This window comes from Chenopodium album, chromosome 10, assembly GCF_948465745.1.
Source record: "Chenopodium album chromosome 10, dcCheAlbu1.1, whole genome shotgun sequence".
In the NCBI taxonomy this organism is placed as follows: Eukaryota; Viridiplantae; Streptophyta; class Magnoliopsida; order Caryophyllales; family Amaranthaceae; genus Chenopodium; species Chenopodium album.
In genome coordinates, this window is record NC_137843.1 from 37,593,680 (window position 1) to 37,665,768 (window position 72,089).

The 72,089-nt window shown below is 36.6% G+C and overlaps 1 protein-coding gene across 1 annotated transcript; it reads left to right on the forward strand.

Annotated features, from left to right (window-relative positions):
* Positions 1-6,777: 6,777 nt before the first annotated feature.
* LOC145563910 (uncharacterized) lies at positions 6,778-31,240 on the forward strand. Its single transcript, XM_081624302.1, has 10 exons — positions 6,778-7,058; positions 11,387-11,455; positions 11,538-11,662; positions 11,754-11,914; positions 12,102-12,171; positions 14,634-14,688; positions 16,216-16,299; positions 27,855-27,893; positions 30,833-30,879; positions 31,031-31,240. Exons 1-10 carry the CDS (start codon positions 6,987-6,989, stop codon positions 31,131-31,133), a joined length of 825 nt encoding a protein of 274 aa, XP_081480428.1. The 5' UTR covers positions 6,778-6,986; the 3' UTR covers positions 31,134-31,240.
* Positions 31,241-72,089: the final 40,849 nt, after the last annotated feature.

Below are 72,089 nucleotides of genomic sequence, written 5' to 3' on the forward strand. Positions count from 1 at the left end.
TTGTAGGGATTAATGTGCTTGCAATTAAGCCCTATATAGTGTTTAATGAAATGTTTGCAGAAGCGTTTGATAAATTACTCAAGGCGTTGAATTCTTCCGATTGAGAGAAGGAGTATGGTCGAGCGGGACCTTGATAAACTAGCGCTTTGCGGGAGGCAACCCGTACTTTATTTTGCTTTTTAGTTTAGTTTTTTTTTTCTTATTTTTGTGTGTGTGTGTGTGTTTTATATATTTTATTTATATTTTTATTTATTTTTTTTTTTCTTTTAGAGAGGTAAGGAGAGTGTAACTTATGCTTGTGGGAGTTTGTTTTTGTGCAGATTTTGAGCTAGAGAAGGCTTCATTCACGCTGGAACTGCACTCGTATTCGATCGGGCAGAGCTCGCCCGATCGGGCGCGGGTACGCGGCAGCAGAATTCGTCAACTTTGACAGGCCATAACTTTGCGTTTCTTATCGGATTTTGGCGTGTGACCTATCATTGGAAAGCTCTTCAAGTCTACTTTCCAATGCAATTTGAATCACTGCATTATCAATTATATATCAAAATTTATGATCGAAAGAGTACACCTGACTCAAATTTGGACTTTTTCCCACCAACACTTTGTTTCTTTCTTGCCCAAATTTGTTCCAAGAGATGCAACCCTCGAGGCTTTGGTGAAATTATTGTGGTGATGTTGAGGAGTAGTCACCTTGACTACTAGCTTCCCTCTAAGACAATGAGGACATTATCTGATTTAGCTTGGGGGGAGGTTCTCGTGTTCGTATGGTATATCTTTCACTCTCTTTTATTTTATTTATTTATTTATTTATTTCCTTTTGGTGTGCTTAGTATAGTTTTTATATTTCTTTCTTAGGATTAGATTTATTGCTTTCAAAAAAATTCAAAAAAATGGAAAAAAATCCAAAAATACGTTCCAATGAATTGTAAATCATGCTTCCCTGTGTCCCATATTTGGAAAATATTGTTTTGATTCTTGGTATATGATAATGAGCTTTGTGAATTCGTTGATCATGATTTGAAGTTTAATTGTTTGGATTCCTAAACATGCGTCAATTTTGCCAACTATTTGTGAATATAGTGCTTGACTAGTTGATTTGGTTAGGAATGTGTGATAGTTCCATAGTTCTTGGTATGTCAATGAATTTGAGTATTGGTTTGCAACTATTAGTAATGTATATATAGCTCAATATTATGCACATTGAGGAAGACGAAGGCATTTGTTCTCTTAGGAAGCCTTCAGACGATATTAGATACATTTGTTCCCTTCTTGTTACCCATGTTGTTGCTTGTGCCCTTTTATTGTTTATTTAGCCACATTACAAGCCTATATGAGCCCCATTTGGTTACTAGTCCCAAGCTTGGCTTGGGGGAGCTATTAGTTGGAGAGGTGAGGGAGTTGTGGTGTGCACATTATTTGCACAATGTGGGAATAAAAGAAGAGTGATTGTTCTTTGATTTTATGATTGGAAAATATTGATATGTTGTGTTACAAAGTTGAAATTTCCAATATGAGTTAAAAAGAAAAAAAAAAGAGCAAAAGGAAAAAAATTTAATGTTCAAATGTTCTATTTGAAGGTTGTTCAAGAAGAAAAAAAAAAGGGAAAAAAAAATTCAAGTTTGAAAAGAAAGAAAAAAAAAAAGAATGAGTCCAAAGTTTGTATTTCACTTAATTTCTACATTATCATATTTTTATGAGTGAAATTGTAAGTGTTGGGATTGTTTATATTGTTTGGAGTTGTATTTGGTGGATTCTTGTTGGAGTTAGTTATGTTGTTGGAGATGTATGATCATCATTTATTTCGATCATGGGTTTATTAGGATTTGGCTCCCTTAATGCATAGCTTTTCTCTCACATATTCCCAAATTTATCCTACCCTTTACCCTAGCCTTACATTGCAAGCTTTAAAGACCTTCCGACCTTTGTGCATAGAGTTGTGTGAATGTGAAAGTGTTGTTTATCAATGCAAGTTATGATTTGACATATTTCGAGTCGACTAGTAGGTTGAGCGTTCATTGTTTTAAACACACGAGAGTGTGAGATGGGTGGGCATTGTTCACAAATAAATGGGTTGGTTGGAGAGCGATCGAGTACATCTTTTACTCGCCACATAAATGAGAGTTGAGTGCGTGAGCACTAGTCTTGAATTCTATATGCTCATGTGGTTTGCTTTACTTGACAATTGTTGGGGATGAATGATAATTAGATGTATGAGATTGATTGACATTGAAGCATGTTCATTAGATTTATCTTGAATCGTTTGTGCTTGATTTTGTTTATTGGGATGAGGCATGTTTAATATGTTCATTGATGAGATCTTTGCTTAGGGACAAGCAAAGGTTTGGCTTGGGGGAGTTTGATGTGTCCAATTTATATAGTATTTTACCCCCGTCTCTTGGTCATAATTGGTAGTGTTTTTGGCTCTTTAGAGCCACTTTTATTACTAATATGTGTTTTCTAGTGTTTTTGTAGTTTTGGTTGAGTTTTATAGGGAATTGCACTCTTGGAGCATTTTCCCGGGATTTTATGGAGCGACTACAAGCATTGGAGGAGCACGACCATCTTTCATAGCGCAAGATCGGTTAGAGTCATCGAACCGGTGATTAAGGGCTCGACTTATGAGAAGATGAGGCATTGGACCGAATGATTAAAGCCCCAAGGAGGATATTTGGTTTGGGCCGAGGTACAAGCCTAAACAAGGAGTCCAAGTAGCCCGAAGGGTCTCCGCCCGATGCCGCGCCCGATCGGGCGGTTCCGCGCCCGATCGGGCGCGAGAAGAGAAACATTCATTGGGAGTAAAAAGGCGGGCCCGATCGGGCGGTGCCTCGCCCGATCGGGTGCGTGTTGGCATTAGTAGATTTTTAATCGTCGTTTAAGTTTGTTTAGTTTAGGATTCTTGCTTAATATAAATTCTTTTCCGTTAAGCAAGTTTAGTATCTTTTTTTTAGACTCTTTTTTTACTCTTTCCTTTTACTTTCTCTCTCTACTTAATATTTTCTCTCTTTAGACTTTTCTCTCTACCTTACTCTTGTTCTTGACTACTTTTTAATTCCGCCGTCTTTGGTACGATTTCTATTTCAATTAATTTCAGTAATTTCTTCCTTTCGATTCCTTATGACTTGTTTTATTACTTTGCTTGCTTTAGATTTAATTATGTCCGAGTAGTTTAATTCTAGGGTTTATGAGGATCCATAATTAATATGAAGAGATAATTTGTTATTGTTGATTATTGATATTTCATGATAATTTCTTATTGAATTGTTTTAATTCTTTGCAATTGGATTATGAATCGAGCAGATGTAATTTGATTGTGAATGTTTAGCAATATTGAATTGATGAATCGAGCAGATGTTAATTTAATGTTAAAGGCTATTTTCAATAGGAACTTAGATATAGTAAATAGCGAGAGCCTGTTAGATCTATGTTGGTTAATAAATTGCGAGAGCCTGTTAATCATGTTATCCGTGCAATGGTAAGTAATTGATTGGTATGTTTTATCCCGGAATATTAATTATTGGTGAACCTATGACCCTAGGCCTTCTTATTATCGACTTTCTCTCTAAACTTAATCTCCGTAGTATACTTTCATATTAAACACAATAAATTGGTTACCTTAATAATTTAGATTATATTAATTAATTAGGAGTAGAAAGACCAGTCTCCATGTGGATTCGACCCTACTTCCCTATCTACTTTAGTTAGAGGACTTAGGTATTACTTTTGATTAGGGGATACGACTTTACCCTGTCACATGGCATTAATTGTGTTCCAATCCGATTGTGTGCACGGTGGAATAGGCTCGGTGATTGTACCATTCAAGAACTCGAATTTCCTTCGAGCTTCTAGCGCCATCTGAATATCCGCGGCCCAATTATCATAATTATCTCCGCGTAATCGAGTTGGGGTTATAAAATCACCGGGTCGATCTTATGTACCAAGATAAAAAGGAGAATTCGGTTCTATTTTTGACGGTGGTGGTGGCGGCGGTGGTGGTGTATCGCCGACCATGATGTGTTTTGATTAATTTTTAAGAGATGGCTCCGATACCATGAGAAATGTTGTGAGATCAAGCTTGAGTTTATTCATCAGTTGGCCAAGAATATAAATCGAGTATAAAATATGATAACCTTAGGAAATATACCATATTCTATCCTAGGCAAAAGATATCATATCACAACTTAACATAATTATCATATCTTCACATAATTCTATCTTAACATTTTCTTCCTCTATTATCTCTACTATTCCTTTATTATTACTTAAAGTCAATTCTAAAGCCTCGTCTTCTGATATTTCTATGTAATCCCAACTACCTAAGGCTTCCATTAATTTATGATTAGCTTTCTTACATTCATTAGCATAATGTCCGAATTCTCCACAAGACCAACACTTGCATGTTTTCTTTTTTCTCAGGGCAATATGTTGCCTTTCTGAAAAACCTACTTGGTTTTCTATACTTGTGTTTATAGTACTTCTTCTTATAGGCTTCTCCACTTGATCTATCAAATTTATTTTTCTTATAATTCCTTTTCTTATTATAGTTTTTTCTTTCACATCCATAGTTATTTGGGAAATCCTAACAAGTGAGAAATTATCTCTTCATTTGTTGAGTTCCTGCAACCTCTCTATATTTCTTTTCAATCCACTTTCTTAAGAATGCAATCCTATTACCTAAGGCATCCCTAGTTAAGAATTTCTCTCTCTATTCTTGATACTTTTCTCTAATTTCTTCATTAAGATGACTTGGTAATTTATCATTTATAGAACATTCCAAGATTTGTTTCATTTTCACCAATTTTATAATAATAAGTTTCAAATTCCATAATATAGTTCTCTACATATTTCATATTACAGATGGACAAATTACCTAATTTTCTTTGATATTCCATTCTTTTCTCATTAGGATCAGCTCTAGGACCAATAAATTCCAACTCAATGTATTGACATAGCTATCTAAACATTCTAGTAGGAGATTCATTAGCTCTTAGTGTAGTTTTGACTTCTTCCTCTATACCATCATACCAATCTTCTACACAGCCATAGAAACTATATTTGATATAATTTAAGAAATTTTCAGAAGTCCATTCAGTGTTTAGATTATGTACACTACTCATACTCTTTTTCCATTGATCTAAAACATCTTGTCTATCTCTTACACCATCTATTTTAAGCTTATAAGAAATTTGACTTATAGGTTCAAGAGTTACTTATTCCTGTTAGGAATTTGGTTAGGCATAACCTTGATACTAAACTGGGTAGTCTTTCCTGATATGTATCTTGGTCGTGTGCAACTTCCTTCTCCTTGGTACCTAGGTCTTTGGATAACATTGTTTACATTTATGTTTTCATTAATAATTTCTTCTCCAACATCATTATTATCCATTACTCTTTTACCTAGTTTATTTTCAATCTTTTGTTGAACAACTTCTATGAGTAGGAAGTCTAGATCATTTAACTTCATTAATCCCATTTGTTGATATAAATCTTCCTCTAAAGTAACATAATTATTTTCCTCTATTTCATTATCAGAAGCAATTCCTTTTTTAGAAATTAAATTCATGATTTCGTTAAGCTTATCAGGGTATTCTTCCTTATCGAATAAGACTTGTAATTCTTCAAGCGTTTTCTCCTGAAGATGATGGCTCATTTTTAGTTTCTTTGTGTTTTTTCTTGGTTACTAGTAGGTCTTTTAGGGAGTGATACCGTAAACTTCTTATTTTTATCTAGATTTTGAAAAGGATATTTATATTTATAAGGAATAATTTTTTCTTTACTAGGTGATACTTCTTTGTTAAACTGATGTCTAACTTCGTTTGTTAAAGCAAGTTGTACTTGTTTCACTTGTTCTTTTAGCTCATCACTTAAATTTTTATTAATCTCTGATATAGTTGTTAATAGCTTATGTTCACTGCTCATGCAACGACAATGTATGATATCAACTTCTACTTTTACAATATAATTAAGGAATGGGCCAAAATTATTAGTATTTTCAGGTATATGATAGTAGTGCTTAAAATCAGGCTTCTTACACTCAGTAGAAGGTCTAGTATTCTCCAGTTTTACTTAATTGTTAATTTAATTAACTATTTAGATTAAATTATGCGTATGGATCTAATACCTAATCGACGCAGCTACTAAAATTAAGATTGAAATTTTTTAAAATAGTTGTTAACAAGACTAGTAAATTTGCTTAAGAAAAATCGAGTTATTTAAGATCTTTCACTGGATATTATTTTTATAGTGCTGAACCGTTATTTTCTACCACAGACACTATTAATAATATTATTGAAATTTGACAAACTTAATACCTTATTTGAAATTTTCTCTAAACTTTAAGATGAAATCAGCTATCTAGTACTACAAAATAACTTAATAGTATTGAATAACAAGTTTGTACTACTGGGACTTAAAATACTACTACTGAGAACTACAATGGTACTAATTTGATTTACAGAAATAATTTAGATATTTATGTTTTGCGAAAAATCTGAATTACCCTTCGTTATACTACCTCCGTTTCATATTTTTTGCAACTTTTGCCAAAAATGGATGCTACACATTATTTGCAACTAATCTTTTCTTTCCTTTTTAGGTTGTCATTTCTCTCTTTCTCTCTCCTCATCACATGCATTCTTAATTTTCTCTCTCTATCTTACACTCACAAACAAATTTTGCCTAAGAGTCCGTGCACTCTTCAAAGTTGCAAAAAATGTGAAACGGAGGTAGTATATTTTCTCATACACACCTTGATTAGTACTTCCTCTTGTGGGTTGTGGCTTACAATACTCATAGTCATTCCCCATCAGACGATTATCCAACTTTTCGTATTCACCATCTCACTTTAACTGCTGTTTCAATTTCACAATTCAAACACTACTCAAACACTATTCAAAAATTCACGAAAATTGATTTAATCTTTGTATGAATCTCATAATTTTTGCGGAAAGACGAATGATTCTCACTGCAACTCCAAACTCTTTGAAACTATGAAATCAACGTTACGACCCTGTAGCATCGTTGTTGTTGCCGGTAATGTCAAGAAATCTCAATCCACTAAGGTACATTTTTTTTTATTTTTAATAATTGGTGAGTAATTTGCTAATTAAATTGCATGTCAGCTTAATCATAGAGGAATATCTGTTTACTTAATATTTGAGGATTGAGTTGCATTTGTTTGGGGAAAAATGATTAAAATTGTTGGTAAATAATCTGTACAATTTTAGGATGTTTGGAAATGATTGCCTATACATTTTAGGATGTTTGGATTTTTGGAAATGATTGTCTATTAATTAGAATATTACTCCCTGTTATATCCTATTTGTTCTTTACATTTGAAAGCGAGGATTTAATTAAAAAACAATGAATCATAGTAAGGGAAAACAATTATAAAAGTGATTCTATTTTTCCATTAATTAGTTCCACTATTTAATACCCAAAAAAAAAAAAAAAAAGAGAGAAAAAAAGAAGGATAAGAGGTGATTGTGGAGAGATAATGATGGATAAAAATTGAAATCATGCATTGGAAAATTCAATTAGTGGAAATTTGTTAAATTATTATATTGAAAAGAAATAAGGTTATTTATTTTGGCACATTCACCAAATAAATAGAGGAAAATTGACTGGGATTTTTTTTACCATACATGCATGAATAGATTTTACATGAGAACTTTTTGAACCTTCCTAATCGGGAAGTGAGTAGAACAAAAAGGATCACCAGAAGTATATTGTAATTGATTTTATTATCATATTTGTACTTGCTCCGTGCTATGAAGATGTCATTTTACGTTCAAAGATCAAGAATTAAAAAATGTAAGTAGGTTCCATTTGACTTTATGGGGTAGAGTGAGATATTTGTATAGAGACAACTGCAATAATTTGACTAGTATATATGCAAAAGTTTAACTATAATTATAAAATTAATTATTAATAGAAGTATACAAAAATGATAAATGAAAGTATACATTGAGGAGGTTGTCTAAAGCAATAATTACTCTTTTTTTTTAATGACAATAACAAGTGTCCATTGGTACTTTTAGTATGAACAAGACTATTGGTACTCGAAGACCTCATGTTGGATTTTGTACCAACATGAGGTCTAAAAGTACAAGCGGATACTTGTTATTCTCATTAGTGAGGAGAGTAATTATTGGTGGAGACTTTCTCCACTGAGACCATCCTGTCACACAATAATAATTGATCTTTATCTTTTAGTAAAATGTGGTCAAAGTTGTGTTAAAGTCAAATTATTGTGAGAATTTAGGAGCAAAGGGATTATTAGATAGATAAAGTGGACCTATGAGGTCGGGTAAGGTTAGAGACTTTTCATTGTCATTATAGGATTAAGGTGGAAACAGGAACATTTTTGTGGAAAGACTTCATATGAAATATTAAAACATCTTTAGAAACAGATGGAAAAATGAGATTGAGTATTTTTTCTCTTTGGGGGTGGGTTTGGGAACGGTCAAGTTAGAATATACTGGGTAAATTTTTTGAGTAATATTGTGTCATTTACTTGATTATGAGGGGTTAGGATAATATATTTATTGTTTCTGAATGGAGGGAATAATTATTTGCATATGAATCCAAACTTGTGTTTTTTAATTTTCATGGTTTCTATATTCATTAGCTCTGTTGATCTGTGTATGATTCTTTGTACTGATTACACCAATGTTTATAAGATGGACACATGCTTTTATTATCTGTGCTTTCAAATGGTTTGCTTTACAAATAGTTTAATTAAAATTTACATAAGAATCCATCAACCCAGGGGATTCAAGTTAATAATTTCAATGAGAAAAAGGAAAGTTTTGCGTGCCGTAGAGCATTGTCAATTTACCTATTTGCTTCATTATCATGTCACTATTCAGGCTAGTAGGTTCACCAGATGGAGAAAGGTCTGAGAGGACAGAAAAAAGGGATTTTGTAGGCCATTATAGTAGTATGCCTACCTGAATAGCATCGGAGATCTTGAGCTCTTGTCATCTAAGCATTATGTATGTGATTCTCTAACTGAAGTGGCCTTTTAGGATTTCCAATAGTGAGGGATAACGAGTTTGTATAGAATAAAACATCAGATGGAAGCATGAGGTTGAGGTTTTAAGCCATTAGATAGTGGAAGAAGAAGGTTTCAAAATTTGTCATCTACTCGTCTCATGGGGTGGGCATTGGGAATATTATACCTGAGTGTAGCTTTCGAAATATTTTGAGGGGTTTAGAGTTATAAGTGAGGAGTGGGATATGGGGCTCTTTCTGAGAATACTAGGAATAGCCTGTAGTGATTGGTTTTTGATGTTCTAAGTTCTGAATCTCTTTAGGATGTTTTTTAAAGAAAGCTAAGCTGCAGCAGTGGCTTACTGGCTTGTGGAACAGCAAATACAAAGTTGCGACATTAGTTTATCTTGGTCCCTTAATAAATGGGCCAGAGCAGGCTGCATTAAAATTTGTTGCATTGCTCTCCATGATTAAGGTAGAAAATATATCTGACGGTTAGGTGTAATGGATATTTACAGAGTCTTATTTAGGGCTTGTAGTTGCTTAAATATGGAAATTTCATTGTTCAGAATTATCTTCCATGACTATATTGAGATTGAAGCTTCTCCAATATCCTGCATTCCTGCCTCTCTGCATAGCAGTGACAAAAAAAGAGGGATACAAATGGGGAATGTGCTTGAAGAAGAAATTTAAAATCCTGCATAGCCGATGCTTTTCCAAGGCTCGCAGGTTTAACTATTATGGCTAGTAACTAAGAAGAGCCAGATTGCCTCCTTTCTCTGACTTTGATCTTTCACTTTTTGTTAACTTATTTTATCTTTTTCTGGTAACAGTAAATTAGATTAAGACTATATAAACTATGAAGCTGGTTTTTTTGGCACTTTTATGACACATAGATTTAAATTTTGTAGAGGTGGTGTATTTTTAGCTGTATGTGTCATATCTTGATTTTGGTGCACAATAGTACATGAAAGCCGCTTGCCACGTGAAGGCTTTTACTCCCTACCTCTCCTCTCACTTGTGGTCACTGTAACATACTTTCTTCATTTTCAGCTTTTCTTAGATTACTAATCAGAAAATGTGTTCTTTACAATGGAATGTTTTCCTCCTTGAATTGTATATAGCTGATATTGAGAATTAAATAAAGTTCTACATAGCTTATATTCAAGAAAAGAGTGAAAGTTACTAGTGGATGCAATTCTGAGTAGTATCTACTTCTTTTAGGTCCTTTGAAAGTTTGAATTTTATGTCTCATTAGATCATCCTTCGACTTGACAAACGTAACTGCATAGAGATATGATTGTTTTTTATTGGCTTCTGGTCTAAGTTTATATATAGGAGGTGAATGTCCTTTGAAGTGGTTATTAAAGGGAAACGCCGAAATGGTTTCTAATTTTGGGGTTGATCTATTTGGGTTGATGCAACCTACTCTTGAAGTCTATTGCTACTCTTCTTGGAGATGATGGAACATAGGCTAAATTATAGTGTCAAAGCATCAGTACCTTCTTTCATCTTCCTTTCCTCTTGTTTTGTTTCTCATTCTTGTAAGTCTCTTTAGAAGTACTGGTAATGACTGTAATAAAAAGGAAAATCGAGACCAAAATCAAAGGAACAAGTCGAGATTTTTGATTGATGAAATGGGAAATACATAAATTAAAGATAACAGATCAAGCTTTCTGGATGATTGATTCAATCTCAACTAATAAACTAAAGTAAGTTAACATTCTCAACAGTATTCTTCATGATATATCCGTCCCTTATCTCCTCTATATATAGGAAGCCTGTTTTCTTTCTCTCTCTCTCTACACATTTACTTCGTTTTTATTTATTAACTCAAGCTGCCCGTATGTTATAATGTTACAATATACGAAGAAAGCAGTTTTAGGTACCAAATTCACTTTAATTTGTTAGTTGGGTTTTTCATGCCAAAAGTAGTTTAAGAAGTTAACAGAATTGCAGGAAATTAGTTATGGTCATCAGAATTTAGAAGAAGCTTTTTCCTGTACAGCAATTGATTGTCTTGCTATCTTGCATACATAGATGATTACAGAGCTGTAAACATCATTAAAGAAAAAATATGTTCCTCTCGTTTTCTTTCTAAATTATGATCTCTCTCTCACTATTAGTTTCTCTCTTCCTCTATATTCTATCATTTCTCTCGACATTGCAGTTAGTCCAAGACTCCTGCATCACCATAACTGTACTAAAAATTCATATCCTGAAGTGTCTCACTACAGTTCCACTTGCTATTTTTGGGAATTATATCTAAGACAGTATTCAAGTTTTCATTTGTCAAGTTGCTTAAAACTTTGCATCGATTGATCACTAATGTGAATGCATCTTTCTTGAGGACTGCTAACAAAGATTTGATGTTGATTAATTTGGCCCTCTGTAGGATTCCGAACCTCCTCCAAGGATCACAACAAATGTTAAACAAAATTTGCAATTTTTGAAGTTATGGAAGGTATCAAAAATTTCTAGTGTATGAAGAGCTCTGGTTAGTTTTGATGATTTGACCTTTAATCTCCAGATAGTTGTTTTTGTAGGAGTTCAAGAGTAAACAATCCAGCCCACCTAAGCCAGCTACTAGCTATCGTCGAAAGAAGGTGGAGAAGGAAGACCTTCCCCCAGATACAGAACTCTATAAGGATCCAACCTTGGCACTCTATTAGTAAGTTTCCTCCCGGGTCAAACCTATAGTTGATTTAAGTTTTGCTTCTCAGCTTTTGATGAAGATATTTCTATTCAACAATTTAATGCAGTACAAATCAGATTGTTGACTGTGCTGCCCCTGTCTTGCTTGTTGATGGTTATAATGTTTGTGGCTATTGGGTGAAGTTGAAGAAGCATTTCAGTAGTGGACGACTCGATATAGCCCGGCAAAAGTTAATTGATGAACTTGTCCAGTTCAGCTTGGTAAGAGGTTTGTGCTTTGCTTCTCAGATTTTGCAATTTACTGACTAAAGATTTCTGCATAACAATAACAATATATAGTCACATAATTAAGGATTGTAAATCAACAAATTAAAATGGCATGGCTCGCTTTGGTTGTAACTTTGCTGTTAACACTTTAGCACCACTACTTATATAGTAATTTTTAATTTTGACAGAAGTAAAGGTGGTGACTGTATTTGATGCTATGATGTCTGGACTACCTACTCACAAGGAAACTTTTGCCGGGTATGCTCTTCTAAAGCTCAAGTGACTTTCTCTATGCTTCTTTAGCTTGTTGTGGTCATCTAATCATTGGTAATTCGGAGATACTGGCTATTTTCAAGCATCAATAATGACCAAAAAAAAAGTTGTTATATCCCTGAAATCATACCCTTAAGCTGAAAGTGTTGACAAATATGATATCAGATTAATTGAAATGTATCCCATTCATCAAAAAGAAAAAAAAAAAAAAAGATTAATTGAAATGTATGAATGACAGCTTTGTGCTACTCTAAGGAAAAAAGTACAGCAAGAAAGTCACCAGTTGTGTTGTCTGTAGTATTCTTGATGCTGCTGCTGCTGAGTTCTTTAGCAGTGGCTATTCATGATCAACAATTAGGGCTTACTTGAGTGCACTAATATATAATTATCTCGTCTATATTTTTATCTGTTCCATTTTGACTTGTCACGCATGTTAATACACAGCGTTGACCATTCATATTTTAAATCATTTATTTGTAACAATTATAAAAGTTGATATTTTGGAAGTACACATCTTTTAATTTAATAGTAAAAAATATGGTCAAATTTGTTTGTATTTTTTCATTAAACTCATTTTCTAATTCTTGGGCATCTTAGAAAACTTTCTGGCTTAATGAGTTTCAAGGAGACTATTTTTATGGTCTTACTGGACTAGTTTTATATTCATGTTTGACTCATCTTTTTCTTCGGATCCATATCCTTTTTATGCTTTACTTTAGTTTCAACTTTACTCCATCTCCTTCCCTTAAGAAATTGACTAAAATTTTATTTTTTTTCAACTTTACTTTAGTTTCAACTTTTCATGTGATTGTGATACTTCTCCAGCTCCGTTGCTAACCAGCTTTACTAATGTAACCTCCTTTTTTTTTTTAAAAAAAAAAAAAAAATAGAGTGGGGGTTTGTGCTAAAAGTTTATATGACCAGCAAAGGCAGTAGATTAATTAATTTTTTCACTTGAACCCACATGAAATATAATATTAACATAAGAGGGCTAATGGTGGTGCAAAAAATACTACCAATACCCTTTGTAGAAGTCTTATTGTAACCCTTCACGATGCTTCTGAACCTCTTGGGAATATTTGTGAAAAACTACTTAATATCTTTTGAAATAGCTACCTTAACAACTTATTTTACTAAAATATAACTACCTAATATCAAATATGATGGATTTCATGCAATTATTCTAGTGGGGGCTATACCAATGTTTTACTCACCCTTTGAACCCTAATTACCATTAATTACACCCCAATAATTAATTAATCCCCAAATTGAAGTCTAAGAACCATAACTGTGTGATAGACTAGGAGTAATGACTGATTATACGAAATAAACATGAGGAAGCTGTAAACTCGAAAACCATAACTAATAACTTGAAAACCATAATTAATCATACTAATTACAAAAAATATTATCTATAAACATATGCCATAACTAATAAGTTGAACACCATGAGTATTAACTTGAAAACCATAACTAGTCACCTAAAACACAACTAACCTGAATAGGCGAATACCATAACTAATAACTCGAAAACAATGACTGATGACTTTAAAACAATTACTAAATTTAAAAAATTATAACTAAACCGAAATAGTATAACTAATAACTCAAAATTGTATATATTAACTAATAACTCAAAATCGTATATAATAACTTAAAAGCCGTAGCTATTACTAAAAATCATAACTAATTACCAAAAATCATAACTATACCCAATCCTATAAGTTATAACTAATAAATGAAAAACCATAACTAACTTATCACCAAAAATCATAATTGTAATACATGTAGATTTTAGGTACACTAAGCGAAATTTTATGTATCACATACATAACACTGAAACAAGGATCACATGCATATAAATAGTATGGAACTACAAATTACATAATAGTTAAAGATTACAACCTTTGATGCGTGATTTCTTCGCTTTGTTCTTCCTTCTACGTGGAGATTTAAAGCCCTAACAAATAGTCCACAAGCCTGTGTTAAATCTCCATTAATGCTAGTTGGAACAAAATAACTTGATGTTCATTTAAATGGAGAATGTAACCGACTATTTAAGAGAGATGGTGGGGAGGTGGGGGGGGGGGGGGGGTGGTGGTGGGTGGGGGAAGGAGAAGGTTATTGGTCAAATGCATTTTTCTGGAATGGGATGCTCTTATCTTTTCAGGACTTGCCAATCCTCATGATTTATCAAGGAATAAAATAACTGTTAGTGTCCTTATGGCTAGGCTCTCAAAAGTTATTTAAATTACTGTGTCCTCCTGTTGTATCTCTCTCTTTGTCATAATCACTTTTCAGTTTTGAAGGCATCTTCTCCTTCTAGGTTGTATCCTTCTTTCATTTGACTCTTTTTTGTTCTTGATTAGACAAAAGAGTAATCCGTTAGTTCATGTGTTCTATGTTCATGTTGCAATTTTTAAAACTGTTTAATTTTTATTTTGCAGGGTGGACATAGTTTTCTCTGGGGATTCTTGTGCTGATTCATGGATAGAAAAGGAGGTACATGAATTATTTTGCATACTCTATTTGACATAGCATTTAAGAAAATTTTGAAGATTATAATTCACCTGAACGTTCCTAATCCTCCTGGTTGAATTCCCGTTCTTCCTCTTTCTCTGCTGGTTTTTTTCCTCTACTTTTCTGTATACAACAAACTAACCTGTGTTCAAAAGAGAAGTCTAGTTAGAATTGGATCTTGTGAGCTAAACATTAGATAATCACTTCCTGATCAGAAAAGACAGAACCCAGTTAATCTGAACAGATTTGAAATTTTCTAAAGTTACTCATATACACAGTTCTATCTATGTAGCACTCTATCAATTATCATTTCAACGAACCACTAATCCCAAGTTATATCATCTATCATTTGTGATACATCATAATATCAGCTTCTTCTAGTATACTTCCTCTATTCCAAATTAGTTCAAAGGTTTCTTTTGGCACATATATTAAGGTGATGTGAGAGTGAAAGGAAAAAGACAAAAAATGTTTAAACTATCGTGCCTTTACCTTTACGCACCTACCTTCATAACGGCCAATCTGTTTGACAAGTTAACAGAACAACCAGTTGCAACCCCACCCATTGTCATTTATTCCTTAGCCATCCCAACCTTCTTCTTCACCTTAAAACCTTCTCTCCACTCCCTTTCCAAACTAACAACCCAACCATTCTCTTCCTCGTCTTCGTTACCACCCAACACTGCCCTCCTTACCATCGTCTTAGGTTGCGATTTCCAGACTCCCTTTTTGAAAAATCTCCAGAGAAGCCAAAGGAGGGAGATATGGTAGGAAAAGGGCAGCAATTCCAGTTAGGGTTCCAAATTTGCTTATGGATCATGGCCTAGATTCACTTGTCAGAAACGTTGCTGGTGAAAAAGATATGAACTCTTACATGCAATTTTGCACTTTGCATCTTTCGAGATTCTATCCATTAGAAAAGGATGCTTGTTTTTTGTGGAGAGAGGGAAAGAAATGGTCAAACCATGAAAGGTGGAAGCGCAAGGGAAAGAGAGAGAGAGAGAGAGAGAGAGAGACGAGGTGAGATTTATATTCTAGGTAAGTGTTAGATTGAATAAAAGGATTCATCAATTCATTATTTAAGGGTTTATGCGATTAAACAGGTAAAACTATTGTGAAGAAGATGAAGCTGATGTTAAGAATGATGATGGAGTGAGAAAGTTAGGATTGATATGATATAGTGAAAGGAGATAGAAGAGGGGTAAGAAAAATTAGTGAGGGTAGAATTGACATATTTTCATGTATACCTTACCAAAATTAAAACGTGTCATTTAAGAAGAAACTTCCCACAAAGGAATATTTGCCGACTTATCTAGACCGGGGAAGTACTTTTTATTATCTTTTTTAATATACCGAGTAAGAATTAGCACTTGTTATCAAACTAGCACTTGTTTATCTTTTTGCTCTAACTTTAATGTCTATTTGATTTAGTTTAGTTATGCTACTTGGAATTGTTACTTGCGCTTAGCATAATTTTCCATTTTGTGTCTTTCCTATTTGTGAAACCAGGTTGTGGCGTTAAAGGAGGATGGTTGTCCAAAGGTTTGGGTAGTGACATCTGATCATGCCCAACAACATGCAGCTCATGGAGCGGTATGTAATCTTCTAAGTCTAATTTATAAGCAATGAGTGTGGGAAAATGTGAAGAATGATGAGGGAAGTTCATTGGAAAAGGTTTCTCTTATTCTCAAAGATTCTCCAATCATCCCTATCCCTTGTAGAACTTGAAGGCTTGAACTATATGTCCAAAGAAAGTAGATGATACCTGAATGAAAAATTTCTAGACACTTGGGATATTTTAATTAAAGCACCTTGAAGTTCCTTGCACTTTGTTTTAATCAATATCTACCAAATGGACAGGTAAAACACTAATTATTTCCTATTAGGAAGATTTTTATGTCTTGCTACTTCATATTGATTTTAACATGCCATATTTAGGGCATCATGATACATAGTTCAAGGCCTTATAAGCTAACCAATGACTAGGTAGAGGCTACATATTCTACAAAAAGAGCACCAAAGTCTTTGTCGGGTTGATCTCCCCAAATGCCAAATATAGTATTTCCCCTGCTCCATAAACGTTGCAATATGTTGAGTTTTACGCTTCCCATCACACAATTTCAACCATTATCATCTATAATTTTCAATAAGTAAAAATTATAAAAAGTTGATGTATTAAAGTTTAAATTGAGATGAATCTAACAGGTCACACAAACTATATTTTCTTTACATATGATTCACAATTGATGGTCTAAGAGAGTGGGTGAATAGTGTAAAAGTCCAGCTACAATACAAGGGGATCAGAGGAAGTAGTAAGTAAGAAAGGAAAACAAATGAAAAATAAAGCAAAATTATAGGAGTGTAATAAGTGGAAGCAAGACAGTTTTAGAATGCTATTCATTTTAGCCTATCTATTTTAGTAATGAAGCTTTCTTATTTATATTGAAAGTTTTTATAAAAATGATGAGAGGGGAAGATGAAAAACAAAAGAAACGTAAAAACTATATTTTATTCTGGAGTAATTGGTGTAGAATAAACATATTATTAGGTGGTGAGGGGTTGATAAGATTACTAGTATCATTATTAAGGGTACCAATTGTAGTCGCCCTAAACACATTGTACTTGACAATAGTTTTGGTGTTTTATGTTTGTACATCAATATTATTAAGGTTTTTGTCCTTGGAGGTTCGAATGGTGGTTTGTATCTTATCGTTGCAAAGGGGTTTTCCTGTAAATATTTTGTGTTACTTTTCGTATATAGTTGTTTAATTTCTTTCCATACATTAGAGTGGGTGTTAAGAGGATGAGATTCTGACGAAGGTAAAGAGTAACTAGTAATGGAACTCGTAAAGGTAATATGAAACAGGTACACCAAAATTTCATAGTGTGGAAGATTATTGTTGAAGACAATTAGCATAAAATAATTTGGATGTATGTGTGGAGAAGGAAAGCACACAAGTTGGAGTGGGCTACGTAAGAGATGTAGTATGATATCTTAGGTTAGATGGATTTGAAGGTCTTGTTAGAGAGGTGGCCATTTTAGAGAAGTTGCAAAGAATTTGCGGTGACTATTGGGATTGTGCGAGTTGAAAATGGAATATTGTACAAGTTTACAAAACCACAATACCTAGTTAGTGTATTATTTCAAGATGCCAATGAGAAAATTCTAGATGGGAGTTGTGCGAGCATGCCCTATTGTTATTGGCTTCATCACCGAAATTCTAGACGCCCATTATGCCGTGGGAAAGGAGAAAAGGAGAAAATTACATTCAATGAAGCAACAATAGTTGTGAGGAAAAATGTGCTACATGATAACACAAATAGATATTGTGGAGGGTTTTGAAAGAGGGAGAGAAAATGGAGAAACGACGACCCAAAATATAGATTAAAATCTTTGCCAAGAGATTATAGCTCTTTAGAGTGTCAATTATTGTCGTAAGAAGGGCCACATGCAATGTAATTGCCCAAAAATAAGAAAACTTGAAGAATTTAAAAGATAAGGAAATTTGGGCAAGGTGAAAGTGAACAACGAAAGGTGATTTCTCCAATGTGGTTAATGGTGGTGATTTATATATGACTCAAATTGATAACGAGGATATGATTCCATGGAAGTGGATGTTAGATTTGGTTGCCTCAATTCATGTGTGTCGTGACAAAACAATTTTTGATACCTTTTAATTATAAGGTGATTTTGGGTACATAAACACGGGTAGTGACTTGTTGAAGACATGGGAAATATGCAAATGAGGTTCTATAATGGTGTTATTCAAACCATCCACTATGTTGAGATATGTACCCAATGCATGTGCTAATTTGTTAACATCGGGAGAGTTGACAAAGTACGAACATAAGTACATTGGTAGTGGAAGATGGTGTAAAGTGTATCATGTTAATATATTAGTTTACAAAGGAGGAAAGTAGACAATAATATATGTTATGTGGATGGGTATGCCGTTGAAGAGCATAAAGTGTTGATCGTACGGAAGTAAAAAAGAAAGGTCTAATTATGTCATGAGCGAAATTATGTAGTGACTTGGGTCGAGAGAGTTATTTTGTGGGTTTATCTCCTCAAATACCAAATGCAGTATTTTGTATTGAATAATAAAGGAAAGTGAATGAAAGAGTTAGAAATTATAGGAATATAATATGTGGAAGCAAGAAAGTTTGGAAATGTAATTCAGTTTAGCCATTTATTTTAGTTGTGTAACTTTCTTATCTATATTAAAAAGTTGATTTTATAAGATTGGAGAAAAAGAAAAATAAAAGAAACCTAAAGAAGTGCATGTTATTGTGAGGATGCAATTTGTGTGAGATAACATTGGTTGTTTAGGGTGTTGTTATTAAGGGTACGAATTGAGTCTTCTTAAAACACATCATCTAATGTTAGTTGTGGTGTTCTCCATTTGTATTTGAAAATAGTATTAGTGAAGTTTTCACCTTTAGTGATTTGGAGGGAGCATGGTTTTTCTCATTTTGTTGAGGAAGGGTTTTCCATGAAAAATATGGTGGGTTATTTTTCGAACTTTTGCTTTATTTTCTTTCCAATATTGTCTTTATTTGTTGCTCCATTTTAGTAATCTTTTGTCTTCCTTACTTCTAAGAGAAACTTTGAGTGGAATCCGAAAGAAGTTATAGAGAAACTTTGAAATACATGGATAACTGTTAAAACAACTCGCATTAGAGCTTTAAATTGATCCTTGCTATTGTGGACTATATAACTCCAGAGAGCTTTTAGATATATAAGCATATGTTTAAAGACTAAACTTGTCCAAATTCTTAAAAAAGAAACAAAGTAGAAGCGCAAGGAAGAGGAACCTACTACCCTTTTACCCATATACCCATAACAGCTCACATGAATTTACATGTCCACTATCAATGTGAAGATAATAGGGTACAAGGGCATTTCATAATCTTTACCCATTTTACCTTAATTTTGTCCCATCCCTTTAATTAATTTCATAATATTTCGAACTAAGGTAGAATAAGGGGCATATAATCCCATAATCTTTACCATTTGACCTTTTATTTTCCTATCCTTGTGGTTAATTTCCATAATTTGTTTATCTATTATTTTTTTACCTCTCAACTTGGTGTTGTTCAATTTTTTATTTTGTAGCATGACTAGTAATAACTATGCCGAATTGGATTGTTGGTGGAATTTGATTTAGGAAAAATTAGTTTTAATAATCCCGAGCTCTATTCTTTTAATAATCCCAACTGCCGATTATTTTAGAATAATCCCAACTTTAAGATGCATTTTCTTTCAATAAGCCCTGATGAAAGGGTTAAATTTCATTTTCACAAAAAACTTTGCCACAAGTCGAATGCTAATTGGTCTAAAAAGAAAATAACAAAATAAAAAAAAACCAAGCACTAACCACCGCAACCCCACTCCCTTCTGTCATGGATTGGGTCAATGGGGTCAACACCGCAAGTCAACCACCACTTTTGGTGTATACGAGGCGCTCAAAGAAGGGGCAGCAAGGGTCAAGTGAAGCCAGGAACAAGGAGCAATATAACAAAGCTAATTAAAGAGAAATTGAGGAAGGGAAGCAGACTCCTTTAATCATGTTCTCTATGGGTTTCTATTTTAGTTAATTAAATGTCACATGTATTATCTAGGCCTTGAGTATATGTATGTTAGTTTAGCAGTAGTAGAAATCATCCAGAAAATTAGTGAGAAGCTTTTGAGAGACTTGTAGCCTCAAGCTACTAGAGAGAGTCATAACCTCAAGTTATGTGTATCCCATTGTAATCGTCCTTCAATCAATCACTATACTCAAGCCTTCAATCGAATTTACATTCAAACGTGCAAAACTCTTTAATTAAATTCAGTACATAACAAGTTGGTATCAGAGCGGTGGTCCTGCGACCGCCGGCGCCGGAAAACACCAGTAAAAAAAAAAAAAAAATTAAAATTAAGCTCAGTCATGGAAGCTGGCATACCGCAAAGGCTCACCGCCATAGAAGAAGCGCTGGCAGCCATCCAAGAGCGGTTACAGCCGCAGGATGACAACCTCACTCGCACGGTGGCGGCCGCCATCAAGGCGGCCATGGAAGAGGAACGCAGGGAACTTGAAAAAGAACGGAAGAAGACGGAGGAGGTGGTGGCTAACACGGTGAACCGTTTGGAGGACCGCCTGGATCAGTTCCGCGCCACCGTGAACACTCAGGCTACCCTCGACCGCAGCAAATTCACGAAAATTCAGGAAGAATTGGAAAAATTAAAGCTTTCCCGACTTCCACCGCAACAACCGCAGCTTCAGCCGGTAATTCAACCAGTGGAAGGGCCGTTAAGCGGAGAGAATAGCCTACACGATGACAGGGCATTCGAAGACCTCGGGTGGCGTCCACCGGAAAATAGAGGATGGCAAGGCGGCGGCGGTGGTGACAGCGGCGGTGGCCATTGGAAGCACCGCAAGCTTGAAATGCCGGTTTTTGAAGGCACCGACCCGGATAGTTGGACCGCACGTGTGGAGATGTTCTTCGAGTTTTACCGTTTAACGGAGCGGGAGAAGATGGAAGCCACGGTGGTGGCTATGGATGGTGCGGCCCTCAAATGGTTCCAGTGGGAACAAAAGAGACGGCCGTTCTATGGGTGGCCGGATCTCAAACAACGAGTCCTCAACGAATTCCGACCTTCGCACGTCGGAACTTTACATGAGCAATGGCTAGCCGTCGAACAAGTTGGGACGGTGGCGGAATATCGCCGGAGGTTCATAGAAATGGCGGCTCCCTTGGAGGATGTGCCGGAGAGTTTGATGCTTGGGCAGTTCATTATCGGGTTGAAGGAAGAGGTGAAATCTGAACTAAGGCTGCTAAATCCGTCCAACTTAGAGAGAGCTATGGAGATGGCGGGTCGGATTGAAGAGAAGAATCGGGTCCAGCAAGGCAAACGGGTCGTGGGCTCTTGGAAGGGAGGAGCAAGCACTGGGCCATCCAATTCAAGCCCAACGCAGAGCAGCCCCACAATACAGCCCATAAGCAAGGGGGGTTTGATATCCACCTACGGGCTACCCAGTAGCAGCGGGAGTGGGCCTCCCAAAACGTGGCCCAAGATCCTAGAATCTCAAGGGTCCGTTAATATGAGTAGAGCTCCGCAAAGTTCCCGTCAAGGTTCCACGGGTGGAACTAGAAGGCTTACCGAGTTTGAGCTACAAGAGAGGAGGGCAAGGGGATTGTGTTTTAGGTGTGATGAGAGATGGGGCGTGGGACATCGGTGTAAGCGGAAAGAACTTAGTGTCCTCCTAGTGGCGGAAGGGGAGGAAGAAATAGAGATAGAGGGACCGGAGGCCTTGGAGGACCCTCCTTCCGATGATCAAGGTGATGTGTCACTTTGTGCCGTAATTGGGATTCATAATCCAAAAACCATGAAGCTACGAGGAAAGATTAAGGGCCAAGAAAAGTAGTTATGATAGACCCGGGGGCCACGCATAACTTTCTAGCTCTTTCGTTGGTGGAACAAGTGGCGATTGAGGTGGAGCAAGGCGGGGAGTTCTCGGTTTCTTTGGGGAATGGAGACTTGGTTCGGGGTAGTGGGTTGTGCAAAGGAGTTAAGGTTGAGTTGAGTGGAGGGGTGACAATCACGGAGGATTTCTTGCCCCTCTCCTTAGGTAGTGCCGAGGTCCTCCTTGGTGTCCAATGGCTTGCGAAGTTAAGGTCGGTTGTGACGAATTGGCGAACTCATGTCATGAAGTTCTCGGTTGCCGGAGTTCCGGTGACGTTGACCGGCGATCCCACACTTGAGAAAACTCAAGTCACGTTGAAGGCCATGTTAAGGGTGCTTAAGAAGGAGAAACAAGGCCTTTTAGTGGAATTGAACAAATTGGAGTCCACTGATTTGGGCCCAAAGTCAGCAAGCCCACCTTCATTTTTGAAGGACATCTTGGGCCAGTTTGATGGGGTGTTCAACATGCCCAATGGCCTACCTCCTAATAGAGGCCATGAACACTCAATCACTCTCAAAGATGGATCCGACCCAATTAGTGTCCGCCCATATCGATATCCGCAAGTGCAAAAGGATGAAATCGAGCGACTCATTCACGAGATGTTGGAGGCCGGAATTATCAAGCCATCATCAAGTCCCTTTTCAAGCCCGGTTTTACTTGTGAAGAAAAAAGATGGATCTTGGAGGTTTTGCGTGGATTATCGGGCCTTGAACAAAGAAACGGTTCCCGATAAATACCCGATTCCCGTCATCGATGAGTTACTTGATGAGCGTCACGGGGCAACGGTATTTTCTAAGCTCGATTTGAAATCGGGCTATCACCAAATTCGAGTCAAGCCAGAAGACACCCACAAAACGGCCTTCCGAACCCATGAGGGCCACTATGAATTTTTAGTAATGTCGTTTGGGCTTACTAACGCACCGGCAACTTTTCAATCGTTAATGAACGATGTCTTTCGGCCTTATTTAAGGAAATTTGTGCTCGTTTTCTTTGACGATATATTGGTGTATAGTAAGTTGATGGAGGAACACAAGGGTCATCTAAACTTGGTGTTGCGGAAGTTAGAGGAACACCGACTTTACGCTAATTTTAAAAAGTGTGAATTTGGCAAGGGTGAAATTGCCTACTTGGGGCACGTTATTTCAGCAGGAGGTGTATCCATGGATGAGGAAAAAATTTAAGCCATCCTTGAGTGGGAAATTCCACAGAATTTACGAGAGTTGAGGGGTTTCCTCGGTTTGACCGGGTATTATCGGAAGTTCGTGGCTCATTATGCTCATATTGCGGGTCCCCTAACATCGCAATTGAAGAAGGAAAGTTTTGGGTGGTCGGAGGCCGCCACGGCTGCCTTCCGGAAATTGAAGGAGGCGATGTCCACCGCTCCTGTTCTCGCAGTTCCTAATTTTAAAGAAAGCTTTGTGATTGAAACCGACGCGTCGGGGTTCGGATTGGGTGCGGTCATGATGCAGAATGGTAGGCCAATTGCCTACTACAGTAAATTGCTTGGGGTGAGGGCTCGTGGGAAGTCAATTTACGAAAAAGAATTAATGGCTATTTCATTAGCCGTGACTAAGTGGCGGCACTACCTTCTTGGGCGGCCATTTGTGATCCTTACGGATCAGCAGAGCTTGAAGTTTCTCACCGAGCAAAGGGAAGTCAGTAGTGAGTATCAGCGGTGGTTAAGGAAGTTAGTTGGGTTCGATTTCGTGATTCAATACAAGCCCGGCACCGCGAACAGGGTGGCCGACGCTTTGTCGCGAAAAGATGAGAAGTGGCTGAGTTGAGTCGAACTGATGAAATCAGAGGTGACTTGAAGAAGATGGAGTTTGGGGCTTTGATCCACTCTCAATTTGTGGATTGGCCGTGTTGGAGAAAGAATTAGAGGGAGATAAGTGGTTGGGCCAGATTGTAGCTGGCTGAAAGAAGGGAAGGAGGGGCCCAGTGGATTTCATTTAGAAGGAGATAGAGTGCTGTATAAAAATCGACTTGTTTTGCCTAACAATTCATCGTTTATCCCTTTGCTTTTGCAGGAATATCACAATACTCCCATGGGTGGTCACGACGGCGAAATTAAAACTTATCTCCGGCTCGCGACTGATTGGTTTTGGCCGGGAATGAGAAAAGATGTCGGCAAGTGGGTTCGTGAATGTGCAATTTGTCAACGGAGCAAGACAGTGAGCAAAAGTCCCTTGGGGTTGCTCCAACCACTTCCAATTCCGGAAGCGATTTGGGAGGACATCTCCATGGATTTCGTGGAAGGACTACCCTTGTCTCGGGGAGTCGATTCCGTGTTGGTGGTAGTCGATCGCCTCTCGAAATACAGTCACTTCATAGGGTTGAAACACCCCTTCAATGCTCTCAAGATAGCCGATGTTTTTGTCAAGGAAATCGTTCGCCTCCACGGATTTCCGGCTTCGATTGTATCTGATCGAGATCGTGCGTTCATGAGCACCTTTTGGAAGGAGCTTTTCAGATTACAAGGAACAAGCCTCAATCGGAGTACCGCCTACCACCCTCAATCGGACGGCCAGACGGAGATAGTGAACAAGAGCCTTGAGACGTACCTCCGCTGTTTCATCGCCGAGCAACCCAAGCAGTGGGCTCGATGGCTACCTTGGGCGGAATATTCCTACAACACCTCCCCTCACACCTCTACCAAGATGACTCCATTCAGGATCGTGTACGGCCGCGATCCTCCGAAATTGTGGCGCTTAGGAGCAGGGAAAACCATGGTCAGCACACTCGAAGAGCAACTGAAGGAGCGGGATAGTATTTTGGATGAATTGCGAGTCAACCTCAATCGGGCTCAACAAATTATGAAGATCAATGCCGATAAACAGAGACGAGAAGAGCAGTTTGCAGTAGGGGAAAGGGTGTTTTTGAAGCTACAACCGTATCGCCAGAAATCCTTAGCCAAGAGACCTTACGAAAAGCTTGCTGCAAGGTTCTATGGGCCTTTCGAAATTCTGGAAAAAGTGGGGAGAGTGGCATACAAACTTCAATTACCGATTGATTGCAAACTCCATCCAGTTTTTCATATTTCACAATTGAAGAGAGCGCTCGGGGAATTGTCCTGCAACCCCACCATCCCCCGCCAACTCACGGCTGACCTCGAGTTGATGGTGGAACCTGATGAATTGATCGATGTGCGCCATAGGAAGCAAGGCTCTGTTTTCGTGTTGGAGGTACTCCTGACTTGGAAAGGGCTGCCACACTTTGAAGCCACGTGGGAGGACTTTGAGGCTGTCAATTTGCGATTCCCTGACTTCCACCTTGAGGACAAGGTGAAACTCAAAGGGGGGAGTGATGTCATGGATTGGGTCAATGGGGCAACACCGCAAGTCAACCACCACTTTTGGTGTATACGAGGCGCGCTAAGAAGGGGCAGCAAGGGTCAAGTGAAGCCAGGAACAAGGAGCAATATGACAAAGCTAATTAAAGAGAAATTGAGGAAGGGAAGCAGACTCCTTTAATCATGTTCTCTATGGGTTTCTATTTTAGTTAATTAAATGTCACATGTATTATCTAGGCCTTGAGTATATGTATGTTAGTTTAGCAGTAGTAGAAATCATCCAGAAAATTAGTGAGAAGCTTTTGAGAGACTTGTAGCCTCAAGCTACTAGAGAGAGTCATAACCTCAAGTTATGTGTATCCCATTGTAATCGTCCTTCAATCAATCACTATACTCAAGCCTTCAATCGAATTTACATTCAAACGTGCAAAACTCTTTAATTAAATTCAGTACATAACACCTTCCTCCCAGCCCCACCGGAAACCACCTCCCTCTCTCCCCATCCCCATCGAAAACCACCCCCTTCCCCTGAAACCACCACAACCCCACCCCCTGCTCCCAAAATAACCAACTTACCACAAACCACCACCAGCCCCACTCCTTTCCCTCGAAACCACCATTTCAACCCTCCCTTCCCCTGAAACCACCACAACCCCACCCCTTGCCCCCAAAACCACCAACTTACCCCTTCCCCACTGAAATCATCGCAACACCACCCCCCTTTCCCTAAGGTCACTACACCAAAACCTAGGCTTGTTTTCAAGGGGGTTTCGTTTTCCAAAACCACCACACCCAAACCAAGCTTTTCAAGGGGGTTTCTGGTGGTGCTAAGGTAGAGGATTCGGCCTCCCGGTGATGGGGGAGGAGAGTGTGGTTTCGGGTGTGAGGCTGTCGAGGGGTGGGTGCCTGTGGTGGGGCTGTCGAGGGGTGGGTGTCGGCGGTGGGGTTGGTTTCAATTTTTAATTTTTTCTTTTTTTTTTTATTTTTTAAAAGATTTTAATTTTTAAAATTATTTTTGGACTGATCATGTGTTGATACGTCTCTAGGTAACCTAGTATAACAGTTTGATGACTACTTATTGACTGGTTGGGCCTAATAGAAAAAAACATACCCTAAAGTTCCAGGAAAGTTAGGATTACTAAAAGAAATTAGCCCAAAGTTGGGGTTATTAAAACCAATTTTTCCTTTGATTTATCTATCATCTTTATCCTTCCTTTGGGTAAAGGTTACATTTAATGCTGAATGGTTTGCACATATCTTATGCTGTTGATTTATCACTGTTTTATGGGAGGTTTGAGTTGGGAAGACATGCAGAAGAAATTTCATTGTAGTGAGAGATCAATATCCATTGTCGTTGTCCTTTTGTCAAATTCTTAAACAATGTTCTAATCCTCTCAATTGGTGAGAATCATGAGATGCGTTAGGTGATTCATGCAGGGCCAGGGGAAACTCTAGCAAGGTTCTTTGATTTAGGAATAAACCTTTTTGTTAGATTATGATGAAAAGTAATACACTTGTTAATCATTTAATGATGAACCTAATAAGAACATTAATATACCTTTGTACCATGCCTTCCCGTGACAATTTGATCTTAAAAACTTATATAGATAAAAGAAAGGATATAGAAAAACAGAATACACTTGTCGTAGGAATAGAACCCACTACTTATTGTACCAAAGTAGACACTAAAGGGCTAGAGACCAACTCAGCTATAAATACTTTGTGTAATAGTTGACAACAATTAACTATATAAACTGAAATTTCTGGGCATGGGGCAGGCCGTGGCCAGGGCAGGCCCGCCCTTGGATCCGACTTTGCATACAATCGAACAGTGAAGAGCTAATGCGGCCCGTGACCTTTAGGCTGGCTTATGGTGATGTGATAATGCGGCCTTGCTACGAGCTTCGTCCATTTTGCTTATTGTTGGTTTGTTCTTTGCTTCTGTGCATAAGATCAGTTTATGCTAAGCTGCAAGTCCAACTACATCATGCATGCTAATTGATAGCCATTTCTGTCTAAATACCAATAGCTTAATTACAATTTTCAATCGTTATCTATTTCCAATCCTATAAAATATCATTTAAAGTAATACACATTGTTTGAAGGACATACTTTCAACCATTTTTCCTCATGAGATTTCTCAATACAACAATTTCATTCAAGGACTATGGCTGGTTCAGTTAATCTTAAGAAATTTGAAGTTTAGGCAGAAGCTAACGAGCGGAGTAGCAAGTCCAGGGAAGATCAGATGTGAACTATTGTACCCTTAGCAGGAAAACCTTGTGCTCTTTTTCAAAAGTTGGTCAATTCAAGGAACAACACACATTTGTTTATGCATGCATGTATTTGAGAAAGCATTATATTATCTTTCATCTATAATAATTAATGTTGATTTCACATATTTTCAGGGAGCTTTTGTTTGGAGCAGCAAGGCACTGGTTACCGAGGTTTGCTGACAAACTGATATTTATAACATTATTTTCTATTGTTTTCTCCATGCTATTTATCTACATCTTGTGAAATGTTAAAAGCCACACGACATCTATGTTGCTACCTCCTCGCACCCCCCATCCATGTAACCATAATCCATTAATCCCCACATACAACTCATCATCGCCATCTTCACCCCCCACTGCACGACTCCTGTGCCCTCCCCTAACTTCCTTTGCATTTGGCACATTAAATTACATTCTTCCTCCTCCACAACTTGATGGCAACAAAATTTCAAAATAATGCAGCCTCTGACCTCCTTGGTTGGATCAAGGCTACCGTGTTGTTTTGGATTGTTTTCATTAAAGCTTGGGAAGGTGTTGGAACATTTCTCTCGAATTTTGTAGATGGTTTTGTAAAATGTTTTGTGAGGTCATGGGATGGGGTTGGTGTTAGAGTTAAAGTTAATAAATTTTGTATCTTGATGTAAAATCTAATGGGATGTAACCTTGAACAGTGAAAGCTTTTCTTAACCGGTGCACAAATGAGCACAATTTCCTTTTTTCAATAACCTGAAGCTAAAATATAATGGGCTGTAAACATGCTTTCACAATTCTGTTTTATTTTCAAAGGTGATGCTTCCTCTGTTTTTTAAGCCATTTCTCTTTGGACATTTAATGGGTTAAAGTGAAATAACAATTCACCCTTTTATGGGAGTGCTAATAAGTAGAAGAGAGACAATATGATAATTATTATTGTCAAACAAACCTTTAATTACAAGGCAATGATTTTATTGGTAGCTTACAAAATTCAAAATTGTTGTTACCTTTTTAACACACCCTTATAAACTTTAATTTTGTATTTATAGAAGAGGATTGTGAAAATATGGTAAGAGTTTTTTTGTGTAGCATAATTAGCATTAGCAAATTGAAAGAACAGAGGATTATTAAAGCAATTAAAAAAAATCTCTTTCCTGGACAACTTATGTTCTAGTAACTGTCCATCGAAAGAGCTTGAAGATATATTGCCCCACATGAATTAGTGAGAAGCTGAAGGTTAAACATCTACTCCCTCCGTTTTTAAATACTTGCTCCATTTCTCCATGCGCGGAGTTTTAGGAGAAATTAGAGAAAGTATTAAAATATGAAGGTAGTGGGGTTGGTGGAAGGTAAATTGGAGGAGAGAAAATCTAAAAATAATAAAATTGGGTCCACTAGTTAAGAAAAATGAATTAAATATTATAAAAGTTTTCCAAATAAGGAAATGGAGCAAGTATTTAAAAACGGCCGCAAAAGGAAAGTGGAGCAAGTATTTAAAAACGGAGGGAGTATGACTTGAGGAAGAAATAAAAAGTCATTGAGGCTAATAGTGCGTATTAACTGGATGAAAGGCATGTACAATTGTACAGAATGTGAAGCATGCAATTTGAAGCTTGCAATCTTTACAATATTATTCTCTAAAAAAAAACAAGTTTGAGTAGAGATGTAATCTTTAATAAAGGTGGATTTTGGAAATGGGAATGGGATTATTAAACTAAGGAAAGAGAAGTGGTTGGACTTCTTAATTTTATTCGTTGGGTTAAGGTAAATCCAAGATAAATATCAATTGTCACGGTTACTCAGTCCAAATTTCGTGAGCTATAACTTTGGAAGTGGAGGGAAGGGCAAACTGGTAAAGGGATCCCCACAAAGTTTCGTCTATGAGATTCGTCCTCCCTCGTGGCCAAAGGTTATGAGATAAGTTCCTAATTAATTGCATCTTGGTAAATAAATGGCTGGGCTTAAATATTACAATGATATTTAAGCTATTGAAAGGAGTTCCATAAAAATTGTACCAAATGGTATCCACTTTGGCTTCAAAAGTAGAACCAACTCATGTTTGAAGGATTAGCCTCATCTTTGAACACATCCATCTTGCTTGTTAAGAGTTGGTTGGACTTAAATATCAAAATTATACTAAACTTTTAGATACAAGTTCCACAAAAACCAACCAACACTCACTCACTAGGTCATAAATGTGTCCACTTTGGTCTTAGAATTAGTATTAATAAATATAATGAAATATCAGCCTCATCTTCGAACACACCCACACATCTACAGTGACAGAAATGAAGTTGACGAAGTTGACGAAGTTGATTTATTTTGCCTATGTGCTAATCATGAACTCATCAACTTAGGAACCCATTGGAAAAGAAGATTGGAGATGCTAGGAAAGAGTAGAATTATTTGATGAAGAAAAACGATTTGGTGAAAATATCTGTACTAATATATTAAAAAGTATTGATCGATACAAGCAAGATTTGTAGCAAACCATCTGTACTAGTATATTAAAAAGTATTCCTAAATAAATAGATATCTTACTTTGTGATTCACATACAATTGAAATTATTGAACATACATGTTTTGTGCAAGACTTGACCTTAAGCCTCAAGTTTGTATATTAAATTCATAACCACTGAACCATGCAATATCTGATTAATTTTGTAAGGGGTATTGCCCAGTCTTAAAACCTAGTTACATGTAAATTCAAGGTGCTAGTTATGAACAAGTCTTTGTAGTTTGATATTGTGAGAATGTTGAATTCTGATGGAGCATGCCATCATTGGAAGATATCAACTTGACATTATATTTGTCTTCCTGAATAGCTTTTTGAAGCATCTTTACATTTCATCAAACAGATTGGGCCCCAGAAACAGCAAAAACCCAGTCACCAATCTTTCTAGCTCTTTTCTCTTTCTAATGGGCTTTTCTTTGATCTTCCAACACTGTTTAACCAAAAAAATCTGGGTTTCTGATAGTTGAGAATCTATTTTGTTTTCCACCAATTTAAATGGGCTAGATATCATCTATTTTCCATTTTATTTTTATTTATTATTATTACTACTTTTATTTATGTATGTATTATAGATGACATGGTTTCATTATTGTCTCACTTTAGAATTTGCTATGGTTTGTAGATAAAGGCTTCAAAGAAGGAGATTGAGAGAATGCTTCAAGAGCAGAGGTGTGTCATTTATGTAAAATGTGATGTTGCTGCAGTGCAACTTTACCTTTTAAGCAGCTTCAAATTCTAGTAGACTTGATCGTTTGTCACGCTTGCATACTTGTTTTTCCATATTATAGATGTACAATCTCATTCCAAAGTTAATTTTCAGATCGACTTCCATGCAAGGGAAATTGCTAAAACACAATCTGGATACAGAAGTTGTAGATGCTTTGAAGAATCTTAAGATGAAGTTGTCCCAAAATGGGTCATAACAGCCTGAGAGATTATAGTTGGTGTTGCTGTAAGTGTTTTCTTTGGTGCATGCTTTAATTTTTGTAAATTGTTTGCAAGGATGATATAAAAATCTTAACAGTTCTTCCATTACATGTACAAAGTCATAAACAAAACAATATGATAGGTATATGAGTAGTTGAGTACCGATGAATTTGATTTAAACACAACCCTTGAGGCACCACTTTGCACTCTCCCACATCATTTGATGTATCTTATAAACTAATTTCAAGTAATATCATTTAACCAATTAGTGATTTATTATCATTAATCAAGGTCTAATCAGTCCTTAGCTGGGTTGATCTGGTCCGATAGTTTGTAAATATAAGGTGAAAATCAGGGGAAATAAGGTCTATTAAGTTGATTTCAGATAACTTTCGATGAACAGAATGCTTAATAATGATTTCATCTCAAATCAAATTTAGTCACTAGATTGTCTTGGAGAACACTTTTCTACCCTTTCATGTAAATGATTATAAAGGTAATGGAGATGAAAAAAAAAAAAAAATAAATTAGTGTTGTACTGCAGACAGTAGTTGCTCATATCAGAATAGTTTCTTGCATTGTTTTTGATGCCGAAAAATTTCTTGAAATTAGATACTGCCACTATCTTTCAGGCGCTTCCATATATACTCAAGTAAGATAGTGGGATTTAGTTGATTAAAAGTGAACAAAGAATGTAAGCCCAAAACAGGAGATAGATATATCTGAAAATTTATTGTGTTTTTCCTGTTTGTAACAATGATCTTGGAGGCAAAACAGAAAGATCAATTATCTAATGGCTATCTAATAGACGACCAAATTAGGAATAAATGTACATCAGTACAATCTGTGATAAAATCATATACACAGTTTCCAAAAAAAATCGCAGACTACAGCATGTGCCACGAGTCTGGCCTGACCAGCAATCCAGCATGCATAATGTGTATGTTCCATACATCCCACTAGTCATTACCATTTAGAAGCTAGTATAATACTCCCACTCTTGAGTTTTAACTTTGAAACTTCCAACAGGCTAGTGCAGTAGTAGTGGCTCTAGTGACTATTTAAACTTGGGTGGTTTTGTAGATGGCTTGATAGTGTTAGAGAAGATGCTAGAAAAAAATATATGGATTCAGGCTTCGAGAGCCGTGATGGAAGAGAGTTGGCCGCAGTTGATTCTGACATAATTATTGTACACATTCAGGGGCCGTTTGGTTCGCATGGGGTACTCGGAATGGAATGAATAAAGGGAAAGAAAAGGAATTCAATGAACAACCCCAAATTTGTTATGTTGTTTGTTTTGTATAATAAAGGGAAACAAGCTACCACTTCCATAACCACACAAGACCTATTATCTACCTTCTCCAGCCACCATACCACTCACCGCCCCTCCCCCACCACTCGCCGCCCCTCCCTCGCCACTTGCCGAAGCTCCCCCGTCTCAGGCCAAAAATCCCCTCCCCCCGAAAAACTCCCCACTCCCGCAAAAACCCTAAAAACTCACTCCCCCTTCCCCGTACAGCCGGGGCTGAGGGTGGGAGGAGGGCTGACCGGCTGTTTTACGGGGAAGGGGGTGAGTTTTTAGGGTTCCTGCGGGGGTGGGGAGTTTTTTGGGGGAGGGGATTTTTGGCGAGGGACGGGGGAGCATTTGGTACAAAAAAATAGGCCTAAATTCAAGTTGGTTCCAATAGAATTGTTTTTGATACAAAAAATGTGCTTATTTGGTACTGTGATAGTGTGATATCCCTTGAGATTTTTCCATGCAAATTTTGTAAATGATATTGTATTGGCGGAGGAGACTATAATTGGGGTTAAACAAAAGCCTAAGATAGCAAAATTAGAGTTAAACAAAAGCTTAAGCAAGCATTTGAAATAATAAAAGGAAAATTTGTTTAAAAGGGACATATATGTTCGCTTATTTGTTTGGAAAGACCTTATAAATTTAACGGCTTTTTTACCAAATGCCCCCGAATTATTTTTTATTCACCATATACCCATGAAAATTTTCAAATTCACCGTATACTCATAAATTTAATAAAAATGTCACCAAATTCTCAATTGAGTAACGGACATTAACTCCATTAGTCATTAGTGTTAAGTATGCCAAGTGGCAGAATTTTATTGGTTGGATTTTAAATAAATTAAAGTTTAAAATAATTATTTAATTAATAAAAAAAAAACCCAACCCACCACAGCCACCAACCATCACCTGCGCTGACGACCAGCCCCAACCACCACTCGCGCCGACGACAACCCAAACCAGCCACATCGCACCAGCGACCCAACCTAGGCGCCGTTTCCTTCCCGTGAACCACCCTTCCTTCAACCTCAACCTCAAAACCCCTTTTCTCCCTTGAAAAATCCTCCCCTCCCCACCGTCGACTTCCACACCCACCTCCTTGTGCCGCTAAACCCAAATCGCCCCTCCCCATGCCATCTCCACCCTCTCAAACACCATGCCAAACTTGAAAGAAAAAAACCCAAAATTCAAACCTAGGGTTTCGATTTTGGGATTTTGAGGTGGTGTGTTCAGCCAAATTGGGCAGCGGCGATGTGGGAGGAGGGAATCTGTGTTGTCGGTGAAGGGGTTTCGAGGTGGTGGCTAGTTTTAAACGAAGGTAGAAAAGCGGGGAAAGGTTTTTACGGTTTAAGGGGTTGTGGTTTAATTTTATATGGTTTAAGGGGAGAGGCTTGGGGGAATGGGCGGTGCCGACGTCGGCGCGGTGGGGAAGGGGGTCTAGCGCCGGCGCGAGGAGGGTGGCGGTGGTGGGGAGGTGGCCTAGCGCAGCAGAAGGTGGTTGGAGGTGGTTTTCTTTTTTTTTTTTAAATTTTTTTTAAAAGTTTTTTTAAAAAAAAATAATTAATAAAATAATTTTTAATAATCAATAATATGCCTCCACGTGGCAGACTTAACGCTAATGACTAACAGAATTAAATGCCGTTAGTTATTAAGGGCATTTTGTGACAATTTTGTGATACTTGAGTATATATGTTGAATTTGAAAAATTTCATAGGTGAATAAAAAAATAACTCAGGGGCATATGGTAAAAAATCCGTAAATTTTAAGTGGTGAGAAAGGACCTTATAAGTCTACTTTGTTGTTTGGAGGGACCTTGATTTCGGAATTTGGCCATTGACTTTTTTCCTCCGGCGTTGACCTGTCACGTGAATATCACGTGACCTTAAAAAATGACTACCCCCTTACTTTTTTCCACGTTTTACCCCTATCTCCTTTGTTGCCCTAATTTTTCCCCAAAATTCTTTTTCTCCTCAAAATCGTGGGTTCCAAACCCTAATACTTTCAATTCTCTGTTCAAAAGTCGACCTAATTCATTCCATTACTTCAAATAAGTACGTTTCGCACCAGGTAAGATCAATGTGTGGTTTTTTTCTTCAATTTATTTGTAACTGAAATATTTTGCAAAATTAAGGTTTTTAATATAATTGCTTCTCAAATTTTGTGGTTGAAGTGTAATTTGGGGACTTTGTGGACTCCTCAAATTTTGTGGTTTTGTTTTTAAGCATAATGAGCCGCTGTAAGAATCTTTAATTTTGTGGACTTGGAAAGAGATAAGTAGATCTAGGGTTTGGAACAACATCTTGAGGAGAGAGAGAAAGAATTTGGGGGAAAAGGGGAAAATGGAGGGAAAATGTGGAAAAAAGTAAGGGGAGACGTGACAGTCACGTGTGAGGTCAACACCGGAGAAGAAAAGTCAATGGTCGGATTCTGACCTCAAGGTTAGCCTAAACAACAAAATAAACTTATAAAGTCCTTTCTCACCACTTTAAATTTATAAGGTCATTCCAAACAAATAGGTGAACATATATGTTCCTTTTAGACAAATTTTCCATAATAAAAAGAGGTTAGATTATAAAACTAAGGTATCACAAATAACCAATGTCTTTTTTTTTTCACCTGCTTTACCCTTTAGGGCTTGGGCTAATCCAGATTCGGAATTGAAAACTGGATGGTTAGATTACAGTTCCCGCTCATGGGATCGGACAAATAACCAATACCTTTTCATTCCTTTTTTTTTTTTTTTTTTTTTTTTTTTTGTTAACCTATATCTAATTCTCGTTATTAAATTTGTTATTCATAATATCATTCACTATAAATTAATATTTTGTTTTCAAAAGAGAACATAAACTATGACTTATTTTGGTGGTAAGGCATCTAGTGTATGAATTGAAGGTTACATGCTTAAATCTTATACAGATAACTTTAATTTTTTTTAATTTGATGATGATATCAAATGAAAAAACAAATAGGGAGATTACCATTTGGACTGCCTTTAATATATGTTACCTATCATCAAAAGGATTGGGCCCTATAAATAACAAAAACCCATAGTCTACCATCAATCTTTTCTAGCCCTTTTCTATTTTTATAATAGGCTTTTCTTTGATATTCTTTCCAACACTAATTTTCAATTTTTATTAAAAATATCTTGGTTTGATATTTGATAATTCATTTCTTTCAATCTTTCCCATCAATCAAAATGGAACTTCGAATTAAAATCTGAAAAGACTTGCATTCTAAACCGCAATTATTGTACGTTAGACTGAACATAGATTAAGTATCCCTTTTGACTCCTACATTTAGATAATGGAAACTTCATAAGGTACCTTATTTATTGCACTTATGATTAGCATAGTGTTTATTAATGATATATTTTATATGATCCAAATATGGGTAATTGTATTCAAAATGTTTAAATATGATAACCTTTTGCAATAAATCAACAAAAAAATGGGACCCAAAGATTGACCTAAAAGAAAGAAGCAACGTTTCATCAAATAAACCAAGTGGACCAAACTCGACCAATATCAAATTTGCCCTATATGCATACGTTGTGTGCGTAAACTACGAAATAGATAGCTATGCCGACTATTTGTTACTGTACCAAAAAAAAAAAAAAAAAAAGAGTTGCACCTTGAGCAACTCCAATGATTATATGTAGGGATTTGCTTGCAATTTCCAAAAGTCTCTACCTATTAGCTTGACTATTGAATTTAAAAAATATAATTATCTTGCCCACGTTAGTTTGCTTAAGAAAAGGTTTCCAAAGTATAGGAGATTGACCTTTTAGTAAAATGAAATTTAAAAAGTTAATTGAGAAAGCCAAACTCATTCAATAGCAAGCTAATAGCTAACAATTGAGACATAAACTAGCTACAAAGAAGGTTATTTTAAAATTCCAAGTGACATAGCAAACTAATTGGACAATTAGCTTACAATCAGATATACTAATTAAATTCATAAATCAAATAAGTTGTTATTGTTAAAAGAGAAAAAAAGTTGAAAAGGGGTTTTCTTTCCCTTTCTTAATTGTTAATTATGCTAATCAATTTTGTTTGACTTAGAACATTTTCATTTTTTTTTTTTGAAGAAAGACTTAATACATTTTCTTAAATTGCTTTAAATATGATTTTTATTTTTGAAATTAACTTTAAGCATGATTTTTGAATTGGAAATTATAACATTTAATATTTAGTTGGTATAACTTGGCATCAATTATGCCCTTAATTTACTCCACAATTAACTATAATTGAAAATTCATTTTTTTTTTTCCCTCAATTGAATTGTTACTCATATGTCAATTTTTTGTACTTTATATTTATTACTCTTTCTAACTGAATATGATAGTAAGAGCGATATACACATTATAGGTGGACGCCACTCCCTCACCCCTTGACTTATGTGCTCTATGTGTGTGTTCACAAAAATCACCATTTTCAATAGCTTTAGAGGACATAAATAAGATTTATCAAATTTGATTCCATCCTTTGTATTCTTTCAACCACAACATTGCCCATTCTTTCTCTTTAAGGTTCACTAAAATTAGGAGTGTACACATCAAAAATAGTAAATTTTCTTTCAATAATTCTCAATATTTTATTTAAAATTTAATGTGTTTATTTTAATAAAACCACATTATTGCTTTATTGTAGTAAGTTCTCTTATAATCGGATTTGTTCAGTTTGAGTAATTTGATTAGTCTAGTATAGATGGTTTATTTAATAAAAAAAAAATATAATGTTGGATTGAAAAAGAAACTAATCATTCAATTAGACCATTACATATAGAATTATAGATAAATCAGATATAAATCATCTTCATCAGTAAAATAAAGCAAAACTCTTTTGTTGCAGAGTTTAGTAACATACAACAATATATAATAAATTAAGCGAAGGAGGTTTGATATGCAATGATCATAGCTTTATTGCCTTGAAGAAAATTAATTTGATCAATGTTTGTGCAATAATTAGCTGAATTTATATATATATATATATATATATATATATATATATATATATATATATATATATATATATATATATATAACAAATTAATCTTATTATATAATGTTGATATATACATATTATATGAGTAGATTAGTATTAAACAATTATTATTTTTACAATTTTATTCAACATATTATTATAACATTGAAAAATTTAGATAATTTGAATTATTAATCAATTTCAATTTCTTATCATTCTGATTTTATTCCTTATTTCAAATTCATACTGTCCTATATATGAATTAATTAAATGCTCCGTGAAAAATGTTTTAAAGAAAGTATGTGTGATGTAAAATCTTTATTATGCATTGGAAACGTACCACACCATCCACTCAACAATTAAACTTACAACAAGACTCAAACTCGAGACCAACACCACGCTAAACCAAAAAAAAAATTATAGCTTTTTGAGATAATGATTAAAAAAAGGTAAACCCTCTTAACTAACATTTGAAAAGAATTAGAATATCTAATTAATACGGAGTACAAATTACTCAAAAAAATAATACTCGGTATAGTGATTGTTCGGACTAAAAACTAATCTATATCTATATCTATACTTAGTATTTAAAAACTATAACCAAGAAACTAAGAAAGACACATGTCCCCATCCATTCTATTACACTTCTCTAATCATAGTGCCACATGTCATCTTACACTATTAATTTTTTATTACACCATTTTTTTTTTAATGTTTTCATTAAACTTATATTTCATCTTTCATACACACTTCATCTCTCCCCTTTAATTCAACCTTTTCCTATTCTCTCTTTAATTTTAGCCCTTCCACCTTCTATTCAAGCCTCTTTTTCGATTAAAGTTCCAAAATTTTAATTTCTTTAATCATATTTCCGATTACATATTATACCCTATAATGACTTACTGATATTTCCTCACTTATCTCTCAATACAATTTTTCCGATTACATATTATACCCTATAATGACTTACTGATATTTCCTCACTTATCTCTCAATACAATTTTATATGAATAACCCGTGCATTGCACGGGCCAGAAGGCTAGTTCTAACTCAAAAGGCACATCCCGTAAGTCAACCATCAATGTAAAATAGAGGGATAAGTAATTACAAATTGACTATTTTTGTTTACCTAGACCGTTATAAAAATCTCAAACTTACATATTTGTATCTTAGTTTGACTTTTTTTCTTAATAATTGTTATAGACAAAAATTATCTGGCTTGTCCGGCCAAATGTCCATAATTTTGTGGTTTGTAATTTACATGATTGACTTAGCACCTCCCATTATTATTCATGGACATTAGCTTAGTTTGGCTCCTAGCTTAATTATACAACAAAAATAAATAAATTTAAATAATATTAAAATTTAAAAAAAAAAAAAAAAATTGTCCGTGAGAAAGTATTTAACCAAAGTCAACTTCTAGGACGTTAAAACAAAGAGCTTCACGAGATACTTGCCAGCTTCTTTAATGTTTGCAAAAATGGCTCAAAAACAACAAATTCAGACACCAAACTGATAAAAAATAATGGAAGTAAAATGAGCTGTCAGAGTTGCAAATCTAAAACATCTGATCCTACATTTTTCAATTTGGGGCAGCAAATGATGTCAATTTGTAAAGAAGTTTTTTAAACCTTTATAGAGTGTTACCTTACGCCTTGTTCTTTTAAACTTTTTTGTACTCCGTATAATTTTTCGGTTCATTTAAGTTCAGAAAACTATGGAAGATAATAATAATAATAATAATAATAATAATAATAATAATAATAATAATAATTTACACAAAGCACTCTGTATATCTATATGTAAGTGAAGTGTGCTGAATAATTTTTAAATAGTAAAAACAAACAATATAAATAGAATCATTTAGTTAAATATAAAGCCTTACAAGTTTGATAAAAATTAAAAAATTCTCTTTTTTCTAAAATTTGCTCTTGTATAGTACAAGTTTACAACCATGAATTATTTTCATAGTCAATAATAAGTCATATTTTGTATCCAAATACTTATATTTCCTCTGTTTCAAAAGTATTGGGTCACTTAATTTTAATATTTGCCAATACTTTAACCATTATATTTATATAAGTGATTAATTTAAAATTTTAACGAAATGATTTATTGAAACGACACATTGGGACGAACACAATTACATTTTACATACTAATATTTAATTTTATATATCATTAAAAAAAATTATGATTAAATTTAAACATATGAATAGTGACACTAGAAAAAAATTTCTCATTGAATTGAAACCTTGGTAGTATACGAAATGACTAAGGCCTTGTTTAGTTCACCTTATTTTTACTTATTTCAGAAAAAATAAGTTTAGATCGGACCAGTTCAGAAAAAATAAGTTCAGATCAAATTATCGTTTTATGTGCAGTTTTTTATCGCTAAATATCTTTGATTTCGTAATGAAAAAAATTCTGAAAATCACATATTAATAAAATACACATTATTACAAATCTAACAAGACCCCACTTGATATATTTTTTCCGTATATATTATCTAATATATTTAAGGTCAAAGTTTGGTCAAATCTGACATTCAGATCAGATCAGAGTAGACCAGATCAGAGAAGCAAATATAAGGCAAACTAAACAGGACCTTAAGTCACATGAAAACGAACTTATTGGTGAACTAATCTTAAGTTGCCTACATACACTTGCCTAAACTATTTTAGTTGTAAATTTTACATTTGGCAATGCTCGTTTCAATCACTTATTCTTTAATTCTCATAAAGTTTATATAATCATGATTAGAGCTGTTAAAAAATGACCCGAACCGAGAACCCGATCTGAATCGGCAATGATCTGAACCTGATCTGTATCTGAACAATGGGGTTAAACTAGTGACCTGTAACCCGACCTGAATCCGACTTGATGTTAACCAACAACCGATTTAATCCAATACTTTATGACCTGAACCCAACCTGCACCCGATCTGATAGTAACCGTCAACCGATTTAATTTGACCCGACAACAATTTGAACCGGAACTAGTGCCCGACCCAATTAGAACCTGAAAATGGTTATAACCCAACACAACCTATTTTTGACCCAAGTCACGAAAGATTTAATAACATTTTACACACCTTTCGTTTAGCTGGTACAGTTTTGTAAACCCTTAGATCCTCAATCCTTAACAAAATATTGGTACAATTTGTTCATCGTATATACATTTTGTTTTCTATTACTTCGCAATTCGCATATAGGGGTTTGATAATGTTTAATCAAATTATAAAAGGCGTAATTATATAGGTTTAGCTTTCCACATCGATATTTATTCGAATTGAACTTGAACCAAAACCAAGAATGATATAACTTTAAGATTATCCGACCAAATAATTACTTGACCCAACCCTAACCCGAACCCGAATGTACCATCTATTAACTCGCCCAAAACCTACTCAACACAACCTGAACCTGAAATTGTACCCAATCTGAATTTGACTCGAACCAAACCCGACTTACATTAAAAAAGGTAAACGACTGGAAATAGTCTAAACCGAAATGAACCCGACCCGAACCTGAACCTCATCTGAGGCTAGATTGACCCGATATAATCTGATCCTAATTCAATCCGAAACCTAATTTGACCTGACCCGAATCTGACTTGAATACCCAAATTGACAGCTCTAATCATGATATTATGAAAGTATAAATTGAGATAAATTTAATCAACAAAACTCCATATAACTATGTGTTATAGTACACCCGGATATACCCAACAATAATATACACCCGGCGGCCACTAGGCCACCGGTGAAGTAAGTTTATACAATTAAGAAACATAACATTGAACATGTTAGGCAATTTGCATATAAACACTTTTGTAGTTTTGTATAGATCCAATTTAAATTTACAGCAATATTAATATATATCGGATATTTTTATAACTTTTACCCTATTTAGGGATAACTTTGAACCTAAGGTGATATAATTACTTTCACTTAACGAGATTAATTTTTACTCATTTAAAATAGTAACTTTATCAATAAAACATGAATAACTTTTATTTATACATCGGAATACTTTCATTTGTTTTGAGTTAACTTTTAATTATTTTAGAGAACTTTACCAATATGTTTGTACACCAGATTATTATTATTATTATATATTTTAATGAAAAAAAAAAAAGATTTTAATCAATGTTGCAACAAATTTTTTTTTTTTTTTTTTTGGAGACATGTTATAATAAACCTTTCTTTATGTAAAAGTAACATGTTCTTCTCAGCCAATTTGATCTTTCCTCAGTCTAGTTAACTGTTTTTCTTAGCGAATGTTGTTATCGTGAATTTAGTTAGTGATTCATTCTAATACTAATTCGTCACAAAGAATTGACCAATTAGCTAATTTAATTTACATGCGCATAGTCTGAAACTCTAGACCACATTAATATTTGAGATATTTTTCTTTATTTTAGCACTCTGTAAAAATCGTTCTCAAACTAGCTTTCCAAAGAATTTGTGACATAGAACAATCATACGTACACCATTTAATTAAAATGACCATTGTACAAGTAGTACTACTAAATTTTGCGACGCATTAAATAAAAAAGATATGGTCAAGGGCAAATATGGTCAATTGGTCAAGTCAGACAGTCAAGGTTTTTGACCTTTTATTTATTATTATGAATTTAATATTGTGGGGAGGTGGAAAAGAAAAGAAATTTGCAACGGTTAAAGTGGACCCTAATTTGATAGATTAGTAAAGTCAAAGTCACATTCTTCCAATTTTGTTCCTCTCTTTGAGTATTTTGTCATGTACTAGTACTATTATTGTTGTTCTCGTGTTTGTGTTTTTGTTATGATTTATGAATGATGTGTTGTGTTGTAGTTTGTTTTTTTTTTTTTTTGGGTTAATGGTACCACTACAATTATAACTACTCCTACTACAATTCAATGCGTCGGTGAATATAGCTTCATCTTACCCTACATTTCTATCATGTCCAAATTATATCATCATCAACCAATCATCTTTCGAACGGTTCTAATTTTGGGATGAAATCTATATGTATCTCTTTTTTAACTATTAATGTTATACCCTGCATTAAAACAATTATTTCATGATGGTGTTGTTTTGAGTACATATACATGTAGCAAAATTTTTTGTTACCATTTAAAATATGTGTATACTATTTTAAACTCTATGAAAAGAAGTATATATACTCCCTCTATCCTAAAATAATTAACGCGTTGAATTTTTTTAAACTATTCACATACTCCCTCGTGTTTTAATATTTACAACACAAATTTGTTCACGGTATTTAAGAAAAGTGGATCTAACATAATTTAACACACTTAGGTCATATTCTTTTGAGTTGTATTTTTATGCTCTACTGTATTGAAATTTGCTCTGCTCTACTCTACTCTACTCTCCTAACACCTACTCTACTTTGTTTTGGTTAGTATTTAAACTGTAATTAATAATTACTTGTTAGCAATAAATAGTTAATTATTAGTAATTAATAATTAGTAATTAGTAATTAATAATTAGTAATAAATCATTAATGACGTAATAGTTAGTAGGAAAATTGGCTTAAAATAATACCAACTATTAACGGTGTGTGCAAAATAATACAACCTCTACTATTTGCATCAACAATACAACCTTTTGTACTACATGTGCAAAATGGTACGCTAGTCACCAAAGAAGACATTTTAAGGAGTATTCCGTTCATATTAATTATTATATTATTTTTATTATTAATTTTTAATATTAAAGCATTTGTTTTCAAAAAACATTTTATGTTAATAATTTCATCCTACCCATTAATAATGCTTCGCCCCTTTGTTAGGCCAGTCAATTTATTTCGCTAAAGAAAAAGTTTTCTACGCTATCAAACAAAAGTAAATAGGGTATTTAAATGCATATTATATTGATATCATTAGTTTCAAAAAGTATATTAAAAACAAAAATTAACATAATATTTTCTTTGTTTTTTTATACTTACAACACACCTTTTGACATGCTTAGCAATTTCAAAAAATTATTAGACTGTGTATGCGGACAAATTATGCTACAAGTTTTAATCATAGCAATTAACACTTTCTTCTTCATTTTTTAAACATAATACTTTCTTCTTATTGATGGTAAAATTTTGTTGATTAATTTATCCATTTTTCTAGTCTAATATCTCCCTTAAAGTGTGTGTCATGTCAAAATAGTGTGTTATTATAAATAAAAAAAAAAAGGAATTATGTATTTTGGAAAAAAATTAATAATTAATAGTATAAAAAGAACATAATAATAACTGTGGACGAAATATTCTTTGAGATACCTTCTACAATAGTTGGCGTACCATAATTGCACATATGTTAGGTTGCACCATTGAAAGAAAATAATTGAGGTCGTATTATTTTGCACCCACCGCTAGTTAGTAAATAGTAATTAATAATGAATAATTATAACAATTCATGGTATTCCGTAGTGACCTGAGTAATATTAGATTAACGGGAATTCATGGTCAAAGTTTTCAAAGTTGACCAAACTATTAGAAATAGGAAAAACATTTGGGGACAGAGGGAGTATACCGATAACATAAAAACAATAACAATTATAACAGTAATGAAAATAATGATGACTATAATAATAAAAACAATAATAATGTTAATAAATTTTATAATATTAATATAAATCCTCTCAAAGAAAATAATAATAATAATAATAATAACAACAACAATTGCTCTGCTATGCTCTTCTCTACCCAAAAACTCAAAAGAAGAAGGTCTTAAAATGAGGTTAAGATCGATATTGGTAAGAGTACAATTAATTAAGTGGGCTATGCGCTTTAAATAAGGGTAAAGTACAACTTTCACCAAAAATAACTTTTCAATTATAGTGAATTATAATTATTGTAATATTTCCATTTTAGGAAGTGATTGCAAGTACTATAAATGGAGGATGTATCATAGTTTTTTTTTTAATAACATATTAAAATTAAAAACTATCATGAAATATGTTGTTAAATAGGTATTTATTTCATAATATCAAATTTTTAATATTTGTTACTAATACGTAAAGGAAAATACACTTTAATAATCTCAACTATGGGCGATTTACTTTTAATAAACCAACTATGTTATGTGTTTGCCTCCCATTGTCACAATGACCGGTAGCTTGTTGAAAGAATTTCCTTTCTTTTTTTAAAAAGCCGCGTGTCAACACGTGATTAGTCTAAAATTTTAAAGGAAAAATACACTTTATTAATTCCAACTTTGGCCAATTTACTTTGAATAATCCCAACTTTCACTTTCGTTTTCTTCTATCAATCCCTAACCGGTCAACAAAAGACAACGACCTTTTATTGTAGGTTGCTGGACACGAGTCGCCACGGGAGTAGTCCAAAAAATTAGAAAAAAAAAGAAGAAAACTGAAAAGAAAAAAAAAAGAAAAAAAAAACTGACTACTCCCGTGTCAATGACCTATTATATAAGGTCACTTGACATGTGTCAAGTCCTGATTGGTCCAATTTTTTTTAAAAAAAAAAACATTTACAAAACCAGCCAACTTCCCCTTCCTCCACTGGTCCACCCTAATCTCCACCACCACCCCAGCCCACCACCCCTCCCTCGCCACACCGTCGCGTCTCTCCCACCCTCGGCGTCGTCGTTTTACTGTATCCTGAAACCCCTCCCCATTCCCCTACACAACCACCAAAATCGCAGCCAAAATGCCCTAAACAACTAAGGAAAACAGAGGTTTCACGAGTGGGGGTGGGTTAGGTGTTTTCGGGAGTAAGGGAGGGCTTTCATGGGTGTTTGACGAGCAGATGGCGTACAGGTGCCTGGATTTCGTGGCGGGGCAATTGAGAGGAGAGAGAAAATGTAAAGGGTATTTGTGGCTGGGGGCAATTGGTCGGCGAGGGGAGGAGAAAGGGTGGGCGACGATCTGGCGAGGGGAGGGGGAAACCGGAGTAATTAGTAGGGGTGAGCAAAAGAACTGGGTACCCGGTATTGGATCCGAAATTGGTTGGGAAACGGCGGGTCCGGACCTGGAATCGGACTTGGCGGGACAAGTTTCAATTTCGAAAATTAGGACCCGGTTTTAACTGGGACCAGTTCCAATTTCTCATAATTTGGACCCGGTACCTAGTGGATACCCGATAACTATAAAAATCTTTAAAATTAAGTATGCCAAGTTTGCATGTAAGCCCAACCCATTAATCAAAAGGTCCAAAATACTACTAAACCTAGCCTGTCATTTGCGGTTTCACATCTCACCTCCATTCATTTTCTAGATACAAACTACAAGTCAGACTTAAGCTCTCCTTTTCTAGCTTTTATTTTATTTATTTTTCCTTTTCCTTTTCATCTTTATTTTTGTAAAGTTATCTCTTTTTTTTTGCCATTTTTTTTTCTGAATCAACTAATAATGTTGTGTTTAGTTTTCATTTTTTATTGAAATTAGTCAATTATTTTTTTTAATTTTTTTTTGGTATATTTACTATGCTTTTGGAGTGATAATCTTGAGTTGATTTGAAATTTTGAGATTTGAGGGGGTATTTTTTCATTTGGTATGGATTCATTATGACGTAGCCTAGCGTGGTGAACTGGTGAAGTTGAATTGGAGGGAAGAAGTGCTGGTGCGATACCGCAATGAGACAAGTGTTCGGAGCAGTTATTTTTTTTATTTTTTTTTCTAATTTATTTTCCCTGAAACCGGGTACCCGGTTAAGGAACCGGTACCTAGCAGTTCCGAGACCAGTGCTCGAAAACTAGGACCCGGTATGATCGGAATTGGGACTAGTTCCAAATTTCAGGACTCGGTTGTGACTGGATCTAGTTCCAGGTCCGAGATATTTAACTGGGTACCCAGTCTTGTTCACCCCTAGCAGTAAGGGTTCCGACAACATCAAAGGGCGGCGAATGAGCTCTCGGCAACCAATTAAGTTGTGACATGTATCACTTTTAAAATAAAAATTAACTTATTCAACCGATCACCGGTAATTGGGATTTAAGGAAGTAAACAACCCCTAAAATTCAGATTATTCAAGAATAATCCAAAATTGGGATTATTAAAAGAAAATACAACAAAGTTGGGATTCTTATTTACTTTTTTTTTTCTTCTTTTAAATACATTAACCCGATTGTAGGCGTCGTTCGAAGCGCGCCTATGTTAAGCTTGTTGTGAATATGCTTGGCACTTATAGGAAGTGAGAATTGACATATACGATTAGGGACAAGGAAAGTAGGGAGCTGCCAACAAGTTTTTAAGGAACTTGTAAACCGTTCATGGATCATTTAAAGGCAACCACGATAAAGGGACAACAAAAGGCAACAATGATTGACCCGTGAAGGTTACACCCTATTCATAATCCATGAGATTACTAACTTCGTATGGTTCGGAGCCACGGAAGGAGGATCGGGGATGATGGTACGAAGTGAGTCATGGAGTCACATTCGCCCATATTGGCCTCTACTCGATTCTTATAGTGAAAGTATTCCTGTAATCTCAAAGGCATACAAGCAAAGATTCAATATAATCCAAACTAATATTAGGCTAAATTGGTTGAATATTAATGCAACATATAATTCTAAAATATTGTGATTATTTCAATTAAATAACAAGATTAGAAGGATCCTAAACCGATCGTCAAAATTATCTTATTAAGCGTTATATTCAATTACATATTCCCTTTAAAAATACAAATAGTGATCAATAATAAACAATAGAGTAAACATCAACATCGGAAGCAATTTAACAATAATATCGTTAGTCAAATAAAATTATAATAATAACCCTAATCATGATACTAGCAACAAGAATAATAAAAAGAGTAATTAAGTGAATAAATTACTCATGTCCCACGCTTCTTTAAATTACTACATCATAAATAAATTGTTAATAACTTCAATAAATATATAAATCAAATTGAAACAATTAAATTAAATTAAAAGTAGAGTAGATTTGGTCCAAACCCTCAACCGGTTCTATCTTTCACACCTTTATTTAAGTATGGGATTTCAGGTGTTGTATGGACTCCTTGGAGTTCTTAGGGAATTAATGGTGTAATAAGGAGAATAGGTTTAAGGCGTAGAATAAGAGAGAGAGAGAGGAACCAGAATGTCTGTTGGTGGATAAGAGAGGAAGAGAAAATGATTTGGTGCCTCGAAACTGGAGAAATCAGGTTCGTATTTATACAGAAAAACATTAGGGTGAAGTACCGAACCTTAGAAGTGAAGGCACAGCAAAGAAAAATTCATACAAAATGCAGTGTCACGGCATGTTTTCCGCGACACGACGTAATTTACCGTGTCATTGTATTTCTATTGTGGCGCGGTGTTTTCCAGTTTTCATGCGTTTTTAAAACTATGATAACTTTTGATCCGTAACTAGGAATAAGGAATATAATATATTGTTGGAAATATTATCCAGTCTACTTTCTAACCCAAATGGAATCAGGTCAAAATCTTTTGTAGATTTTAAGATATGGCTGTTTTAGTGAAAGGGTGTCAGTTTTGGGCCAAGTTTAGTGTTTTGCTCATATTTTCTTTGGTTTAAATCGGAATTGGGCTTATAATATATCGTTGAAAATATTATTGAAAGGCCTATCTAACCAAATAATATTTGGATAAAAAATATAGGAACACAAAATCAGTTTATCTCAGTTTTGTGATGTGGACACGGAAAATGGAAAATAAGTTATGGTTTCGGAAAATTGGCTATGAATTGGGTTGGTTTATGAAATTTATTGAATTAAATATGGATTTAAGAACTCCAAATATTTAATACTCAACCCGACCAATAATGGCGGTAAATGGTTGTTCATCACCGGGTTTGGTTTTGGGGAGACATTTTTAGGTGTCTACAGAAGCCCCCACTTTGTCTGAGTTTGCAGAAACACCAGTTTCGAAAACGATAGTCAAAGTAGTCGATTGGGATAGATAATGATTTAAGACGTTCTGCGATCCTAAATCACTCTGTATACGCCGATACCTACAGAAAAGCGTTAGTTTCACTGATAAAGAGTGAAGAGATAGAACTTGTATCTGACACCATTGTATCAGTGACAAATATGTTTGGTATCTTTCCCAGCCACGTGAAATCCACCGGATGATTACTGTTGTGATATTTTTCCCTACCTCAGGAATGATGATTCCACGCCTCTAGAATTCTATTAGATGATGATTTTCCCTACCTCGAGAATGTTGTTAGATGATGATTCCACGCCTCTGGAACGCTGTTAGATGATGATTTTTCCCCGCCTCGTGATGCTGTTACATGATGATTTTTTCCTACCTCGGGAGTGTTATAATTGCTTACTTCTTTGCCTTGAGAAATGGCAACGATCGACAATTTTTTACGCCTTGTGAAAAACTTGTCTGATTGAAGATAGCTTCCTCGCCTTAGGAAAACCTATCGTGAGCTACTCCGCCTGGAGCAGCCTAAATGATGATCATTAAGTATTTGAAGAATGATGATGGTTCGCTTTTCCCCAAACGCGGGCTGTAGATAGTTCCCTTATCCCCGAATGTGGGATGTAGATAGTTTGCTTATCCCCAAACGTGGGATGTAGATAGTTAGCTTTTTCCTTAACGCTGGATATAGATGAGACCTACAAAATAAAATTTTCCAAGGGACTCGTATAGACTATGATTGACTTTACCAACCGACTTGACCAAGCTTTACTTGATATGACATGAAACGTGTATGACTTGTGGTTGTGTGTGTACATGTGAAGTTTGCGTGTGTGTGTAGACACAAGCAAAAAGCAAAAATTTCCGTCATTTTTTGTCATGAGTGGAAGATATCGACTTTGTCCCGAAAAAGAAAGACGTGAAAAATGAAGTGAGAGTTTTCTAACTTCCCTCGATCAAAATTTTGAAAAAGTTTTTGAACTTCCCCAAAAGAAAAAGGTGAAATCGAAGAAGTTTTATACTTCCACGCTGAGAAAATTTTGAAAAAGTTTTTGAACATCCCCAAAAGAGAAGACATGAAAAAGGGAAGAGGTTTTGAACTTTCTCGCTGAGCAAAGCTAAATAAATTGCGTGGATTTTCTTCTTGTCAAATTGAATTGCTCGTCTTCAAAATATATGCATGATGAATGTTCGTAGGCCAGGAGGCTAAAGACAATTACATCATGTGACACAATCCATGAATGCACTTAGGTCATGAAGCTAAGCATAGTAATGTATGTTGCTTTAGTCAGGAAGCTAAGCATATGATGCGTGCCATTTATGGCACTCTTAAGGTAGGTTTTCTCCGTAGTTTTATGATCGTTTTTAGTCTTTTATGTTGTGTTTTTACATAATAATGCTTGTTTTGCGTGTTTGTGTATAAGTTTAGAGAAATGTGTGCTTTTGATGGTTTTCTTATTATTTTATTCATTTCTCGGATATTTCTCTCGCTTCACCATTTCTTTGACTTGTTTTGTAGGCGTGTCGAGTTTCTCGGGATTTAATTATCGAGGAGGAAGCTCGAGCGCATTCAAGGAAGTCAATGGAGCTAAGTTTGGGAATCCAAGCATGAAACTCAAGCAAACCAAGCTAGCTCCGCAAGCACAAGCACCATGGAAGCAATGTTTTGGTTCGGAATGTACAAGTACTTGAAGAATAAAAGGCTTCCCTCCTCGCGGGCATCGCCTCGAGTGCACCGATGATAGGGATGCTCGGGAGCACAAAGATCGATCGAGCAAGCAAGGGGAGGCAAGCCACGAGCACCACAGCAGGGGTGCGCGCGCGCAGACCTCACTGTGCGTGCTTGCAGACCCTGCTATGCGCGCGCACGGGGTGGCTGGTGCGTGCACACGACCTGCTCTGTGCCTTGCTGTGCATGCGCACAGAGAGGTGGTGCGTGCGCACGGCCTGCTCTGCTTCCCTTCGCTCGTTTTATTATAAAATAGCCTTGACCTTTCTATTTTAGAGGACGAACTTTAGACTAGCTTAGACTTTCTATCTAATATCTTAGCTTAGGTTGAGAGCTTCTCTCTCTAGTTTTAGGGATAGTTTAGGAGTAGTTTTAGAGAGAGAAAGTGAGGAATTTCAATGGTGGTTTAAGAGATTGAAAATTCAATGGTGACAATTGTATTGAAGATCTTCTTAATCAATCAATGAGCATTTCTCACTGTATCTCATCCTATTGCTTTGTTTAATTTCATGTTTGTTTGGTTTAATTTTGATTTTTGATTCTTGATAGTGTAATTGTTCTTGATATTTTGTTGATTCTTGATTTCTTTAGTTGTTTGTTAATAGATGTTGATTCTTGAGTAGTTGTTTGGCTAGGAATATTATTTGGATTGCAAAAACTATTAATAAAACAAATTTTCAGCATATGTTATTAATAAAACTATTTCATTAAAATTATTTCACCACCTATATTTTAATTATTATACAAGTCCAACCAATTATTCATTAAGCCTATTCTTTTTCTAAAACCCACTCACTTTAAGCCCAAGTAACAATCCTAGTTTTATTAGAACTAGGAAACTAAGCCCACTATACTAATAAAACCCTCAAGCTTTCCCCTATTCAAGATTTATTCTATTCTTCTACCCTCCTCCCTCAATTCTAATGACAAAAAAAAGAAGAAAACCTTGAAGCTGCTGCCCAGCGACCCGACGCCCAGCCGCAGCTCCACCGCCTCCCTGTTGCTGCCTGCAACCACCGCCGGCCACCAGCTGACACCCACCCTTGCTGCTGCCCGTTCGCCCCTGTTCTTCCTCTCTTCCTTTATTTCTTTTTATTCTTTATTATCTTAATTAAATTGTTTAAAGTTTCAACCTTTAATTAAAATTTTGTTCTAAATTATATTATTATGGTTTGATAGTGTGTTTAGGTTATAAAAGATTAGGAATTTATGAGTTTAAGCATGTTTAATTTATGATAAAAAATTTTAGATTTTATGTTAAGGTATAATTTAGGGTTTAAATATTGATTTTTCATATTTTAGGGTTTAAAAATGTGTTAAGTAAGTTAATTATCAATATTATGATTTCATAATGACAAAACCCAAAATTTTATACTTAAAATTAATTTTCAGATTATATATTTTGTGAAATTTGAGTTTTATGTTGTTTATTTGAATGGTTTTAAGGTTTAATGTGTAATAGACTATTCTAATTATTGAATTATTAATGCAGATCTTCAAAAGTTTGAAATTTATAATTTAAATTAATTTTCAGATTTTATATAATCTGATTTTTATTAGTTTTGAGCCAAAAATAAAGGTTTTGAATGCTTCTATACGTTTTAAACAACTATTTATGCAATATGATAAGTATAGATTATTTGGATTGCAAAAACTATTAATAAAACAAATTTTCAGCATATGTGAGTGAGTTTAACTTGCTGTAATTTTATATTATACGCTATATTTTCATGATTTTAACATATAAACTAATAGTTGGGATGTTATATTATTATTATTGACTAAGGGGAACAATTTAAAAGCTTTATTTTGATGATTTAAGAGGTTTTAAAGTACTTTAGTATTGCTGTAAATTTATTTGCTTGGGTATTGATTTATTTCTCATTGTTTGGTTTAGGAGAGGACTTTGTAGAAGGCGACTTCTAGTTTTAAAGTGGCCAATCGAATTGTTTACACAAGGTACGTACAAGTTACGAAACCTTGCTTTTAGGTGCATGTTTAAGGACGGATCGAGAACTTAGTCTCATGTATAGGGATGACTGGGTTAAATTGTTTGGTTATACATTGTGAATTTCGTATGACGTGCACTGTTTTATATTGCAAGTATTATTTGTGCTCTAATTATGCAAGGTGCGCTTAAAGGCAAAGGTATGTGATTAGTGTAATGAATAATTTATTACTCATTCATGATTATGCAAACAGGATGAGTAAAGGAAGAATTTAAGTCTTATATGACGAGGTTAAGTTTGTGGGGTGCCTTATGCACTCAAGGTGTTTATACACCGAGGTAGTTAAAGAATTAAATAAAAAATATTGTTTATCACTAATAAATCGAGAATTGAAATTGGAAACTTGCCTTGCTTGATTGTTATTGGAATGTTGGTATTGTTATGCATATGAGTCATCACCAAGTCTAAACCTGTAAATCACGTAAAGTGCAAGATGGATGAGCAATAAAACTCTGGATTGGTGCACATCTGGAGTAATGACAATCAGGGGTTGGGGTACACGGGGTATTAGCCGTGCACTTTTCTCGACGCCGTTTGATCTACGAGTCTCCTATTTCAAATATTTTTTGTAAAACTAGGAGTTAGGTGAGATCTCATACTAACTACGGTCACGGAGTCGCGCCCGTGGTCGTTGGATGTTTATTGATGTTTCCGAAAGGAGGCATGGGGTTTTTCTTTTATTGATGTTCCAAATGGAGCATGGGTTGGACAACCTTGTCTATTGCTTAATCCAACGAATAAAAATAATGATTTACCTATTATTAATTAATGGAGTCTTAGTAATATAAATAGTTGAGTCATGTGTCGAGTCTATAAACTAATTATGTGTGATGATTGATTATTAGTAAAGAAAATGAGGATTGTCATCATCCCCAAAGCACACATTCAAACGAAGCATCAACAAACTGAAGATGGCTACAAGCAGCGGTCTTCGACGATGTTCCCTAGGACGTGGAAGATTGTCACAGCAAGATTCTGAATATAGCTACTAGCACCGGTCTTCGACGATGTTCCCTAGCTTGTGGAAGATTGCCACAATAAAATGGAAGATGGCTACAAGCAGCGGTCTTCAACGATGTTCCCTAGGATGTGGAGGGTCGTCACAACAAAAATGCAGCAACAAATCGGATACCCCAGAGACGTGTACTCGATGCTGCAAGATACACGTTTCTAGCTCTTTTATCTGTTAACTAACGCTAGCGCTAGTTTGCAAGTATCGGCGTTGCAAAAAACGATTTAGGATCACATAACGTTCTGAATCGTTCTCTGTCCTTATCGCAACTTTGACTTTTATTTTCGAAACTTATGTTTCTCCAAACTCAGTCAAATTGGGGGCTTCTGTAGACACCAAATTGTGTCTTCACAAAACCAAACCCGATGATGAATACTTTTCACGTTATTTGATTATCAAATGAGGTGAAATATGAAACAGTCTCGTGATTCCCTTGTTTTTAATAAAAGTAATTCTTTCCGTTTTCGAAAATATTTCTTTTCGTACCTTATTTATGGAAAATGTCCAATCAAATTTAATTTGGTCCATGATATGGGTCCAATAATATTTTAGTAGGGATGGGGCTCTAAAAGAGCTTCCCAATGATATATTATAAGGCCAATTCCAATGAATAATGAGGAAGTTATGGCCCAAATATTAAATTGGATATTAAATGAGTTTTATGGGTGACCTAATGATCAAGTGGAGGGTCCATTAATTATCATTCCTAAAGTAATTAGGAATTACATTAATTTTATAGATAAATCTAGAAGGTTATTTTAAGTTCTAAAGATATTAGGATTAATAATTATATATTTAGAAAAGATAAAGAATTTCAGTTGAAATAAAACAAATGTTTTAAAAGGATTTAATCTGGGTTTTAATGATAAAGTACGGACTCTAATTATTCAATTATATTGGAAAAAGGACTCCGTACAACAAATATTATCCCGCAGCACCATCGCGTTGCGACAGGTCCATCGCGCCGTTATAGGCTTGTGGCGCCGTGAGAGCTCCATCGCGTCGCGATGGGAGCAGTTTTACTTCGATCGGAATTCGATCTTCTCTGATCGTTTCTGGGTGTTTTTCTTTATAAATAGGGTCGTATTTCCCCGTTTTCAATCATCAACAATCATCTATTCTCTTCTCTCTCAAAGCTAGAAGCTTATTCTTTCTCCCTCTTTCTAAGCCTTCCCTTTTCAAAAATATAACATTCGTCCATCACGAGACTTAGACACACATAGCCAAGCTCGAAGTTGCCTTAGATGTCGACGTGAAAGGTTGATAGTTTTGGGGGTTTGGTCCCAAATTTCTATTTCAATTATTTTATTTAAATTAATGGTTTGATTTAATATTTTCTTTGAAGGGACTAACTATAGACTCCTAAAAATGTCTCCCTAAACTGGGTAAGTGCTTTGCTTGGCTTTCTTGCATATGGTATTAATTAAAACAAAAGTTGGAACAGTAGTAGTCATACTGCTTCCAAGGAAGAGCAATTTAAAATGCAGATTAAAATGTATGAATGCTAGTTCGAGAAGGTTTTGTTGTTTTTAGCCATGGCAAAGTAAGTAGCATCCAACATGGCGTCAAAGACGTTTGTGTAATGCTTGTGTGTGTGTGTGAAATTCAAAATGCTTGTGTGTGTGTGTGTGTGTGAAATTCAGAGCTTGTGCGTGTGTGTGTGTTTTATATTGTGTAATGTACTAATTTATACTTTGTTTTTTTTTTTTTTTGAGGATAGGAAAAGGCAATGTAGGTGAAACAAGAGAATAGGTCGGGACACTTGAGCATCAAAACAAGCGACTATAATATGCGACAAGCTACTATTCTATTTTGGTTTTTAGTCCTAATTATATTAGTGATATATTTATTTAGGGACAAGCTACTATAATATGCGACGTTTTTTTTTATAAATTTGGTAATTAACTACGTACTCTTATTATTGTTGATTAATTATTGTTTTTTTTTTAATCTAGTTATATAGAATACTTGTTTATTTTAATTTTAATGTTATTAATTTAATTTATGATAAATTTAAATAACTATAATGTATGTATGATGGTAATAATTTAATAAAAGGAAAAAAAAAGAAAAAAAAAAGCTTAAAAAAAAACTAGACGCTTTTTAATGTCTACATATTTTGCACATTTTCATATTTCAAGAGTTTCCCGCCATACCATAGGCTAACACAAATAAATGCAAGACAACAAAAGCGTCGCTAAATTTGATTATGAGGTCATGTAAAAGCGTTGCTAAAATACTAAACAAATTTGGGATAATGCGCGAAATAAGTATTTTCCGACACTTCGTATATTAGTTAGGACACATAAAAGCGTCGATATTCTTGACGCTTTTTTGTGTCCCTCAAAATTCTCGACTCACGTATTGTCGACACTTTTTAGCAGCGTCGAGAAATATTTTTTCAACGCTTTCTAGCGTCGAAAAAGGCCTAAAAAGCGTCTAAAAACACGCTTTTTGTAGTAATGACTGGAAGCAGCCGTCATGAAGAAGCGAGCTGCAAACTTTGAGTTGAGAAATGGAGAACTCTTCAGGGCAGGTTTCTTGAAGCCTTTACTGAAGTGTGTTACCCCCGAGAAAGGGAGGGAAATTCTCGAAGATTTGCATGCAGGAAACTGCGCCTCACACGTAGGCGGCAGATCCTTAGTCGTCAGAGCCAGGTGGCAATACTTTTGGCCTACTCTAGAGTCAGACGCTATTGAGATGGTTAAAAAATGCGACAAGTGTCAAAAGTTTGGCAAGCTAATCCATCTTTAGGCTACTGACCCGATGGCAATTCACAGCCCAGTCCCGTTTGCTAAATGGGGTATGGACATTCTAGGTCCTTACACGCCTGCTCCAGGCGGAAAGCGCTACATCTTAGTGGCTGTGGATTATTTCACCAAGTGGGTGGAGGCGGAGGCGGTCAAAAACATCAAGACCAAGGATGTCATTTCTTTCATATGAAAGAACATTATCACTCGGTTTGGGGTACCTATGTCTATGGTGTTTGATAACGGCCCTCAGTTTGAGACGCCTTATCCTAAAACTTTGTTGGGAGATCAAGGGATCTCAAATTATTTTGCATCAGTCGGTCGACCCCAAGCAAACGGCCAAGTTGAAGCCTTTAACAAACTCATCTCAGACGGCATTAAAAAGAAAATTGAAAGACCCGGAGGTTCATGGGCTGAAGAATTAATTCATGTCCTATGGGCCATCCGGACAACTGCAAAGGGGGCAACCGGTGAAACCCCATTTCTCATGTTTTATGGTGCTGAAGCCGTCTTGCCCATCGAGCATTACGAGCCGACTCTACGAGTCATGCTATACGATGAAGAGGCAAACTAGGAGGCCATGTGGCTAGCATTGGACTCACTCCCGGAGCGCAGGGGCAATGTCGCCTTGCGTCATGAGATTTACCGTTTGAGAATGACTCAAGCCTACAACAAGAAAGTACACAACCGCCCTTTGAAAGTTGGGGACTTTGTGTTACGCAAAATAGAGGCAACCGGTAGGGCAAATGAGCTTGGAAAGCTGACTCCTAATTGGGAAGGCCCCTACCGGATCTATGAGGAAGTAAGGGACGGCACCTACCGCCTGGAGACACCAGACGGTAGGCGGCTACGTAGAACTTGGAATGTAGACAATCTCAAAAAGTATTACTTCTAAGTGTTGTAAACTTTTGTAAATAGAAAGCCTATCAATGAAGAAGCTGCTTTTTGTTTCCAAATTAAGTTATCTATTCCTCTATATACATGCGTGCCGCCTGTTTGATATACAGACGGTACACCTCCTCCTAATAAATTAAAATTAAAATTGGAAGTTAAACACTAATGTCCAAATAACGCGAGACCAATGGCCAGATAATAAATTAAGCACAAAAAGGTTTAGTGGCTATATAACCGTCTTTTGAAAGAGACATGAGGCCTATGGCCGGATGGTTACACATTTTATAAAATCGCCTGCTCCAATGTGAAATATGGCATCCGGCGACGCCCCTCCGGTTGTTATCGTCGCAGAGGGCATTCTATCGTTTTCTCTGCCAGCATATGCAGACGGCAAAAATTGAACGACCTAATTGGTCAACTCATAGCCTTCTGACCAGGGTAATCTAAAGAACGACCAAGACAACGAAAGCCGGATGTTAGACACATCAGCCGGCAATCGACCAAAGTTCTAACTTAGATTACTTCTCGAAATTATACAAGTCTTCCCAACAGGGGTAAACGGACGTTGAGTATAATTGGATAATTAAATTATAGCCATCAACCTACACAAACGACCAATTTTAAAATTGGCCCAAGTAGGATAACTAAGCCTCAAAACCCATTTGAAATGGGGTAGGCACATAAGGCCGCTTGGAAAATGTAGGCTCACCTGTTATTGTAATAACAGAATAGCAGGCGGACCAATACAAACTTTACACTAGTTCATGCAACTTGTAATATTTGTAGCATGAACAGCCATCCAATTATGGCAAAGAGGTCAAATAACCGCCTGCAATAAGTTCCGGCTACTCAAGTGGCCGGTTGTGTGCTTGGCTTGGGGCAATCACCCTAGTGATTGATTGACTTGAAAATCAGTCATACCGCCATCAGGTATCACACATTTTTAAGTCAACCAAACTACTTGTAAACCCAAGAGCACAGCCGCCCAAGGGCAAAACCATCTGGTATACCATGCACAACTCAAATTTAAATTTGAAATTTAAAACACAAGTATTAAAAACCGACCCAATGGCCAGATGATTCATCATAAAAACTGACCCCTTGGTCAGCTTAAATTAAAGTTAAATTGTTAACCGGCTAAACAGCCGGTGAGAGAGAGAAAATTGTTGATTAACCCGACTCCACAGTCGATAAGGTAACAAGGGATACTCGGCACGCAAGCCGGAAATGTATTCAAAAAGGCCATTTGGCCACAGAAAATCTTGAGTTTAATCAGCATTGGTGGAGGACTGCGCTTCATTCTCATCCGCCATATCTTCGTCATTGGTCGAATGGTCCTCAGCCAGTTCATTGTCCTGGCCCCCAATCTCGTCACCCAAGGCTCCTTCATCCGCCTCTTGCTGCTGCTGATCCAAGGCTTCAGTTGCTTGCTCATAACGATACTCCCAAATGGAGTAGTCGTCATTAGGAAAGAGAGCTTTCCATGCCATCTTCATTCGAGTGACACAGTCGTTCTCATTCTCCTGAATGAGCTGGCACTTCTCTTCATCAGCACGCGCGTGGTACTTGGACCTGAGCTGCTCCTCCTGGTTGGCAAGCTTTTTCTGTAATCTCTCGACCTGTCAACGAAGACTGTTTGTGTCCCGGTAATGTCTTGTAGCTTGCCAAGCTCTGCCTAGGTTGTCTTCAGCTCCCCCTTGAGCTTAGTCATCTTCTTGTAGGCCGCCTCCAAATCTTTCTTGACTTGCAAGTTGGAAGCCGCCTGCGAATACATGATATCCTGAGTTAGTAACTCAGTTTTATTAACATCATACAACGCCCAGTCAAGATTGGAAGCGGCCCTAAGGTTGGCAGCCCTTACCTCCTTAGTCTTTTCGTTGAAAGGCTTCTTGAGCCCATTCACTCGTAGCGTAGCCTGTATCCAGTTAGAAGAGATGAGGCCGTTAGTAAACAGACGGTCGAGTCATAAAGCCACAAAATTTCTAAGTTCTAACTTAGAAATATTTTCACCTCAGCGAGAACAGCAAGTATGGCATCGAAGTTCATGGTGCTAACACCCTTGATGGAGTCCCGTTGCTCAACGGTGACGTTCCGGATCATGTCTTTGGCAATTTGCCGAAGATCTGGAACTTGGGGGGATTCTGCGTAATGAATAAATGTAGGTGTTGGTGAATACACATCCGACATCAATGAGTCCAAACCTTCTAAGTTATTGGGAGGCCGCATGGAATTTGACCGAGTATCAGATACTTGAGATGACAACCAAGTCCTCGGCCTATTTGTCGCGGCGCTTTCCAGGAGAGTCGGTCCCAACAGCAGGCGTCTCCTTTGAAGACTTGGAGTCAGCTGCCTGCATCAGGGCAACCATTGCAGCCGGCGATTTTCCGCCTATTGAAGGGTGAGACTTGGAGTTGCTGGCGGAGGGCTTGTGCGCAACATTCTTCCGGGGCCGCTTGGGTGGGGTCTGCCCCTCTTCACCAAGAGGCCGCTTGGGGGGCTTCAGATTTAACCCAGAAAGGACTGGGGGCTTGATTGAACCCTCCTACAAAAAAATCAAACACTTGGTAAAATGTGTGATTCAAATTAAAAGGAAAAGAGCCGGATGTATGAGACTTACGTGCTCAAGTTGTTCTTTCTTAGAGATTTGACTCTTCTTATTTATCATTTGGCGGTAGGCGGAGGCGGAGCCACTTGGTTTCTTTGTTTGGGTAAGCTGAGACATTGCTTCTTCTGCAAAAGGCCGAATGGGTGGTTAGAAAAGCATAAATAAAAACAATGCACAACAAGGCACTCATCCGGCTACCCACCTCGACCTTTCTCAACGCTAAGGTCATAGGCAACTAAATAAGTTGGGTCCATAAGCCATTCGTAATTGGGGATATAACTGTTAAAGGTTATCTCATTCTCGGCACTCCCCTTTATGGTCTTAGTCTCCACCTTAAATAAGCCAGGCTCTAGAATCTGATCCTAGCCCTCGTCAGATACAGGCGGGAGCATTGCTTTCTGGCCCAAAAGATAGGGATTTTGATTCCAGGAGTTGAATTTTGCGTTCTGGCTGGTATCTGGAGAAGATATTATGTAGACTCTATTTCTCTAGTCTTTCCACTTGGACTCTTTTCCAAGGGTCATCATATACCCCTTATTCCTTATAAAGGTATACCAGCCGGGATCGGCTAACTTTGGAGCCTTGCTCAAATAGTTCATGGAGGCAAACGCCTCAAAGCTTGGTTCGACGCCTTGCATCCTGCGGCTGGCCACAAACCCCAAAATATTAACCCAATAATTGGGGGTGAGTTTACATACCCCCAGACGGTATCCGTCCAGGATCACCTCAACAGCCGGATCTAAGGGAAATCGCAAGCCTGCCCGTATCACGGCCGCATAACAGCCAAAGCCAGAGTCTTTGTAGCTTTGGTTAAGAGGCCAGACTACTGCGTCCCCTAAAGCCGGGACATTGACTTCATATTCGGCCCTCATCACATAGGAGTCCCGAAAGTCCTCCGGGCCCTTCTGCATAAGTTTTTGGGTGGAAAGGGAGATGTGTGTTAAATAGGGGGTGTAATTGTCCTGAAGAGAGGAGGATGCCTCTCTTTGACCTCTCTCAAGAGAGGCGGACTCTTCGTCAGACTCAGCAGACGACTCCTGTTCAGTTTCGGAGCCGCCTGAAGAAGCACCTGAATGGGAGGACCCTTGTACAGATTCGGACCCCCTATCTGCCGAATCATCCAACTCCCTCATAATGGAGTCGCCTGGGGTACTCGGGGCACCACGCGCATCATATTGAACTTCACTCCTGGGCACCCTTAGGGAACCTTCATCCTTCTCATCACTAGGCGGCCGTGATGTTCTTTTCGTCCTGGCCATAGTGTCATGCACATACACAGACACAGAGACAGTCGGATTGGGGGACGAAGGAATGGAGCAGACGACACCCCTAGTCCTAGATTCAGCCGTCCCAGGTGACCGGCTGACAGCTATCCTAGGCTGTGCCGTGTGTGTTTGTGAAACCATTTATGAAAGTAATGAAAAACAAACATAGGCGGAGCTGTAAAGCTTTAAGGAGAAGAGAATTAGGCGGTTACGTTACAGAAGGTACTGGTTGAAGTAAGCTGAGTCGGTTGAAGCAGGTAGACTGTACCAAGCGACATATAACACTTTGCAAATTCTCTCAAATTCTATAAAACGTTTTTTGTAAATATGCGAAAAATGAGGGGTAAACTTTATATTTATAGAGGGGTAATCCTAGGAACACCCTGATAATTTCCCTAGAAGGTGAACAGTAAAACTGTTCCACCAACTGATGAGTGACAAGTGTCACAGATGCCACGTGGCACGCCATATCACATTTGAGAGAGGCAAATGTTTTGGGTAAAATTACCCCGCCATATGGCGCAATGAAAGTAGGACACGTGTCCACCCAATATTAGTCCAAATTGGGCCACTAACTAGATGACACGTGGAATCCACTGTCAGGAAAAGGAATGGCGGTCTTCAAAGGCCCAATTCCCCAAAAAGTCGCCCTAACAGGGCAGCTCACCAAATCTAGGTCACATGACCTACGTAACGGCGTAATTCCCAATGACCCTATAAATAGGGAGATATTCCCCCATTTTAGGGACACATTCAATCATTTATTACACCTACCTTACATTCTCTCACATTAGAGAAATCTCCTGATCCTTGAATCCAAGAAGATCTCACTTTTACCTTTTCCACACTTTTTACTTTCTCCAACACGTTCTAACTTGATCGTCGGAGGCGGAGTTCCAAATCCCCGGAGTCTCCGTGGTTTTAAGGGTACAGGCGCAGTCGGATTAGTCCTTGAGCTGTAACTCTCCCGAGGGACAAAAATACCCAAAACAGAATCTATCGCGCCGCGATAGGCTTATCGCGATGCGATAAAGCGATCGTGTCGCGATAAAACTGTCGCGCCGCAATAAAAGCTGTTTTACTCCGAGTCGAATTCCGACTTGTTTTCTGATCTTTTTACGGTCATTTTCTCTATAAATAGGGGTACTTTTCCCCGTTATCAATTCACTAACAGTAATCATATCTTCTCTCTCTCTATGCTAAAGCTTATCATTTCTTTCTCTCTTGATTTTCTAAGCATAGCTTTACAATCACATATCCTTTTTGATTTTTACTTTATTTAATCATCATTCCTCATTTACAAGACTCCAATACACCTAGCCAAGCTTGAAATTGCCTTAGACCTCGACGTGAAAGGTTGATAGTTATGAGGGTTTGGTCCCAAATCTATATTTCAAATAATATTCTATTAATTGTTTGATTTAATATTTTACTTAATTTACTAACCTGTGGATTGTTTTAATAGAAAGAGGTACGAGGAATCAAAGTGAGTAATTCAATTGCTCTATTTCTTTAGGAATCATGCTTAGATTGTTTTATTAATTCCTAGTATCATGTTGGGATGCCTTTATTGCTTTTTAGTATCATATTTAGGATATAGCTTTGATTTTTAATATTTAGTGACATGCTATGATTTGTTATAAATCTTGTTATTATCATGCCTATGATCTTGCTAATACTATTATGCTTTGATGAGATTGATATTTTGATAATGATGATTGTTGTGTCAATATTACACAATGACTTTCTTGATTATTCTTGATATATATATTACTGTTATTGCTTGATGACGCCCTCTCTTGCAGGTATAAATGAAATTTGTACTTGAAATTACGCTCAATAAGATAATTAATAATATTACTTAAGCTAATATGATTTTAATTCAAGTGATCGCCAATAATAGACTTATTTGTGCATTAATAATCAACGAACATAGATTAAATAGGCTTAGGATTAATTTATTGATTGAATGTTAATTGAAAGTGCACATGAATATGAGAAGAACAAAGTAAAGGCCTCTTTAAGGCGGGTTCAATCTCTTTTAGGTTGGATTTGTATTATCATCCCCAAATATCTTCAGGACCACCATGGAGTTAGCAATCTCTGTGATCGTGAATGGGGTTTAACCTTCATCTCGTGGACGGTTTACAAGTTCTTAAAAACTTGTTGGCGACTCTTCTGCTCTAGCTTCCTTCCCTTTGGACCCCACCATGCTTAAGTGCATGATTACAGTAGGGCTAAAAGTTGTGTGTTTGAAATATTTCCTGTAGTTTTAAGGCGACTCCAGTGCGAAGGAATTCTATTTTAGTTCCTAAAATTTATTTTGGCAATTAATTTATAATGAGTGGATGAGACTTGAAACGTTCTAAATATTAATGTGCGTAATTTTGTTTAACATTGTGGCATAAGCATAAAAAGGTCCGCATTGGAAAGACCAACCGTAATGCGTCATAAACATAGGATTTTTATACATAGGAAAATTTGGAAATATCTTCACAACTAGCATCGAAAAAATACTATGAAAATTGGAAAATCTCAAGAACACAGAATGCTGTCGAGGAGTGTAGTAACTGTTGCGAGACAACAGTATCCATTGCAGTGCGATGGCTTTATCGCGACACGATAGTCTTATCGCGACGCGATAAGACCATCTCCGTGCGATGAATCTTGTTTTCTCGCGCCGAGTTCTTCCAACATCGAGCAAGAAATCTACCTTCTTGTTTTGACCGATTCTAGTACTGTTTGGCTGATTTTACTTCCTAATTGAGTTTTTCTTCTTTTTTGAAACCCATATGTGTTCTACATGTGGCTTTAGTCCTTAGGAATTCACGCTCCATCTACCCAATCGAACGTTCCGTGTAGCAACCGAGTTTGTGATTCACCAAACCATGGAAGCAAGTTTAACTTGCGGGGTCCCATCCATATGCGCCAACCCTTCCAAAGGTAAGGTTTCCGCGCGATGCATTCAGACTCATAACCAAGGACCCTCTTTGACTACCATAATTCTTGAACTTTAGAGAACTAGAGCCATGGTTAGGTTGCAAACTCATTGCATCATATTGTGACAACTTGACTATTTGTGCAACTCTTGTGCATAGCTTATATTTGATTACACTAACTGCTTGTTTTGACTTGTGCTTATAAATAAGTCTTAATAAACTGACTAATGATTAAAGGACTTTTCTTAATCAATTAATTAATTAAATTAGAAAAATAAAGTCTAATTATATTTGACTTAGCAAGACTGTAGGCTTACCCTTTTTCGAACAGAACACTAGAAATAAGTTAAAACTGATGTTTCAATACTGACGCGGAGGATCGACTTGTGACGTGAAGCTCCAATGTCCATCGCGACGCGATAGTCTCATCAGTTGCGCAATGGTCTGGTTTTTTACTCATGTCTTCGTGTCGAGTCTAATTCGTTAATTAATTGCTAACCGAGGTCATAATTTGGTCATTGATCGAGTCTAGTCACGAAGTCCCATGGTCTTTACACGAGTCTCAAGCATGTCACTTTCACTCACTAGCCAAAAGCAAACACTTTGTATATATACCACCATGACCATGTCTAAGAGGCTTGTGTGCGCATTTTCCTTAATTTTTAGGGGGGTAAGTCGGATATTATCCTCCCAACATAAACCATGTTACTTGAACCATAATGTGTTCCCCATACTTGGTTCCCAAAATATGCACCCATTTTTTGCTTTTTCATAAACCTATAAGTTAAAGTCAATTCGAGTCGAGTCATTAAAAGAGTCAATGGTTCAATATTACAACATTTGTTCAAGGAGAGAAGGGCGTCTAATCAAGGGCAACACCTTTGTTCGAGTACTACTTTTGATAAACCAATTCAACACAGAAAAACGTTCATGATAATGGCTAGCCAACAGGAAGTTGATGAACTCAAGCAAACTGTCAATGTACTCGCTGAGATACATAAAGGGGTCACTACCCAAGTCAACGACCCTACCAGACGAGTGCCAGTCGATACCATCAAGCTCATCGAGGATAGCCCCATTCAAATATAAAATGACTACAAGTTCCATGGGACTAGCTCTCAACGGGTCTTAGTGGACAAGGAACTTCTTCCGCAGAAGTTCAACGCCAATAACATCCCTAAGTTCAAGCTAACTGAAAATCCTTATTTTCATTTAAGGGCTTTTGAGACAATTATGAACATTAAGGCAATTGATAAGAGGGTAATCCCTTCGCTTTTCCCACTTTCCATTGAAATTGTTTGTCAATATTGGTTTTTGTCCTTAGATAAAGAAAAGGTTGCTTCTTGGGAAACCATTACGAATGCCTTCATTGATAGGTATAAGTGTATTATTCAAGTCGAAACTGATCATAGGGAACTTGAAATGCTAAAATAGAAAGAGAACGAAGGATTCACTGCCTTCTACAACAAGTGGAAGGAAACTTCTGCTAGAATGGTTGAAGTCCCTACTAAAAGGGAATTTATAAGGATGTTTATCAAAAACCTCCAAGACAAGTGCTCTAGGCACTTAAATATCAAAGGTTGTCTACAACATAGGCATTGACATCGAAGATGACCTTGCAAAACAGAATGCTGCAAACAATAACAACAATGGCTGGAAAGGTAAGAAGAACAAAAATCCTTCTTTTTTCAAACCACCGATTCTAATAACGTTGGCACCTTCGATTTGAATGAAGTTCTTGCCATGAACAATCAAGGGAAAAAGAAACCATTTAGGAGAAACTTTACTCCTATCGGCATGAGCTATGACATGGCCTTAAATCGCCTTCATGCCAAAGGACTTATCACTCCTATTGGACCAATGGGATACCCACGAGTCGAAAAGAGGATAGCTAGTTAGAACTCGAACGCAAACTGTTAGTATCACCAAGGTAGGGACCATCCTACTGAGAACTGTTAGAAGTTGAAAGAAGCCATTTAAGATTTGATTGACAACAATAAAATTCCATTGCCTCCTGCTAGCAAGAAGCTGAGCATCAATAATTCTCCACTTTCGGACTCCCTAGCAATTTTTGACGAAAAAAATCACATCGATCCCTCACTCCTTATCAAACCAATAGAAGAGACTCATGCTGTTGAAGAAGAGGTGGAAACCATTTTCGATGCCATGAGTGATTTTAAGGAAGAAATTAAGTCACCAACTAAAGAGGGCCCCTCTAGAGGTGAAGTATGCGTCCTCGTAAATGCGGTAGACGAGCTAACAAGACTAATCAGAGATTTTTGTAAGCAAATAGGGAAGTCCGAAAAGAAATGTGCCATTGAAAAGATGACGAATGTTTCTCCCTCAAAGCCTTCCGAAAGGAAGCCCTTTGTTTTCAACGTGGTTACACTACCAAGAAAGAGTAACAAAGCTTACACACCTATTGGTGTCTTTTACGAAAAAATGTTCCAAATGCTCTTCGAGTTGGGAAAGTTCAAACTTCTAGAGCCAATACCATTTGAATTACTTAGAAGGACGGATAGGTTTTATGCAAGTACCATCAATCCGGAGGACACACAATAGAAAATTGCTTTAAATTCAAGGATCTTGTCCAAGGGTTCATAGACAGTGGGAAACTTGTCCCAACAAAACGAGAATACTTAGAAAATGATGTTAGCATCAGTGGAGTTTGGGATAGTGATTATGAGGATGTCTACCTTAAAGACATGGAAGAACCTCTACTCACCACAATCTATCCAATTCACGACATTTGGGATGAAAAGGATTCTCCCATTGATGTCCTCACAAGGTCCGGAAGATTGCAACCTCCTGTCACAAACGCACCTATCCCTACCACTCAAAAAATTCCAGTACCACTCACAGAAGACAATGATGTTGTCAAGCAACTTAAAAAGACTAAATTTGAGATAAATGTGTGGAAACTACTAGCCACATCCCGTGAGCATAGGCTTGTAGTAATAGATGCTTTGGCTAAGGTAGAAATAGATTCAGAGACTACTCTAGAGGGATTAACCAACTTCCTCATAAGTGATCTTCCTAGTCTCATCAACTTGATTACCTTTTCTGACAAAGATTTACCTGCAGAAGGTGATAAGCACAACAAATCCTTGAATCTCACAGTGATTTGCAAGAGGATGAATATGCCAATGACTCTTATAGACAATGGGTCAGCAATCAATGTTTGCCACTTCAAACTGCAAGGAAGTTGGGGATAAAGGATGAAGACTTGTCTCCATCCACACAAGGAATAAGAGCTTACGACAACACTTGCCGTCAGCCTCTTGGAACCATAACCATGAACGTTACCACAGGAGTCATTGAACATACCACTACTTTTCAAGTGGTAGAGAACAAGGCTTCATTCAATTTACTGTTGGACACTCTTGGCTTCATGACCTTAAGGCCCTCCCTTCATCCCTACATCAACAAGTTAAAGCCATAGTTGGAGGAGTTCTTGTTACAATCGATGCCACCCTTATGAGAATAAAAGGGGTTGATAAACCGATCATAAACATGGAGCATGATGAGAACGATGACGATTTATGGGGCTTTAGCGCCGAAGAAGTCTCTTTAATCGAGGAAGATGAAACGACCCCTCTCGACTACAACTCCCGTTCACGTACTTTCGGACTTGGATTTGAACCAACTGTAGAAGATCTCAAGAGAGCCCGGAAAAAGACTAATGCACGAAGGAACGCTCGCACCCAGAATAAGGCAATCCCAATGGATCGTTATCCCTTCATTTTTAATGAAAAATTCATAAGAGAGGGAGATGACTATCCATGTTACGAATTCCCAGAACCCCTTGTCAGGGTTGGAATACGAAAACTGGGATTCAAAATCTTCTTGGATTGCAACTTTCTAGACGAGATTCTCGTTCCTGTGCTTAAGTAACAAACACCTCCATGTTTTGACTTTAATGTCATGGGTCTTCTTTTTGGGTACGAGAAGAATGAACCCAAGGGCGTCAACGACAACTCCACGCTTATCCAAAAAGTGCTACAAAGCGAGAATTTTGACCCTTCCAAGCTTATCATTCCAGCAGAAGGATTAGTTCAAGGATGGCGTAAGACCGTGAAAGTAACTACGCCAAATGGAAGGAAGATCTCCATCACTAAAGAACAAGGACCTATGTTCGATGAGTCAGAGTCGTCTAGGTCAGAGTCTGAGTCTGAGTTGGAGTCCTCTGCCGTTTAGTCCTCTAAATATCTTGTAAGAGCACCTCCATTTACCTCACCTAGTTAAGCATTTACTCCTAAAATAGTTAGTTGTCAAGTCCCAATGGACGTTTCTCTTTTCAATGTAATGATTTCCGAGTTTAATAACATGTCTCCTTTTGCTTAATCCTCGTGTCATTCTCTTACCCAAGATGACGAGCATTGCTTTACTAACAATGAAAATGACAAATAAATAATCATAGCAATGGAAGCACTTGAGAACAAAACACCGATAATTGAAGAAACCGAAACTGTTAACATCTCAACAGATCCGAATACTAAAAGAGAAGTTAAAATTGGTTTGACTCTTAATCAAGAAGAAAGAACCGATTTAATTAATCTACTAAAAGAATTCATTAATACTTTTTCTTGGTCATATGATGATATGCCAAGAATAAATAGAGAAATCGCTCAACACACTATACCATTAATTATAGGAATGAAACCTGTAAAACAAAAGTTACGTCGAATGGAACCCGACGTAGCTCTTAAGATAAAAGAAGAAGTTCAAAAACAAATAAATATAGGTTTTATCAAGGTATCCAAGTATCCAGAATGAGTCGCCAATGTGGCACCGGTTCCTAAGAAGGATGGTAGCGTAAGAATGTGTGTCGACTACAAAGATTTAAATAAGGCAAGTCCAAAGGATGACTTCCCTTTACCGCATTTCGACATTTTAGTAGATAATACAACCAACCATGCACTTCTCTCATTTATGGACGGGTACGCAGGGTACAATCAAATCCTCATGGTCGAACAAGATATCGAAAAGACAGCCTTCATAACACCTTGGGGCACTTACTATTACACGGTGATGCCATTCGGGTTGAAAAACGCGGGTGCCACTTACCAAAGAGCAACGAATGCCTTACTCCATGACATGATGCACAAAAAGGTCGAAGTATATGTAGACGATATGATTGTGAAATTAAAAGATCTCCCTAGATATCAAGTATCCTTAAGGAAATTCGTCGAAAGTTTGAGAAAATACAACATGAGGATAAACCCAGCCAAATGTGCATTCGGGGTCACTTTTGGAGAACTCTTAGGCTATGTCCTTAGCTCTAGAGGGATAGAGATAATTCTAACCAAGATCAAGGCAATAAAGTCAACGCCACCGCCCAAGACCGAGAAACAAATTTGAGGATTAGCGGCCTACCTCGCTAATCCTCTTGTACTAGCACCAACACTTCCAAGCATCCTTCTGCGCCTATATCTAACAGTGACTAAAGAAACAATGGGAGTAATGCTTGCCCAAGAAGTGGTAGGCAAGGAAAACGCCATCTACTACCAAATCAAGAAAATGCTTGAGTATAAAGTGTGCTATACACCACTTGAAAAATTGTGCCTCGCACTCGTGTGGGCCACAACTAAGCTAAGACACAACATGCTCATTCATACAGTCTATGTGGTATCCCGAATGGATTCCATTAAGTATCTCTGTGAGAAATCCACGCTCAATGGACGCATATCTAGATGGATAGTGAACTTAGCTCAATTCGACGTAAGGTTCATGCCTCAAAAGGTCGTCAAAGGATCAGTGGTCTCCGATTTCCTAGCAGACTTCCCCATCGAAGATTCAACACCAATGCATGAAAATGACTTTTCAGACGAGGACTTGATGGTTACGAAAGACGACACTTGGACATTGTACTTTGATAGAGCCTCAAACTAGAAAGGATGTGGTGTAGGGATCTTATTAGTATCTCCTAAAGAAGATCATGTCCCAATCTCAATCAAGCTTGATTTCGACGTTACAAACAATACTGCGAAATATGAAGCATGCGTGGTAGGCCTCGAAACAGGTTTGGCGTCGGGAGTAAAGAAGCTTCGAATATTTGGAGTTCCTTCCCTCATCACCAATAAAATCTCCAAAAGATAGAATGTAACAAGTGAAAGTGTGGCTCCTTACCAAACTTATCTGGAAACTCTTACTGATCAACTCAAGAAGGTTGAATATACATACCTACCAAGAGAAGAATCAGTTTGCTGACGCCTTGGCAAGACTAGCCTCGATGGTCAGAATTCCCAACAAAATTGAACAAATGCCTCTAACAATAGAAAAAAGGCATAAACCCTCTTATGTCCAGGCCATTGAGGATGTAGAAGTGACCCAAGAAGAAGAGGAAGAGAAACCTTGCTATACTGACATCCTCAACTATGTCGCCAAAGGGGAATATCCGCCTAATGCTGTCAAGAGGGCGAAACACACTTTGAGACTTTAGGCATCGTAATTCGTGCTTATAAATGATGAATTACATAAATGATTACCCAAGGGTAGAGTTCTCCTATGTGTAGGCAAAAAGGAATCTCAAAGAGCAATGATGATAATACATGAAGGAGCTTATGGAACGTATATGAACGGGAAAATACTAGTCCAAAAGGTAATGTGCCAAGGATATTATTAGACTAACATGAATAGAGATTGCCATCAATATGTGAAAAGATGTCCTAAATGCCAAATATATGCCAACCTACAACATGTTCTGCCATCTCTTCTTTACACTTACACATCTCCATGGCCATTCTTGACTTGGGGAATAGACATCATTGGAAAAATCACTTCTCTTGGGACAAGAGGCCATAAATACATCCTCGTTGAAATAGACTACTTCACCAAATTGGTCGAAGCAGCCTCATATGCAAAACTCACCGCAAACGCATGTAGCACACTTTATCGAAAGAAACGTCATATGTCGATACGGAGTCCCACGTGAAATGATACGTGACAATGGAACTCACTTTCAAGCAGAATGTGAAGATCTACTTCAAAAGTATGAGATTTAGCATCATCATTCTTCCACTTATTGACCTCAAGCAAATGGTGCAGTAGAAGCAGCTAATAAGAACTTAAAAACCATCATCGAAAAGATGACAGAAAATTACAAGGATTAGCTTGATAAACTCCATTTCGTCCTTTGGGGGTATCACATGTCAACTCGCTCATCCATAGGAAATACGCCGTTCTCCTACTCTACAGAATGGATGTCGTACAACCTACAGAGTTGGAAATACCTTCCTTGTGCATTGCATTAGAAGGTAAACTTAACGAGGTCAAATGGACAAGGGAAAGATACAAATAGCTAATTCTACTCGATGAGAAACGACTAGAAGCTCTACATCATACTCAATACTATCAAACTCGCATGGCTAGACACTTTAATAAGAAGGTCAATACAAGAAAGGACTCCAACGCACTGCGATAAAACTATCTCGCATTTTTACAACATCACGACGAATCGGCATCAGCATCGCATCAAAAAGGACACCAACGCGTCGCGATAGAACTATCGGGCCACGATAAGCCCATCGCATCGCGATAAGATTATCGCGCCGCGTTGGATCTTAATCTTCGATGTCGTGACGATTCTATCGAGATGTGCAAATTTACGTTTATTTCGGAAATTTTCGACTTCCGTACTCGAATTATTTTTCGAAATTGCTCAAGTTGTTTTCATTGCTTTTAATGAATAAAATATTAAAAAAAACAAAAGTTGATTCAATTTAAAGCTTAAAAATTGCATTAATAAATAAAACTTACATTATTGATGGAATTTTAAAAGGCTTACAAATAAAATTGACTTAAAATTAAAACATGTCTTATAAATTGAAAGTAAAGCAATGCTCTAATATGTCTTCTCTTTTGCAGCCCTTTTCCAATTCTTGTCCGCTTCCTCTTCATCATCTAGCTCCATTACTAGTAGGGACCCCTTTGATGATCTAACCACTACCTTAGAAGAAATAGTTTCTCCTTTAGCAAATACACCAACCTTCTTCTCAATCCAAGCCTTTTTTCCGCAACACTCTTTTTCTTAGGCATGACAGGAGTCTTGAATTCAACTCTTGAACCCAGACGATCTTTAGGAGGAATTTTCTTGTTACTTAAGCGGTTTTTAACTTTTGTCTTTTCTGTAATTGTACTGTGCTTCAAACTTTGTTCTTGTCCTTTTGAGATCTACCAAGTAACCATTGCTTTACTTCTCTAGATAATAGAGGAGGAGCTCTATGGGAGACAAGTTCACACAAGGGTCTAGCACTCCAATAGCCATCAAATCACTCAACATTCTGCAACACATGATATTAATAAGGCCTACAAAGTTCTTCAAAAGGGATGGTTTGAGCAAGGCCATATTGCCTCTTCACTCTAGAAAGGTAACAAGAGGTTAACTTTGATAAATATGGAATCAAAAAAGATGGTTGGGTATTGACTCCAACCATCTTCTCAATCTTCTACCAAGGAACGAAACACTTAATGGAGAAGTCGCGAGTTTGAAAAATTCTACTCCACTCCCGACGTCCCATCTTCAAAGAAAAGTGTTTCCTTCTCCTTACAAGGCAATTAGGAGTGTATTTTTCAATATTGTCAGGAGGACTTATTAATTCAAGTCTA

Excerpts from the sequence above, each read along its gene's own strand:
- LOC145563910 (XM_081624302.1), top strand. The coding sequence starts at position 6,987 with ATGAAATCAACGTTACGACCCTGTAGCATCGTTGTTGTTGCCGGTAAT. Across the intron at positions 12,172-14,633 it reads CACAAGGAAACTTTTGCCGG|GGTGGACATAGTTTTCTCTG; the intron begins GTATGCTCTTCT and ends TTTATTTTGCAG. Across the intron at positions 16,300-27,854 it reads AACATGCAGCTCATGGAGCG|GGAGCTTTTGTTTGGAGCAG; the intron begins GTATGTAATCTT and ends ACATATTTTCAG.